Genomic DNA, 72,089 nt, shown 5'->3' with positions numbered 1-72,089 from the left:
GTCTATAGGTTGTGGTGTTTCTTATTGGCTCCTAAATATGTGTCCTTGACAATATCTATGTTCAAGGCTCATAACTTTTATGGATTTAAATGCTTGTCCTTCAGCAAATGAAAAATATTAAGATAAAGAAAGGTGACACAATTTTAGATATACAGAAATACACAAGTTAATAATCAGTACTGAGGTGTCACTAAAACATTATAATAACAAAGTATGCCATTTGCCCTAAGTGCCCACACAAAATCTCTGCATCAGCAATCCATTCAGCCCCATTCATTCCATGACCCCTTTCCCATAACACTGCAGTAATTTTCTCACTACTATTTGTTACATTTCTCTTCATTTTGCATACATATGCAGAGATATAACCTCAAGATTAATTGCTTCGGATTTTTATCCCAAGATAAATAAAACTTACCATCTGGATTTTCTTGAAAATGAATTGAAGAATAACTAAGCAAAAGCTGTGAAAATCTCCCACATCTTATAAATACAATAATGGCACTGGTTATCTAACACTTCAAAGTGAAAACTGCTAAGTGAAAAGCTTTCCCCTTCAATAAGACATTATTATACAATATCTACTGCTCTCAGACAAGCACCTGTAACATGCTCAGTTGATAGGCCAGATGTTTGCTATATATCCATTCAGGTCACATGGTCATTGGGTTTTAAAAAAAGAAAATCTGGCCATTATTGAACCTCTGATGGGAGTTTCACTCAGTCCTGTTAGGCATCAACTTGAAAGCAGCTAGAAAACTGCCACTCTCATATGTCACATTTTATGATTGTTCACTAATATTTCCCTTTTGTATATCTGAATCATTCTATTAATGTTTACCAGAATATGTTAATAGTTGATTCTGAGGAACATTTGGGGCTACAATTGTGAGAAGATCAAAATAGCAATGATCATGCCATTTATGCAGCTACTGTTACAGGGAAATGTTAAGAACTTTGTGCAATACTTTGATGCAAAAGTTAAATCTAAATCTTAAGGTGAACTGTTTTAACACATTTAACATTTTAGTTTTCTCTCAGTTTTTACATTGCCTGGTGGCAGTGAGTTACCCTAAAGTGTGGCTCCAGGGGCAGTTGTTCATTCGTTAAGTATCAACTGCGCTATGCTAACCGACCATTTGATTGTAAAATTGTAACTCAACTAAGCTTAATATTCATGTAAACAACAGGAATTCTGCAGATGCTGGAAATTCAAGCAACATACATCAAAGTTGCTGGTGAACGCAGCAGGCCAAGCAGCATCTATAGGAAGAGGCGCAGTCGACGTTTCAGGCCGAGACCCTTCGTCAGGACTAACTGAAGGAAGAGCGAGTAAGGGATTTGAAGGCTGGAGGGGGAGGGGGAGATGCAAAATGATAGGAGAAGACAGGAGGGGGAGGATAGAGCCGAGAGCTGGACAGGTGATAGGCAAAAGGGGATACGAGAGGATCATGGGACAGGAGGTCCGGGAAGAAAGACAAGGGGGGGGGGTGACCCAGAGGATGGGCAAGAGGTATATTCAGAGGGACAGAGGGAGAAAAAGGAGAGTGAGAGAAAGAATGTGTGCATAAAAATGAGTAACAGATGGGGTACGAGGGAGAGGTGGGGCATTAGCGGAAGTTAGAGAAGTCAGTGTTCATGCCATCAGGTTGGAGGCTACCCAGACGGAATATAAGGTGTTGTTCCTCCAACCTGAGTGTGGCTTCATCTTTACAGTAGAGGAGGCCGTGGATAGACATGTCAGAATGGGAATGGGATGTGGAATTAAAATGTGTGGCCACTGGGAGATCCTGCTTTCTCTGGCGGACAGAGCACATTCTTTCTCTCACTCTCCTTTTTCTCCCTCTGTCCCTCTGAATATACCTCTTGCCCATCCTCTGGGTCACCCCCCCCCCTTGTCTTTCTTCCCGGACCTCCAATCCCATGATCCTCTCGTATCCCCTTTTGCCTATCACCTGTCCAGCTCTCGGCTCTATCCCTCCCCCTCCTGTCTTCTCCTATCATTTTGCATCTCCCCCTCCCCCTCCAGCTTTCAAATCCCTTACTCACTCTTCCTTCAGTTAGTTCTGACGAAGGGTCTCGGCCTGAAACGTCGACTGCGCCTCTTCCTATAGATGCTGCTTGGCCTGCTGCGTTCACCAGCAACTTTGATGTATGTTGCTTAATATTCATATACTTGGCATATATAGAAAACAATTAACAGCAAAAAACATGTGGTATTTTGCACCCCTTGTAACTGAGCCATCCCAGAAAAGTGAACAAGAAGGGAAAATATGATGAGAGACACTGAACTAAAGGCATGATTTGAAATCACAGTGTAATGCTGGAGGCAATTACAAACACAAGTTCATTTCCAATAGAACAATTTAACAAATTGCACATAAACTCTCCAGCAACAACTGTAACAATTACTTTGATGCAGCTCAAGTGAGGGTGCATGAGAAATGGAAAGGAACTAAGATGAGAGAGAAGGGAAATATATAAACTGGAATAAAAGTCAGAACCAGAAAAAGGAACAAAAGCAAGAAGGGAAGAGTAAAGGAACAGAAAAAGGGAAAATATAAGTATTCTAGGCTTACTACTGTCAGTCAGTTTTTTTAAAGGTCGGGAAAAAGGCTTTTACAGAATAATTTTTTTTTAAATGTTGAGCTCTATTGAATCATATAGTTGATTTATTGCCAAGGTAGTTGTTGCATGAGTGAGTCATCAGAAACTCTAATAATTAAAAATATAAATGCTAAACATAATTTGATGCAATATGTTGAAAATATTTTTTCTTGCACAACTTGTTGCAAATATTGTTGAACACCTAACACTAGGCCAGCTGTAATCAATCAAAGCAACACTGACCAAAACTTAAACACTTGACCTTGTTTGTTGACATGATTTGAAATCATATAATGTAGCGCTGGAGGCAATCAGAAACACAAGTTCATTTCCAACAGAACAATTTTAGAAATTGTATACAAATTTTCCACCAACAGCAGTAATAAACTGTTACTTCAATGCATCTGAAAAACAACCTTGCTAAGTTTACTAAAGCAACTACAACATAAAGTATATTAAAAGATAGGCAAGGGTTATACACCTATTGATTTGTTTTTTTTATTTTTTGAGGGTGGCACAGTAGTATAGTGGCTTGCACAATGACTTACAGTATCAGTGACCTAGGTTCATTTCCTGCCACTGCCTAAAAGGAGCTTGGACGTTCTCTCCGTGACTGCATTGGTTTCATCCGGGTGCTCCGGTTTCCTCCCACAGGCCAAAGATGTACCAGTTGGTAGGTTAATTGATCATTGTAAATTGTCTGGTGATTAGGATAGGGTTAAGTCAGGGATTGCTGGGCGAAGCGGCTCAAAAGATCGGAAGGGCCTATTCCGCACTGCATCTCAATAATATTTTTAATATATATATAAAATTATCTGTCTACACATTTGTTGGCAAGTTAAAGTTGGTCCTACATTTAGTTGGGCTAACAGATGGATTTTAAATGTTTTTTGAAATGGAACATAAACTAATCTCTCCCTTTACTAAGAAGTACTATGGAGCTCTCCTCTCACTATGAAAGTCCTGAGCTAGTATCATTCATTTCTCACAGAAGGTCTTCTCATACCTGGCTGTACTCCAAAAGCTAAACCTGCCAAATTCACAAAGGCCCAGCTATTAACTGGGCTGGGAGCACAGTCAGTCTCGATGCATTTGGCAGGTTTACCTTCTGTTTGCAGCCAACCATGAGAGAACTGTTTGTCAGGAAGCTGTGGTGTTATCACAGCTCTTGCATATCAAGCTACCTCAGAAATGACATTCTCCTGTAAAATCATGTGAAACTAAACCAAAAGGATTTGTATTTATTTAGCACTTTTTGTGACATCGGGACATCTCAAAGCACTGATGCAGTGTAAGGAAAAATGGCAGCCAAGTTTTACATAACAAATGACAATCAGATAAATCTTCTTTGATATTATGGTAAAGAACCATATCTGGAGAATTGTACAGTATCGGTCTCCATATTTAGGGAAGAAAGTTAACGTGAAGCAGTTCAGAGTACTATTACTAATATCTGGAATGGAATTGAATCTGTGGATTATCTTATGAAAGTTGAACAGTCAGTTTGCATTCACTGGAGCTAAGCAGAGTAGGAAGGAATGTGATTGCCATATATAAGATCCTGAATGGTCTTAAGAGGGTGTGTGTGGGTGTTTGATTTGTATAGTGGAACAATCTGAGACCGGGCATCATCCATTTATTACAGAGATGGATGATATAATTTAAAGTGTCTTTGGAATTCTTTGGAACACTCTTAGTCAAAGAGCACTAGAAGCAAAATCTTTTAAGGCAGATGTAAATAAGTTCTTGACAAGTAAGGTGTGAATGGTTATTGTGAATAGATAGACTGTGGCGGAGATGGAACAGTCAGATCAACCATGAATTTACTAAGTGTCAGAGAAGGCATGAAGGGCCACAGCAATATACTCTTGCTCCTAATTTCTATGTTCATCTATTCACATTAATTCATTTTTAGCTGAAAATGCTGTTAGATCATAAAAGACAGCAAGGGATGAAATTTGTTTCTTTTACTACCTTACTGACACTTCAACAAATCTTTAGTTCTGTTAAGATCAGGAAATATTATAAAATGCAGTTTATATGCAGTAATTGCAGAAGTACTAATGCAGATCTGGCATTATGAATTATAGCAGAGCGGCAGATCCAGACCACGAACCATATAATATTTCAGGGGCACAGGTACTTAAGTAGAAACTGAACCAAAGATAACGCAACATGTGTAATACTTCTGGGGAAAAGACCACGAGAATTTCAATTTTCAATAAACACAATCGCCATGTCTTGTGTTCCAGTCTGGCTTTCTGTGTATATACAATGGGTTCCAGTAAATTGGGACACTTTGAAACCAGTACAATTAAGTGGCTGCCCTAATTAGCCAAAGTTTCATTGAAATAGTTTTTAAAAAGTAAAAAAATTAAAAAAAAATAAAATAGTTAAAAGAAAGACAAAATGAGTAACAAATTATGTATTTAAGTGAAATACAGAGCAAAATAGAACATTACCAACAGTACTCTAGAACTATAAAACTGTGTATTTGTTCCTAATAATTATCGATTGAGGTATTCATCCAATGTACACAGTGAACAAAATCAACGCCTGATGCAGATAATAGATTGCCTTCATACAGTGCTATTGATAAGTCTTTATTATCATTGTAACATTCAAGATAATTGTCGATACCTTCAAATTCTTTGTAGTTCCTAACTTGTTGAAGCAGTGAAATCTTTTCACTCCCAGAATCTGGTATCTTCAAGCCTGAATGCTTAAAATGGCAGTGAGCAAAACAGTTCTGAATTGTCTTACTGCTATTTTAATACCAACCATCGGTGATAAAAATCACTGCTTTTTGGGCACAAATACATGTAACTGACACTATTCAAAAACTGTCTGCTCTAAGCATCTAACAGCCACATAAGTGCGCACAACTGGCAGTAGTTAGAACCTGTTTGGAAAGTCTCCTACCCCAATTAAGCACCATAGTGTCCCAAATAAACAAAGGGAAGCCTGGCGATTTTCTCAATTTGTTTTTGTTCTTTTAAGAGTTGTCCCAAATAAGCAGCTGCCCCAATTAACTGGAATCCACTGTATTTTACTGCGCTTTTTTTGTTTTCCCTACTACATTTTGTTTTATCTACATCTCTTAGAAGAAAATATACAGGTTTACAAAACAAAACATGATTTTGAGGAAATGCCATGTGTCTAATTTTATTCTATTACATTCACAATTGAGAATATTGCATTGTTTTAATGAATTCCTCTTTAACATTCACCCTGTCCTCACTGATCCTTGCAGTAGACCCTCGATTTTAAGTGTCTTTCTTGTTCTCAGACCCCTCCAGAACACTCCAAATCTCCCTCTATAACCTTCTCCACTATTGGCGGATTCACCTTGCCTCTCTACCCAGGAATTCTCTCCTTAAACTTCTCTATGACTGTTTCTCTTTCCTCATCTGAGATACACCTTAAAACTGATCAAGAATTTGGCAGCTATACATATTTCAGCATCGAACGTTGGTTTAAAATATTCCTGTGAAATTCCCTGGAGCACTTCACTACATTGAAGGTTACATTCAAACACAAGTTGTTATTGTTGCCAATGGCTAATTATGAGCTGTCTTAGTAATTTTAACTTAGTGTCAATATTTTCCAAATTCAATCACAAATCCAGGAAAGAATGCTTTGGTCTTGTCAACAGAAAATTAATCATCTTTGAACATAAGAAAACAGAAGGATGAGTCAAACACTCAGTTTCTTGTGCCCTTCCCATCATTCATCATAATTGTGGCTGATTGACCTCAAGCTTCATCACTTCTGAACCAGACCCCCAGAGCCTTCAATTCCCTGATAGTTCAAAAACGCATGGGTATTTCCTCTTTAAATGCCCCAAATTATTTAGCCTCCACAATCCACTATGTAAGAAATTCCGCAGACTCACAATTGTCTATGTGAAGGCACAGAAATATCATCCTCTTTATTAGGAAACAGGAGGAAAAATTGTGGAGCAAAAAAAAATTCTTAACCCTCTCAAAAGGGAAATTTTAATAAATAATATGACAGTGTAATAGAATGATGCATTTTAGCCACCTATTTTTTTTTATCATCTCCGCCATTATTTCTGGATAAAACAATGATCAAGTAAGCCACTTCTAGGGCTAATCTTCAAAATGGAATGGACGGTTTGTTTTTCCCCTTTATTTTGCTGTCCTAATTATGGTCTTTCATGGAAAATTGTGTATAATTTATGTTAATTTATGCTTTCCTTATGGATGCAGCTTATATGATACGTGCTTGTAATAGAACCTCAACTGTGCCTGTAAACAGCTGGTGGCAAATCATGTTTTTTTTCATTCATCTCTTGTGTCCCTCAAGTTACAAAATAAAGTGCCCTGAAAATAATGTGTTCTAGGCAGTATTTTAATATAGAGCTTAGCACATCTGCATTTAACGTCCATCAGCTGTATGCAAAGCAACCAGAGAATGACATCCGTAATTTTAAATGACATTTTAGAATTTCATGTTCCATTTTTCAATTCTGACAATTGAATACAATACTAGCTGGCATGAAAAATAACCCACTATCTCTGTTTAAAGTGATCACCAACTAGTTATGGTATAGCTATTGGTTAATTTCTACTGGACATTCCTTCAATTCCCAATATTTCTGGTTAATTTTACAGCAGACCGTCCAGCTCCTCTGGCAAAATGCCTCATCGCCAAACCTCACCAACAGGCACCAAGACCTCGCCTGGCCGGCGGTGAGAGGGGCCCTCCCAGTCAGAGCCCTCCTGTACGCCCAGAATGTCGTCTCCACACCTCACTGCCCACGGGAGGACTGCAGTGAGGAGGAGTCTGTGACCCACCTCTTTGCACACTGTCAGTTCACAAAGAGGGTGTGGAGGAGGATGGACGGGCTAGTGTCACGTTTCATCCCCAGCAGCTGCGTAACAGAGGACTCTGATCTACGGGCTGTTCCCGGGGACGCACACGGAGACCAACATCCAGTGCTGCTGGCAGATCATCAACTCGGTGAAAGATGCTCTTTGGTCGGCCCGAAACTTGATGATCTACCAGCACATGGAGATGTCCGTGGGAGAACGCTGCCGACTGGCACATTCTTGGCTGCAGGAGTACGCACTGAGGGACGCACTGAAACTCGGTGCAGCCACCACAAGGGCCCAGTGGGGAAGGACCACGGTATAGGTTTCTCCACCCATGGGAGTGGGAGGGGTCAGGTGGTGGGGAGTATACCCCTCAACAATGATGTGGTAAGGTGAACAACTGGAGTGCCACGTGGGTGGCCATAAGTACGGGTGTGTACTGACTATATTGGAAGCGTATGTAAAGGATGGAAAGTTATTGAATGGTTTATTGTATATAATTTTATTTTTGAATAAAGTATATTTGGAAATAAAAAAAAATTTACAGTTGTGCAATTTATAGTCACCTAGGGATGGTGTGGGAGATGCTGACAAACTTCCTGCTGACGGTAAGGCTTTCACAATAACCAACTTCCCCCAAACAGAAGAACATCAATACAACTTTCTCTTGGAGTCAGATACTGGAACTTATGGCCTCTCATGGGGCTAGAGGCCTGTCTATGTGTGTGCTTGGTGGGAGGGTGAGAAATTAGCTTGTTTTGTTCTGTTGTTGCTATTGATCCTTGTGTTCTTCTGCTGAATGTTGTGGGCATGCTACGTCAGCACTGGAATGTGTGGCGACACTCATGGGCTACCCCAGCATACTGAATATCACTGAATTTCACTGTATATTTCAGCATACTTATGATAAATAAATCTAAACAGATTCTGACTAACACTAATTACTTAAAAAATGAGTGATTGCCAGTGGAAGATGTTTTAATTTCTTAACTATAATACAAAAATACTTCACAAAATATATGTTTCAAAACATGAATTAATGCTATGCAGAATCTAAAGTTCAACCTGTCATTCTGGTTCCAACATTTCATTGCACTTTTCCTGCAAACCAACAGCTTACCTGTTTCCCTTATGAGAAAACTGTGAGAAAGGGGGGCATTTCTCCCAACATAAAAGAAACCCTGAAGAACAACTGACAAACTGAATGCAATTGTATTTGATTTGGGGATCTATTTCACAGAGTATATTCTCCTGCATTGCACTGTGACAGAGGAGTGTTTTACAATCACATTATGAACAGTTGGTTGTCCACTTGATAGAGGAGATTTCCACTCATCTGCAGCCTACTTGAAGGTGGCTCCCCCTGCAGGACATTGGTGAGCATGAAAGCAACAATGATGCATTCTGAACAATTAGGTTAGATCATTTACCGGGTCTTGTAAACCAGAAAAAATGAGGGGCGGGGGGGGGGGAGTGAATTTTAAATGGTTTAAAACCATTTACAAGAAATGAGCTAAACATTACATGGCATTAAGGGAAAGATAGATACGAAAATATTTTGATGTTGTTTCTTTCTTAAAATACATTGTAACAGTAAATGTCCTTGGGATTTAAGGACCAAATTTTTTTTTTAATTATTATTCACAACAAAATAATTTACTCAACAGCATTTTTTCCACAATTTTATTAAAAATTCAGTCACTGGTGATTGTATAAAGACCACAGGACTCACACCATTGGGTTCAAGAACAGTTACTACCCCTCAACCGTCAGGTATTTGAACAAAAGAGGATAACTATGCTCATCTATTGAGATGTTCCCGCAACCAATTATCTCACTTTAAGGACTCTTTATCTTGTTATTTCATGCTCTCATTATTTATTGCTGTTTAACTATACTTGCACAGTTTGTTGTCTTCTATGCTGTTGCTCTTTTATTGATCCTGTTTACAGTTACTATTCCCTAGATTTGCTGTGTAGGCCCACAAGAAAAAGAATCTCAGGGTTGTATGTAGTGACATGAATGTACTCTAATAATAAATTTTATTTTGAACTTTCTACCTTTATTTCACTTGTCTTTATGATGGGAATTGAAAGCAATTAGCCCAACGTGACATTGTTTCTGTTATCTCTGTGCTCATCAATGAAAACCATAACAATGCAACCAGTAGCTTCTGGATTTTCAGTTAGTTAAACAGTGGCTCAGTTGATCACACATTTACCTCTGGGTCAGCAGATCAAAGATTCAGGTCCTATCCCAGCACAAAAATCAAAGCTTATACTTCAGTCCCTTAGACTGCTGAAAGATCTTCAGAAGATATATTCATCTATTGATCTTCAGTTCTTTCAATTATATGTAAAAGTTCCACTGAACAAGAATGAAGTTTCCTTTATTGTATTTCTTCCTCGATGAACACTAATATATCAGATTATGTAGTCATTAATACATGTATGCAAGTTGGCTATCATATTTCCTGAATTAGAACAGATACTTCACACCAGTGACTACGAAGTATCTTAGGACTAGAAATGTGTGTTTTTAAATTAGGGTGCCTTTATAGACTAGAAGTATTCATAGATTGAAAAATGTACTCAAACCGTGGTAAGAGAATGTGTGATACCATAAGGCAAATGAGTTTCATTCCTTTCAAATTAATCAAAAAGGAATACTGCTTCATCACAAAATCTAGCAAAAAGCTGTTAAATTTTAATAAACTGCAGTGATACTTTCATGATGGATTAAGCTTTAGAGCTCTAATTATAACTATTTTTCCCTTAAAGTTGCCTTAGATTTTTTATTAAGGGATAAGAGGATGTATAAGGACAAGAATGGAAGACATTTTCCACCTTTACTCTGCAAAATTAAAATGTAATGTTACCAGCGAGAGCCTTGCATGTCACAGATTTCACACCCTCTGTTTCAATCTCAATTTTGGAAATGCATCCTCACTAAAAAAGCATAAACATTGCTGTTTTGACAACCCTCTCTGCATTAGCTCTTTAAGCAAAAGACATTATGTGCTGAAATTCTAGACAGTTTAACATTATGAACTGCAACTTAAAATAGCAGTTATGGTGAATCATTTCAAACTGTTTCTACTTAGCAGAGAGCTTTGTAAACAGATTGGAAAAAAACTTAAGGCCAAATGTTGAAATAGATCTTGTAAAATGTATAGAACTGGGAGGGGAGGGGGGTGCTACTGCACAGGACCGAAAGAAGCTGCAGAAGGTTGCAGATTTAGTCAGCTCCATCTTGAGTACTAGCCTACAAAGTACTCAGGACATCTTCAAGGAGCGGTGTCTCGGAAAGGCAGCGTCCATTATTGAGAACCTCCAGCACCCAGGGCAGCCCTTTTCTCACTGTTACCTTCAGGTAGGAGGTAGAGGCCTGAAGGCACACACTCAGTGATTCAGGAACAGCTTCTTTCCCTCTGCAATTGGATTCCTAAATGGACATTGAACCCTTGAACACTACCTCACTTTTTTAATATATATAGAACATAGAATAGTACAGCACATTACAGGCCCTTCGGCCCACAATGTTGTGCCGACCCTCGAACCCTGCCTCCCATATAACCTCCCACCTTAAATTCCTCCATATACCTGTCTAGTAGTCTCTTAAACTTCACCAGTGTATCTGCCTCCACCACTGACTCAGGTAGTGCGTTCCATGCACCAACCACTCTCTTTTAAAAAACCTTCCTCTAATATCCCCTTTGAACTTCCTACCCCTTACCTTAAAGCCATGTCTTCTTGTGTTGAGCAGTGGCGCCCTGGGGAAGAGGCGCTGGCTACCCACTCTATCTATTCTTCTTAATATCTTGTACGCCTCTATCATGTTTCCTCTCATCCTCCTTCTCTCCAAAGCGTAAAGCCCTAGCTCCCTTAATCTCTGATCATAATCCATACTCTCTAAACCAGGCAGCATCCTGGTAAATCTCCTCTGCACCCTTTCCAATGCTTCCACATCCTTCCTATAGTGAGGCAACCAGAACTGGACACAGTGCTCCAAGTGTGACCTAACCAGAGTTTTTATAGAGCTGCATCATTAAATCGCGACTCTTAAACTCTATCCCTCGACTTATGAAAGGTAACACCCCATAAGCTTTCTTAGCTACCCTATCTACCTGTGAGGCAACTTTCAGGGATTTGTGGACATGTACCCCCAGATCCCTCTGCTCCTCCACACTACCAAGTATCCTGCCATTTACTTTGTACTCTGCCTTGGACTTTGTCCTTCCAAAGTGTATTATTATATAGATATCATTTCTGTTTTTGCACAATATTTAATCTATTCAATATATGTATACTGTTATTGATTTACTCATTTATTTTTTTCTTCTATAGTATGTATTGCATTAAACTGCGGCTGCTAAGTTAACAAATTTCACAACACATGCCGGCGATAACAAACCTGATTCTGATTCTGATTCTGATTCCTCAGGGGTCAGTATTGGGACAGCTACTTCTCACTTTGTTGTTAGTGATTTAGATAATAGAATTGATGGCTTTGAGGTAAAGTTTATGGATGTTATGAAGATAGGTGGAGGGGTAGGTAGTGCTGAGGAAGCATTGCGATTGCAGCAGAACTTAGACAAATTGGAGGAATGGGCAAAAAAAGTGGCAGATCGAATAAATTGTTGGGAAATGCAGGGTGAACAAAGGAGAGGCAGTGGATGTCATTTACTTGGATCTTCAGAAGGCATTTGATAATGTGCCACACATGAGGCTGCTTTACAAGATAAAATCCTGTGGTGTTACAGGAAAGATACTGGCATGAATAGAGGAATGGCTGACAGGCAGGAGGCAGTAAGTGGGAATAAAGGGGGCCTTTTCTGGTTGGCTGCCAGTGACTAGTGGTGTTCCTGATGGTACAACCATTGTTGGTAGAATCTCAGGTGGTGACGAGAGGGCGTACAGGAGCGAGATATGCCAACTAGTGGAGTAGTGTCGCAGCAACAACCTGGCACTCAATGTCAGTAAGACCGAAGAGTTGATTGTGGACTTCAAGAAGGGCAAGACGAAGGAACACATACCAATCCTCATAGCGGGATCAGAACTGGAGAGAGTGAGCAGTTTCAAGTTTCTAGGTGTCAAGATCTCTGAGGACCTAACCTGGTAACAACATATCGATGCAGTTATAAAGAAGGCAAGAGAGCAACATTACTTCATTAGAAGTTTGAAGAGATTTGGCATGTCAACAAATACTCTCAAAAACTTCTATAGATGGACTGTGGAGAGCATTCTGACAGGCTGCATCACTGTTAGGTATGGGGAGGCGTGGTGAGGGTCGGCTACTGCACTGCACAAAGAAGCTGCAGAGCTTTGTAAATTTAGTCAGCTCCATCTTGCATACTAGCCTACAAAGTGCTCAGGACACCTTCAAGGAGCGGTCTCTCAGAAAGGTAGCATCCATTATTAAGGACCTCCAGCACCCAGGGCATGCCCTTTTCTCACTGTAACCATCAGGTAGGAGGTACAGAGGCCTGAAGGCACACACTCAATGATTCAGGAACAGCTTCTTCCCCTCTGCCATCCAATTCCTAAATGGACATTGAACCTTTGAACACTACCTCACTTTTTTAATATATATTATTTGTTTTTTTGCACGATTTTCAATCTATTCAACATACGTATACTGTAATTGATTTATTCATTATTTTTTTTCTTCTTTATTATGTATTGCACTGAACTGCTGCCGGTGATAATAAACCTGATGCTGATTTTGATTCTAAGATAAGAAACCACAGGTAAAGCATAAATTTAGTTTGTACTATATCAAATTCAATTCTGCTGAGAATGACTGAGGAATTTTTAAATGATACTAAGATCAGCCATGTTGTTGTCAGTAAGATCAAAGTTGCACATGTTAGAAATATATTCAGCTGATCAGATGAGGGAAGAAAATGGTAAACGCAGTTCATTCCAGAAAACCAAGATAATGCATTTGGGAGGGACACACAAGGCTTGCACACAAATATATACTGTAACTTCTATCAGCTAAATTCCATGCTTTTGTTTAATATTTGAAATGGAAGTATTATAAATGCGATTAATTATTTTAATCCATTAAAAACCTGGACCTTTATTTACTTCCAGCCATTAGTTGGCAACATGAAAACAACAGGATTATCTCCAAAGTGCTTCTCTCCTTCCAGTTAGTGACACAACACTCCGATCACACTGAAGACATGTAAATGAACTGGGACTGCTGCAGGCTTAATCAAAATTACGGTTAACTAAAATACAAAATGGGGAGATGGAGGAACAAAACCAAAACATTAGAATTTAATTGCGGGTGCAAATTTTCTTAGGTACGAAATATAATAGAAGAGGCATTTGCAAATTTTCATAGATAGGAAAATTCAATAGAAAGATTTTGGAGAGTAGAATATGTGCAATACTTCTAGGTATATATTACCCAGACCTGAATCAGACACCAACCATCAGTAACACCCATCAGCCCTGTCATTTACCTCATCACTGCCACAACTTCTCAGCCCTAACCACAGACCCTGCTTTCTCCCTCAACTTCCACCCCAAATTATCAGTGCCAATCACCTTTACCGCACCACAGCACCACCTGTAAATATGCTCCATTTTCTGTTCCCACCTCTCAATTTCTAAGGGCACTAATCACAACACAGGTCTTGACTGGGCATACGGGTCATGGCCTCTCGCCCCTCCCCAAACCCCTAAACCAAGCCTTGATCTTGTTTCTCAAGCAGTACATTTTAGAATACCCTTGTCTTTGGACACAAATGAAATTTGCAATTACATAAGACATAATGCAACACTCATGTAAAATCTCCAGGCTGATCTCCCTAATGCTAACAAATGGAGAACAATTTTTGAAAGTCAAGCTTAAACATTATCAGATTCAGAGTCATTTACTTATCACATGTACATTGAAATGTGCCATTTGTATTAACAACCAACATAACCTACGATGTGCTGGGGTTAGCCTACAAGTGTCACCAAATATTCCAGAACCATTATAGCGTGCCCACAATGTTCAGCAGAACCACACAAGCAACAACAACCTCAATAGACCACTGTGCCAACCACCCACCCATTCTCACAAACAGGCAGTATCCAGACTCCAACTTCCAGTGCTTAGCCCCAGACTTGCAGACTCATACACATCAGACCTCCAACCTCCAGAGTTGCCAACTCCAGTTTTTGATATTTGGACTTTGACCCCTGTACTCACTGATCCCTGGACTTCAACATCCAGCTTCAACTTCTTTATTTTGCCAACCTCTGGGAAAGATTGAATGTATGTATATACGTACACACAAAGATATAAAAGAGTTGGTGATTGACTTTAGGAAGGAGGGGCAGTGCACACTGTCCTGTTTACATTAAAGGTGCTGAGGTCGAGAGGGCTGAAGGCTTCAAGTTCCTAAAAGAAAACAACACCAATACCCTGTCCTAGTCTAGAAAGTGTTTCCGTGCTTCTACTTCCTCGGGAAGCTAATGAATTTTGACATTTTGTCTTTGACCCTCACTAATTTTTATCAATGCACCGTGGAAAGTATCCTGCCAATCACCTGTCCAGCTCTTGGCTCCATCCCTCCCCCTCCTGCCTTCTCCTCTCATTTTGGATCTCCCCCTCCCCCTCCCACTTTCAAATCTCTTACTAGCTCTTCCTTCAGTTAGTCCTGACAAAGGGTCTTGGCCCGAAACATCGACTGTACCTCTTGCTAGAGATGCTGCCCGGCATGCTGCGTTCACCAGCAACTTTGATGTGTGTTGATGAAAAGTATCCTGTCCAGATGTATCAGGACTTGGTATGACAACACCTCTGACTGAGACCACAAGAAACTGCATAGAGTAGTCAGCACAGCTCATCACATCATGGAACCAGCCCCCTCTCCATGGACTCTGTCTACACTTCTCACTTTCCCAATATAAAGCCAACACAATCAAAGACCCCACCCACACTGAACCACCAGGCTCAAGGGCAGCTTCTGTCCCACTGTTATAAGAATATTGAACAGTCCCCTAGTACAGTAAAATGGACTCTTGACTTTAAAATCTACCTCATTCTAGCCTCACATCTAATTATCTCCATTACACTTTATCTGTAACTATAACAATTTATTCTGCATTCTGTTATTGTTTTTCCTTGTATCACCTCATTGCACTCTTGTAACAAAATGATCTGTCTGGATTGCATACAAAACAAAGTTTTTCCTCATCCAATAGTCAGTGTGTGCCTTGAATAAATTTCAAATTGCATCAATAATAATGAAACAACAACCAAGTTAACTCACTGCCAAAGAACAAAATATGATATAATTTAACTAGTTATAACCATAAATGAACTATATTAATGAGATGTTCTTGGATTTTTTAAGCTTTTTTTAAAGCTCCAACTCTTTGCTTCTGTTTATAAAGTAATGCTGCCATCTACTGACAAATTAGTGAAGAATCACAACATAAGGGGAAGAATGCACATCTACAATATGCTTAATCCCCTGTACATTATCTGAACTCTGAAGCAACCAATAGATCAGATTCGATTGGAAAGTGGAAGTGCTCACCATAGTCACATTGATCTGAAAAGCAAAATGCTGACATAAGTCCTTTAAAAAACTTTGTTGGTTTTGAATCAGATAAATAAAAGCTCTATCTTTGTCAAAGAAGACAATAATGGAAAAAGGTATTGTCATGATAGAATGAGAGAACTGGGTTGTGCATAAGAGTTATGTGCACTTTGTTCACTTGCCTTCTATACTCTTCTTTCCAGATCACTTAGTTATTTGTATAAGGTTATACTAACCAAGTATTACAATTTAATTCATGTAAGGTTTTCCTTCATAGTCATTCTACCTATACAAAACAATAATTGTGATTTCACTCCCATCAATGTTTCACAAATACTGTTCTTTTTAAATACTAAAGATGAATAGGAAGACAGTGAACTTCCTTTGACTTTTAAATTGAATCACTAATATATGCTAACAAGTATAAATTCCAGCAAATAAAGTTTATTCCTTCAGTAATACGGTATTTGTTTTTATTTCCTCTGCAACATAAAGTAGGAAAATGTTGCCCAACCACTTGAGCCTGCTCCACTGTACAATTAAGACTGTGAGTGAACTTTCACCCCAGCACCACTTTCTTCCATGAACCTCCTAATCCATTGATAACTTAATATCAAAACATTAATTAACCTCCATCTTAGATGTACTCAGGTGTTAATCACATTTTCCACCTCCTACAAAACATTGAGATGCAGCCAGTCAGGTCCAGGGGTTTATCAGTTTTCATTCCCTTTAATGTCTCTAATTAGTCTCTCCCCCTCCCCCCAAGATACTTTCTTTTAGCTCCAATTCCTGGTGTTTTCCATTATCTCTAAGAAGGCACCATTTCCACTGCATTAAATTGCACCAGGGATATATGGGGTGTCTAGGGAGGGGTAGCACCTCTGGTGGGGGGCCTGCTGTGCCCTTTTCAGGACAGTTCGTCCACCTTTGGTCCGCACCTGGCACTCAGCTCTCACCTGTGGCTCCAAGTAGCTGTAACACGTGCAGCGGCCACACCCTGGTAAACTGTCTCGGCAGACGGGCCAAACCAGGTGAGGATAGCCGACGACGGGTCTTCGACCCTCGGTGAGGTAGGGGATTGAGCTATCCCAGTGTGTGAAGTCTGGCCATGGCAGATTGAGCAGAAGAGACCAATTAATGGTCCAACGGTCAAGAAGGCAGGCCAGCAGGTGTTGGTGGAGTGCTAAGAGCATGACAAGGCTCTGGTCATCCACTGCAAGAGGTGGTGTCCTCTTTAAACTCACCCAGCAGAAGGCAAAGGCAAACCGCTGCTGTAATCTGCCATGTACATGATTTCCCAATATGTCAGAGCGGCGTGGAGGGAAATCATCCGCCAACTAGAAATTCCAGATACGACCTATGACGACGACGAAATTGCACTAAGTAAAAAAAAAGTGCATTACCTACTAATGATAATCAATTTGTTCCTTAAAACAAGAGATAGAAAAGTCTCTTTTCCATCTGCTGTGTCTTGTTTGCTGCAAAATCTCCTCCAACTGGCTGAGTTTTCTGTATTCATTTCTCTCCCAGTTTAAATATCTGCAGCTGTAACTGTTCTTCATCATCCTGGTTTTATCTCTCAGACTGTGTCACTCTTGTGTGGGACCCTAATGCTAATTGTCTTGGACTCTGTTGCAAGCACACACTGCTTTATTGACATGGCCCTTTGAATGTTTCAACCCCACCTTTATTCTAATTCTCTTTTAATCAGTGTTCTGCCACCAATTTATTGTTTAAAGAATATTATTAAGATTTAATGTACTTGTTCTATGCCTGATAATCTGTCTGCTACAAACACAATCCCAATAGACTCAATTATTGTTCTGACCTTAACAGTCTGCAAAATTTTTTTAACACAGTTCTACTTAACCACATTTCTTTTGCAGAAAGCATGCAATTAACTTAACTGACCATCATACTTTGCTTCTCAACCTTGCACCATGTTAAAATACTTGTACTTGCTTTAATAGTCTTTATAACACTGTTCTATTACAACAACGATATTAAAACACTAAATTAGTCTTCTACATTTAAAATATTTCATTATGCATTTGAGCTACTTCTTACAAATCACTAATTTGAGAGCAAGCCATTTTTAGGTCAGTCCCTTAGACTATATTCCCATATACTTCCAATTACCATAATTTTTCCTCTCTCAGTCATTTTGTGTTCTAATTATATATAATTGTTTTCTGGTCTAAGGTCTCAAAAGCAAGTGTAATAACTCATAAGCACCATTAGCTGGATTTTAACCAATAAGTGTAATGGTCTAATCCAGGGCAGAAGTTTTATGTTCAGCCCAGTACTTAGTCTCCCATTGTTATAACTGCATTAGTATCAGTATTAATGCTCTAACATATGGAAACGTTGTTAGGAGACATTCAACACCTTAATGTTGTAAGGGTAATCAGTGGTTATTCCTTAAGGTTGTCATAGCTGTTGGGGGAAGGGTGGTGGAAATAGTGGGGAATAAGCTCTCACTGCCTCTTAAATGCTCCCAATGGCATGCGTCTCAAGTAGCTCTGATAATCAAGTCGAGTTCCTGGCCTTCACATGTGGCTTAGCTACTAAGCATGACAGAACCATTTCTACAAACAGAAGAAGGGGTAAAGGCAGGTTACTGGCACCTTAACATCAGTCATTTCAAGCAGATGGGGTTTGTCAGCTGTGGTTGGCAGCTCATTTAGAAGAAAAAGTCTGATCTCAAACCTCTGCTGCCTTGTGACTATACCAACTCATGGGTGAAGGCTTCAGGAGTAAACCCAAGGAAAAGAAAATCAGTTATGGCATCCCTAAGGGAGTCCTACATATGAATTCAACACTGACTAGTAACTCCTGCAACGCCACTGGTGCTAAACTGTATCGGTCTCTACTGTTCTTTTGGGTTATCAGCTGCATCGAGAGTGGGAGTATGCTAAATGGGCAACAGCTTGCTCTCCATATTGTACTACCCTGATTAATGTACTGGCTGGCACATCACATAGACATTAGGACACAACATCCATGGTTGAACTCTGTTAGAGTGAGTTTTTTTTGGAGTAGATGGTTTGTTTACACTTAAATGACTTTGGCCACCCGACTTCTATTTGACTATTTGACAAAGTACCGTGGATTGAGTCCACAACAATGCGCTTCCTAAAAAGGTGTGAATACCAGATGCTTCTGGCGCCATAGTTTGACTTGATGCCGTAGTTTCGAAGACAGTATTATCTATACATTATAAATATTAATTGTCTTCTATGTTAGCATGTAAAATGCCAAATAAATGTATTGTGGATTTAATTGCGTTCCTAAAGGCTGTAGATACCAACCCAGACATGTTGGCGTCGGAAGGAAAGGATGAAGTTAGGAGGTGTGATATTTTGTATGTAGCTTCAATAGGAAGCATTGTCTATAACTTTTTAAGTAGCGATTGCCTTTGTGTATAGCATATAAATATCGAGCCCTCATTGGGCTAGCAGACCTTTCTACCGAAAGCATCTCCGTCCATATGATGCCTGCTGTACCTTGTTGCGTCGAATAAAGAAGCTGCTTTGAATCTACCAATGACTCTGTCTGTCTGGTGATTTCATCCACACTACAACTCTACCAACAGAGGGCCTCCTATTAAATTCCTAACTTCAAAAGGACATCTTTTACCTTCATCACATAAAGGCACATACTTCAAAGAAAAATAAGCTAATTATAACTGGCAAACTTTAGTGTGTTGTGTACTGGATAAAAAGTAAGCAGATCCTTCAAGAACTATGAGAATTGCTGCTAGGCTTGGATTTCACGGAGACACAAAGAGTTGTACAAGAGTCACACACTCCACCTTAAAGGACAAAAAAAGGAGAATCAAGATTTCTTTATAAGGGAATACAGTACCTGCTACAAATCAAAATTTAATCAATGCAATCCCCCCCTTCAGGGTGGTCTTCCAAATAAGTAACCTTGAACATACAACAGTACAGCACAGGAACAGATCGTTTGGCCTACAATGTTATGCCGAACTAACAAAATTGATAATCAAATACCCAACTAAACTAATGCTTTCTGCCTACATACCGTCTATATTTTTCAATTTCCTGCATATCATATGTTTATCTAGGAGTCTCCTGAATGCCTCGATCAATTTGCCTCCACAACCTCCCTGGAAGTGCATTCCAAGCAATCACTACACTGGGTAAAAACAAACTTGTGTAACCTATTAACTTTGAACATATCACCTCTCATTTTAAATGCAAGCCCTCTGGTAGTAGACATTTCAATACTGACAAAAATAATACTAGAAGTCTTCTATATCTATGTCTCTCATAAACCTCTATCAAATTTCCCCTCGGATGCTCCACTCCAGAGAAAACAACCCAAGTTAACCTCATTTATATAAAGCATGCCTTCTAATTGAGGCAGCATCATGATGAATCTCTTCAGCCCCTACTCCAAAGCCTCGACATCTTTTCAATAACATGGCAACCAAAAATGAATGCAATACTCCAGATACGGAATAACTTGAGTTTTACAAAGCTGCAACCTAATTTCCTGACTTTAAAACTCAATTCCTTGATTAATAAAGGCAAACATGTCATATGAATTCTTTAGGAAGAGGTGCAGTCGACGTTTCAGGCCGAGACCCTTCGTCAGGACTAACTGAAGGAAGAGTGAGTAAGGGACTTGAAAGTTGGAGGGGGAGGGGGAGATCCAAAATGATAGGAGAAGACAGGAGGGGGAGGGATGGAGCCAAGAGCTGGACAGGTGATAGGCAAAAGGGATACGAGAGGATCATGGGACAGGAGGTCCGGGAAGAAAGACGGGGGGGGGGGGACCCAGAGGATGGGCAAGGGGTATATTCAGAGGGACAGAGGGAGAAAAAGGAGAGTGAAAGAATGTGTGTATATTGTTACGTACCCCGTAACTGGGTTGCCAAACCAGCAGAAATGGATCACTCAGTTGGAGTCTGGATTACTAGAACTAAGAAAGTTTTATTAAAGAAACAAGCAACACAGTAATCGAAAGGATAATAAATGCAACAGTTCAGCGATGATAAACACACATGTGCACAGAATTAAGATAACAGCATCAATCAAGCTCTATCGTTGTCTAGGGGTAAATGACCAAATTTCAAAGTGACTCAAAGTTCAGTCCAGTTTAGTAGTTCAGTTCGCAGTAATCATTGCCATGGCGATGGACAACGTGGGGGGAGAGAGAGAGAGAACAGGAACAACTGATCATTCAGACACCACTTCCACTCACAGACCGGCGATATGGCTCACAAGCAGCTTTTGGGCAGGTCCTTGGTGATGTCACCTGAGGTCACCGACTGTGACCCCTCCTCCAGATGTGGTCGATCCTCTGCAGTGAACCCGGCACCCAGGCAAGGGCGGACACACACCGGGTTCCCGCTGATCGTACCTTTCCACTCTGGCCGTTGTCTGGTACTTCCCACCGACTCGTGAGAGGCGTACCGCTTCAAGGGTCTTGTTACCTCGGGTGGCGTGTGTGTCCCTGCTGGGGTATCGCCTGTCCATCACTTCAAACAGTTCAAGGTTCAAAGCGGGGAGCCGCTCCAGACAGCTCTCTCTCCCCCGTCCCTTCATTACACATCTCCAGACGCTGCTCCATTGTTCCTTATCTCTCCTTCCCCTGGGGACAGGTGGCAGACCACTTGCTGATGTCACTGATGCTAACCCAGGCCAGCAAACATCTTAATTTTATGTGTATTCTCGTCACTGTGTATAAAAATAAGTAACAGATGGGGTACGAGGGGGAGGTGGGGCATTAGCGGAAGTTAGAGAAGTCGATGTTCATGCCATCAGGTTGGAGGCTACCCAGACGGAATATAAGGTGTTGTTCCTCCAACCTGAGTGTGGCTTCATCTTTACAGTAGAGGAGGCCGTGGATAGACATGTCAGAATGGGAATGGGATGTGGAATTGAAATGTGCGGCCACTGGGAGATCCTGCTTTCTCTGGCGGACAGAGCGTAGGTGTTCAGCAAAGCGGTCTCCCAGTCTGCGTCGGGTCTCGCCAATATATAAAAGGCCACATCAGGAGCACCGGACGCAGTATATCACCCCAGCCGACTCACAGGTGAAGTGTTGCCTCACCTGGAGGGACTGTTTGGGACCCTGAATGGTGGTAAGGGAGGAAGTGTAAGGGCATGTGTAGCACTTGTTCCGCTTACACGGATAAGAGCCAGGAGGGAGATCAGTGGGGAGGGATGGGGGGGACGAATGGACAAGGGAGTTGCGTAGGGAGCAATCCCTGCCGAATGCAGAGAGAGGGGGGGAGGGAAAGATGTGCTTAGTGGTGGGATCCCGTTGGAGGTGGCGGAAGTTATGGAGAATAATATGTTGGACCCAGAGGCTGGTGGGGTGGTAGGGTGGTAGGTGAGGACCAGGGGAACCCTATTCCTAGTGGGGTGGCGGGAGGATGGAGTGAGAGCAGATGTACATGAAATGGGGGAGATGCGTTTAAGAGCAGAGTTGATAGTGGAGGAAAGGAAGCCCCTTTCTTTAAAAAAGGAAGACATCTCCCTCGTCCTAGAATGAAAAGCCTCATCCTGAGAACAGATGCGGCGGAGACGGAGGAATTGCGAGAAGGGGATGGCGTTTTTGCAAGAGACAGGGTGAGAAGAGGAATAGTCCAGATAGCTGTGAGAGTCCGTAGGCTTATAGTAGACATCAGTGGATAAGCTGTCTCCAGAGACAGAGACAGAAAGATCTAGAAAGGGGAGGGAGGTGTCGGAAATGGACCAGGTAAACTTGAGGGCAGGGTGAAAGTTGGAGGCAAAGTTAATAAAGTCGACGAGCTCTGCATGCGTGCAGGAAGCAGCGCCAATGCAGTCGTCAATGTAGCGAAGGAAAAGTGGAGGACAGATACCAGAATAGGCACGGAACATAGATTGTTCCACAAAGCCAACAAAAAGGCAGGCATAGCTAGGACCCATATGGGTGCCCAGAGCTACACCTTTAGTTTGGAGGAAGTGGGAGGAGCCAAAGGAGAAATTATTAAGAGTAAGGACTAATTCCGCTAGAATGAACATCGACTTCTCTAACTTCCGCTAATGCCCCACCTCCCCCTCGTACCCCATCTGTTACTTATTTTTATACACACATTCTTTCTCTCACTCTCCTTTTTCTCCCTCTGTCCCTCTGAATATACCCCTTGCCCATCCTCTGGGTACCTCCCGCCTTGTCTTTCTTCCCGGACCTCCTGTCCCATGATCCTCTCGTATCCCTTTTGCCTATCACCTGTCCAGCTCTTGGCTCCATCCCTCCCCCTCCTGTCTTCTCCTATCATTTTGGATCTCCCCCTCCCCCTCCAACTTTCAAATCCCTTACTCACTCTTCCTTCAGTTAGTCCTGACGAAGGGTCTCGGCCTGAAACGTCGACTGCGCCTCTTCCTATAGATGCTGCCTGGCCTGCCGCGTTCACCAGCAACTTTTATGTGTGTTGCTTGAATTTCCAGCATCTGCAGAATTCCTGTTGTTTGCGTATATGAATTCTTTACCACCCTATGTAGCCACCTTCAGAGAGCTATGAGTTTTGACCCCATAATCTCTCTGCACATTAACACTATTAGATGTCTTGCTATGAATTATTATTTATTTGATTAATTATTATTAATGTTTGATCTCCCAGGCTAAACACCATCTGCCATTTCTCCACCCATATCTGCAACTGATCTATATCCCATTGTGTCCTATGGCAGTCTTCCACACAGTCTATAGCACGGTCAATCTTCATATCATCTGCAAACTTACCAACCCACCCATCTACATTTTCATCCAGATCATTTGTATATATCGTAGATGTCCCAATACAGATTCCAGCAGAATACCACCATTCACAGATCTCTAACCAGAATAAATCTCATCGACCACTACCCTCTTTCTTCTGTGGGTAAGTCAATTCTGAATGCAAACAGACAACTCACATGGATCCCATGCATTTTAATCTTCTGACTGAGCCTTGCAAGAGAGACCTTGTCAAACATCTTACCAAAATGCATATAGACATAATCCACATCTACCTTCCTCACCTCAAAAAACTCAAACATATTAATAAGATGTGACTTGCCCCACAGAAAGCCATGCTTACTGCCCCCAATTAGCCATAGTTTTCCAAATGCCCATAAACTCTGTCTCAAATTCTTCTCTAGCAACTTCCCTACCACTTGATAGTTTCTAGGTTTATCCCTATTTCTTTTCTTGAATATTGGAGCAACATTAGCTACTCACCAGTCCTCCAGGACCTTGCCTGTGACTAGAGAGGACATAAAGATATTGGTCGAATCACCAGCAATCTCACCACTTACTACCCTCAAGAATGTGAATAAATCCCATCAGGCCCTTATCATCTTAAAGTTCTTTAAGAGGCCTGACACTACTCTCAAAATGGACTGTCACGTTAGCATTCTCCACACTGATCTCCCTATCCTTCACACCCCTCTCCTTGGTAAATATTAATGCAAGCTTCTCAACTTAGAAACTCACCCACATACTCGTCCTCCTCTTACGTTCTCCTCTATCAGTGGTTGAACCTTTCAATTTAATTATGTGTGCCACTGAAAGGTTTTTGAACATCTAACTTGTATATTCTAATTGCAACACAGAATACAAAAAAAATAGACAAGTACCATCACTATAGTGTTACAACAGAGCTGCAGCAGTACCATTTGGGAGTGACACGAGAAGCAATAGGTTAGTATTCACTACAGGATCTAAGACTTGTATCTTTCAACATACAATTAAAGTCCTTTTTGAGCAAGCTATTTAAGATATTATAAGGTGACCAAAACCTGATTCTCACTGAGGTCATTACCAAGAACAAAATTGGTACAATATTACAGAAACAGTCAAAGTGCCAACTTCTCTAAAAAGAAAGACTGACACAATATAAAGAGCAAAATTCTTATGCAACAGTGATCAGTCATCTGCAGATTGGGATGAATAAAAAGCAAATGGAAGCAAAAGGTCTCCTTACCCTGTGTCCAAATTTATTACACCCAATTTAGAAAAATGCAATGCTGATATTGGGTGGCATCATTTAATTTTGACTTCTACAAAACAAACAAAAGATTTTCAGTCTAAAAGATTGATTCTTTCTCTCCCCCACCCCCCACAGAAGTTGCAATTTCTGCTGGGTTTTCATCATCTTATCATTTTCTGTTTTAATTTCACATTTTCAGCAACTGCAGCTTTTCCCCAATTTTCTATAAAACTCTGTAAAGCATCATCATAATCTATTTAATTTTAAATAAAATACTTTAGATACATTGTAGGTAAAATCCTTATTTGTTCTACACTTGCCAACTTCAGTTCACTATTTTATTATCCTGTCTCTGGCCTCTGCAATTACTCCCAACAATGCTTCAAGGAGCAGTCCCAGAACAATTTCAAATCATTTCTGTATCACTTTGTTTCAATGGCGGATATTTGAAGTGGTTATTACCTTAATAAATTTGGTCCACATCTTATTAAAGACAATTCCCCTGTGCTCTCCACCTTCTCTTCAGTTCAAAGTTTCATTGATCTTTTTTCAGTTCTGATTACAAATATGGTGCATTCCAGTTAATTGGGCCATCGGTTAATCGGGGCAACCACTTATTTAGTTCAACCTTTAAATAACAAACATCAAGAAAATTGCCGGGATTCCCTCTATTTATTTGGGACACTATGCCACTTAATTGGGGCAGGACACTGGTGCCGAACAGGTTCTAACTGGCATCATTCACAAGCAATTGTGTGGCCGCACTACACCATACTTAGAGTGAAGAGTTTTTAAATAGCGTCAGTTGTGTGTTTTTGCATTCAAAGAGCAGTGATTTTTGTCACTGATAGTTGGCAAGTAAACAGCAGTAAGACAATTCTGAAAAGTTTTGCTCACTGCAGTTTCAAGCATTCAGGCTTGGAAATACCAGAAATGGCTAGGAGTGAAAATGAAACGATTTCACTACTTCAACAAGAACTACAAATAATTCGAAGGTATCAAAAATCATCTTGAATATTACAATGAAAGTGAAGATTTGGAAGATGCAATCATTGAAATCAGTCCATTATCTGCACTAGTTGTCTGTGCCAATTTTATTCTGCATACACTGGATAAACTCCTCTGTCAATAACTATTATAGTACTGTAGTACTATTGGCAGTATTCTAAGTTGTTCTGTATTTCATTTAAATAGATCATTTGTAACATAGATTGTCTTTTTTTTTAATATATCTTTTTAACTATTTCTTATCCGTGTAAGGGCAAATCAGAAGCCACGGCTTACTGCAGAGTAAGGGTTCATTATGCTGCCTTTAGATCGGGGACATGACAACTTTCAGGGAAGCAAGAACCGTGCTTTCCTGCTTCATCAGGAAGACAAAATGGGCGTATTTTCAGAGCATATACAACCACTTCTGTGATATGAGAGACATGAGGCACATGTGGCAGGAAATTAGGATTACAGATTACAATTCTACTCTGAACATCAGCAACCAAGATATCTCACTCCCTGACAGGCTGAATGTCTTTAATACCCATTTGATGCACAGAACAAAGTGCTGGCGAGGAAGAAACCTCTCCCATCCACCCCCCCTCCCCAAGAGGAGCAGACATTCCATCTGGCTGAAGCTGAGGTGAGGAAGACCCTGGCTAGAATCAACCCATGGGGCCCCATATCATACCAGGCCGGGTTCTGAAAGACCGTGCAGCCCAGCAAAATGAGATGCCAACAGACAAATTCAACATCTCTCTGGAACAGTCTATTGTTCCCTCAAGGCACCAACCATCCAGTGCCACAGAAAGCAGAAGTAACCTACCTAAATGACTATCATCCTGTGGTATTAACATCAACCATTATGAAATGCTTTAAGCGGTTGCTCGCAGAGTACATTAAAGCCTTTAACACAATTACATTCGATCCTGTCCAGTTCGCTTACTGCTCCAAATGATCCACTGACAATGCCATAGCTTCTGGCATCCACTCCATCCTGTCCCACCTGGAAAATGGGGCCTCATGCCAGGTTGCTTTTTATAGACTTCATTTCAGCATTTAACACCTCAGACCCCAGAATCTGGTGGGGAAACTGTCCTTGCTGTGTCTCAACGCCTCCCTCTGTTACTGGATCCTGGACTTTTCAAAAACAGAAATGCCACAGTCAGTCAGTGGGGGCAGCAACTTCTCTAGTCCCATTACACTGAGTACTGCCACTCCCCAGGACTGTGTGCTCAGCCCATTGCTGTTCACACTACCATTGCATGACTGTCACAGAATTCAGCTGAAACTGTAACAAGTTTGCAGATAACACATCAGTGGTTGACCTCATTAACAATGAGTCAAGAGTAAAGAGAGGAAATGGAACAGCTGGTGGACTGGTGTGATGAGAGTACAATCAAAGTCTGAATGTGAAGACGACCAAGGAAATGATTGTGAACTTTAGGAAGCTGCAGATGAACCACACCCTCTCCCTTATAGATCCTCCGTAGAAGGAGGTAAGTGCACCAAGTTCACATCAGGAACAACCTCACCTGGTCCCTCAATATCTTCTCCCAAATAAAAAGGCAGAGCAGCACCTACACTTCCAGAAGAGGTTGGGGCAAGTGAGGCTCTCCCCTCCCCCAACCATTTTAAATTAATTTTACAGTAGCACCATTGACAGCATCCTGACAAGGTGCATCTCCGTCTGGTATGGGAGCATCGGTCTGGATGTTCCTACAAAGGATTGTGAGAACAGCCAAAAGGATCGTAGGGGTTTCCCTACCATCCATCGGGGACATTTTATCAGGAGCGCTGTGTACACAGGGACCTTATTATCATCAAGGATCCCACCCATCCATCCAACATCCTCTTAGACATTCTACCATCAGAAAAGAGAGTCCAATGCTTAAAAACAAGAATGGTCAGGATGGGAAGCAGCTTCTTCCCTCAGGCCATTTTACTTCTGAACTCCCTGTCGCATCTAAGTGACATCAAATAATTTGTACTGTACCCTACAATATTTAATTTACGCAATTTACTTTGTTTATCTATGCACAATTCATTTGTAGATTTACTTTCCTAAGTTACTGTGTGCTCTGTGTACTACTGTATTTTACACCCAGGTCCAGAGAAATGTTGTCTCGCATATACATGCATATAGTTAAGTGATAATAAACTGGACCGACTTGAAACTTTGGCTAACTGGGCCAAAAATTAATTGGGCCAAAATGTACTGGTCCTGATGCATCCTAATTAACCAGAACCCACTGTAATTGATCTGAAATGTCAATTCATACCACTAGTGTGCACTTGTTTTGTGCTGCAAGTTATAACTTGTCTTAAGCCTCATAACTGTCAGCCAATTCAAATTGAACGTGCACACTTCAGAATGCTACAATGTACATAGTTATGATTCAGCTTCACTGTGGTCAAACATCCAAAGTCCACCAAAGAACGAAAGACAAAAACCTGATATTTCTATTTGCAATCAAATTATCTGGGTATGGATTCATTTTCAGAATCAGCCTCAAATTAAATTGTTTTCTGTAACGATAACATTCAAAATACCATAACAAGTATTAAGTAGTAGAAATGAATTTGCTGAAAATGTGGAATTATCCATTCTGCTTTCCCTCCCCTTACATTTTTCATTGTGGAGCTAAATCCTATTAATTGTTATATTAAAAAGACATTTATAAATTTAAGCACACACAGAACATAAATGGAAATTATTATCCAAAACAATTAAATCCAAAGTTTATTCTTAATATAGACCATAAAAACTCAGATTATTGCCACATGTTTTTGAGTTGACATATTACCTTAAAAAAATACATCAAACAAGTAACTTTCAGGCCAACATAAAAGAGAATCCTTAAACCTTTACTTATAATACACTGGTCTGGACAAAATGCCAAAAACTCTTTTGCATTGCTTTGAAAACTCTGGATCCCCTTTGATTTGGTAACTGGTGCCAAATCTACACTCATCCAATTGCTCTAAATATTTATTTCCTTTTAACTATAATGTTGTGGCACTACATCTAACAAGTAAACCTTCCCTAAAAAAGTTAAAAACTGCACCTATGATATCAAACTGATATCTAATAAACAAGGTAGCTATAAAACAATCAAATTTAAACTAATGTGAATTTGGGACAAGAGAATCATTAACATCATGTTTTCTGGAACACTGTCATCTAATACAACTACGTCAAGTTAAACCATTGCAACAAGATTTTCCTGAATGGAATAGTAAAAGTGAAAACTTGTCATTCATAAAAAAATGTTCAATAATGTACTGAGTTGCAATTTTAAAATTTAGTAGTTCTGTTGCCAAACTACCACTCTCTTCTGCACTTAACACCCTTGTGAAATTACCTTTTACAGCTTTAAAAGATAGGAAATTGAATGTACAAAGGGGGGAAAAAAAGATCAACTGTGTGTTAGACATCTTGTATGTGGCACTTCATGTGTAAACAATATTCAACTAACAGTTAATTTCTACTTTTTTGTCAAATACTGTCATCTGCATATTTTAACACATTTGCACATTAATTACAAAAGCTTTATTTATATCAAATTTATCCAGGAATATTCATGAACATATATTTCCATATTAGGTGGAAAACTATAGTATGAGCATACAAATTCAATAAGCACTCACATTATAGTTTTAAAAAAATAAAAGCTCTTTTTCTACAATGTTCATCCAATAGACTGGAATCCAAAGTAGCTTTTGCATGTTTCACTCGACATATTGCTGAGCAAATGCACTGAAGTCCAGGAGTATCGTTTCATGAATCATTAGGGAGTCCAAAGAGTTTAACAGTTCCAGCTTCCCGACTGTTATCATACTTGCCATCCTTGTCATCACAAGCAAAAGCCAAGAGTGGTCGTTTCGGATGCCATGCTACAGTAAAAGTAGGTGAGTCACATTGCACTTCCCATAGCTTTTCACCTATTGGAAGAAATTTCTTTTTAAAATATACATCATATAAAAGATACTTAAGACAATTACTATTGCACTTTTCATAATATTGTCACACTCACAGAACCAGTCAGAATAATTATTCCACAGATATATATTTAGCTATGGATGCAGGTGTTTTCACTGTTCTTATATTTTTAATTGTATGCAGCTTTACTCTTAGTTATATTTTTCTTCTACTAGTAATATTACAAACTATTATAGTTCTATCCTTTTAAAAAGATACTCAGGTCCAGTGCATTAGTCATGACCTTTCACCTTTGGGATAAACGTTCAAACTGACAACAAGATCTCTTCTGCTGGCTGAGGATTCAAATAAAGTGTGTGTGGGAGCCACAATCAAAACTTTAGTCAAAGGTTAACAGTTCAACAAATAAACCTTCAGACAGCCATTAGAAACTTAGAAAGTTCCACTTAAATGATATACACTACAGGCATATAATTAGTTTTCTAAAAAGGCAGCCAGGCAAGAGAAATTTAACTTCTAGAACGATGCCAATGGTTACCAATCACCACCATGTTGATTTAGAAATTCATACCAGTTTCCACTTCTGCAATGTCTATGAAGTGATCTTCAGAAGCTGAAGCTAGCATTTTTCCATCATGGCTGAAGCTTAATGTTCTTACAGGCCAGTCAAGTCTGAAAGAAACAAACAAAGCTGTGCAAAACTCCTTAATAAAATTTTAATGCCTGGCTAAAGCAAAAATTGTCAATAAATTGGTGATGCAGCACATTGATACAGCAGGTAAAGTTGTTGGCTGATGCCTCCAATCCTGCCTATGTGGATCTTGCATATTCTGCTTCGTGCTCCACCTGGTTTCACCAGATGCTCTAGTTTCCTCCCACCTCCCAGAGGTACTAGTTTAATTCATTACTGTAATCGATAGAACACTACAGCACAGTACAGCCCCTTCAGTCCACGATGTTGTACCAACCTTTTAATCCTAAAATCATTCTAACCCTTCCCTCCTATTTTTCTCACAGGTCTAACTAAGAGTTTTTTTTACATGCCCCCACTTCCACCACCACCCCCAGCATGGCATTCCACATGCTCACGACTCTGGAAAAAAAAATACCTCTGGCATCCCACCTATACTTCCTCCATTCACTTTAAAATTATGCCCACTGGTGTTAGCCATTTCCACCCTGGGAAAAAGTCTCTGGCTATCCACTTGATTTACGCCTCTTATCATCTATACATTTCTATCAAGACACCTCTCGTCCTCCTTCATCTGCTCAACCTATCTTCATCCAATCTAGAGCTAGAATAGACCTGATGCCCCCCCCCCCGTATCTATGTTGTGAGAAATATGAGAAACAAAGAAAGTGGCAATATAAACCAACAAGTAAAAAGGCTTCAGAGAAGTATGAACATTTTGGCATCCTGGTGCATGAAGCTAAAATGCATGTATAACAATCTATAGGAAGAAAATTGATACGTTAGCCTTTATAGCAAGCGTATTTGAGGCAGGAGTCTGCAGAAATGGAAACTGGGTGCAAGTCTGTAAATCAACATATTAATTGATGACCATTGCCGTTAATTCAGAAGTGTTTGAGATCAGAAAGGGGAATGGCAGAGCAAACTGTATTGGAGAAATCACGAGCTAACTGAACAGAGCAAAGCAGCTTTGAATCAGGAACGTGCAATAAAGGGCCTCAGGATGAAGCAGGGAGAGGAGAAGCTTGAGTATGGATTGCACAAAGGTGCAGGGTGATGAGTTAGCACATCGCTTATGATGAAGCTGGCAGAACAGAGCAGTAGAGTATTGAAGTAGAGGGTAACACAGAAGTGACAGGATAACCCAGAGTAGATCTGTTAAAATGGGTGCAGACCTGGGAGGGTGAAGATCAAGCAGACCTTAAAGGAGACAGAAGTTTGGAGCTCAAGCAATCTTGAAAGGATTGCCTAGCGGACCATGTACAGTGAAGTATGTGCAGGGAGGGACAGAGTGAAGAGTCAACCGACCAAGCAACAGTAATTGGCCGCAGAGTGAAACAGGGAGAGCAGGGTGATTTGATGTAGACCGAGGTGCAGAGTGACAAGCTAGAGCAGAAGGTAGGGAGAAGCATGAGCAGGCTGATATAGAGAGCTGAGTGAACTGCAGAGGCAACAGGATGACCCGGATGATTCTACAGCCTACAGAATCACTTTCAAGGACTCTTTACAACTCACATTTTCAGTCCTGACGAAGGGTCTCGGCCTGAAACGTCGACTGCGCCTCTTCCTGTAGATGCTGCCTGGCCTGCTGCGTTCACCAGCAACTTTGATGTGTGTTGCTCACATTTTCAGTGATTTTTTACATTTACACAGTTTGTCTTCTTTAGCACATCAGTTGTTTATCAGTCTATGTATAGCTCTTCATAAATTATACTACTTTCTTGTAATATTTACAAGAAAATGAATCTCAAGGTAGTATATGGTAAAATACAAGTAATTCAAAATTAAATTTACTTTGAACTTTGAGTGTATCTAGCAAATTGGATGCAGACCTGACTAGGATGAAGCTCAACCAGAGCTGAAGGGGGGAGGATCTAGTGGAGCATTTGCTAGTGAGGGGTGGGGGGGGTGGAATCCAGGGTGTTTGGAAGTGGACGAAGTGGAGGGTGATGAGCCAGCATACCAGGTCGAGTGAAGCATAAGAAGAGCAAACAGCACAGAGGCAGAGAGCAGCAGCAGGGAATGTCAAGGCAACAGGATAACCTGGGTGCAGACCAGGCAAAGTGGTCAAGTGGACCTGAAGGAAGACTACAGTGTGGAGCTCAAACAGACCTGAAGGAGCATGAGCAGGCTGAGAATATAAAGCAAAAGGGAACCAATTAATTAGCAAGCACAGAGATAGCTGAATAACCCAGAGTGTATCTGGAGGTGTTTGTCAGATTAGATGCAAGATTGATATTTATTTGGCTGGGATGTCTCAACCAGAAATCAGTCTTAACATGAGGAGTTGACAGTTCAAGTCAGACAAGAAGACATGGCTTTCCCCAAAGGATATTGGATCTTTGGAGTTTTTTTAGCCAAGAGAACAATGAATGCTTTGCCACAAGGTATACTCAAGAAAATACGATGGATTAAAATATTAGGAGTAACACAAAAGGATGTCACTGAAGGAAATGTTTGTAGAAATAAAAGATCAGCTATAATTTTATTGATTGACAGACTGCAACAAAAAACACCCAAATGGCCCATTTCTGGCTCAATTTTTTTTTTTTTTAAATGTTATTTCTGAAACCTTGTCTGTTAGTTAAGTGATTCACCGCGCAGGAACAAAAATGAGAAAATGCATTTCTACCATTTTCACATTACTCTCATTCTTTTCACAGTCCTCATCCTGCACCAAATTATCATCTAACTGCAGAATCAAACAAGTGTAATTCTATTGTGAGTTTTATGATATATCTTTGTGAACAGAATCTAAGTTCTATTGACTCCACCTTAACTAATAGATGAATATTCAGCTGGCTTTCCAATCTTTAAAGAAAACTTAAGGCCATAACTTATAGCTAATGTGGTAATCTCCATGGCCCAGCATCATGCCATGCAGATAGATAACATGTCTTTAGATAACTTTGCATTAGCTATTACAAATTGCAACTCATTTTCTTTGGCACCTCATATAAACAGACAAGCAAAGAATATATGGTGTGAAGGAATTAAGTGTTATACAATTGTATCAGCATTCTCAAATATGCACAATGGCAGGATAATGCACAAGCAAACTAAGATAAATAAGATAGAATACATTAGTGTTTTATTGTACTCCACACCTTTAACTAATTTTTAAGAAAATGGCAATAATATCTCAAGAATCTGCATAAATGTATCAAAGAAATGCAAACTGCGGTTTTAAAAAAAAGCATTTAAACTCATGTGCTTTGAATCTCAGGCATATTTAGAAAGAACTAAATAAATGATTGACCCCAACATACAGTCAAACTTCCTTAGGAAAGACCTTTTTCATACAGAACATAGAATAACTTATCTTTAACTGTCTGCACAAACAATTCTCCTCGTAAAGTACAAATTCAAATGAATATATTTTGATGTAGAATTAATAACATGAAAAACTTGCATCACAGCTATGATTTGAAAAATAGTCAATGTAACAAGATCAGATGCAATATCTTGTTTATTATCCATTCTCAGTCCAAATTTAACAGTTAATATTTTGAGCACATTCCAAAGCCAACTAACCTGGAGAAGCATCTTACACAGACAAGTTCATCCACACTCCAAAGGCTAACCAGTGCGTCAGCACTCCCTGTAGCAAAATATTTGCCTGTTGGATCAAATTTAATGCAAATGCAGTTCGAAGGATGTGCATTGATTGACTGAATAGGTTTCAATTCTGGATAACTGAAACACAATTAAGTAAAAAAAACCTTAAAAACTGCAATATCAGATTACTTCACTAAGTTATTTTGAACAGCCTCAATTTATTACAGGCAAATGTAAGATCAGACGTGAATAATAATAAATAATGCAGTTTTGTTCAAAAAAAACACATATTAATCTCATAAGTCTAAGGTAAATTTAAACAGGTAGAAGTGTTAGGATAATATGCATTTTTTTTTCTTGACCACCCATTCCCTCCCACCCCAAAATCTGCAGAATTTAAATTTCAAATGATCATACTGTCCACAGGAGCCGATTCCATATATACCCCGTTCCCAAATATTGTCTAAACAATTGATCAGATGTTAATATTCATCACATTGCTACTCTTTGCAAAAAAAATTAAAACTATTGGTGCAGTTCTGCCACAGTCCTAAGTTTACAAATTAACAACTTTTAATTTGTTCAAGAACAAATTCAAAACTAGTAATTTTATATAAAGTCTGAAAGTGAATTATTCATACATACGAAGATAGATTGATCACCAACTCAGGATACAACATCTTGAGTCTAATATATTGTACAGTTCAATTACACACATCTTTGTCAGCCCATTTAGTAAATTTCAAAAATTTATGCTACCTGAGTAAGTTGATGCAGCCATTGCCATTGGTTAGGAAAAACATATCATTATCATTATTCCAAGATATCTCATTTACTTCAAATTTAAACTGTTCTTCAGCTCTTGATCGGTGTGATTTAGCATCAATGAAGGTTACCACATCGTCTTTGTTTCCTACAGCAATTGTTTGGCCATCAGGACTCCAACAGATGTTAATATTCTCACCTAACAAAAAAATATGTTCAGTCTCTAGACAGAATACAATGCACCCATTCCCTTTATTATAACAAAAAGTCAAGCTAACACAGGTAATACAATCCAAATTCTGTATTTGCCAGTCATCATTGAGGAATCAGTGGTGGAAACAGTGGACAGCTTCTGAGTGTAAACATCTCAGAGGATCGCAGGCCCAACACACTGATGCAATCACGAAGGCATGCCAGTGGCTCTACTTTGTTAAGAGTTTGGGGAGATTTTGTATGTCAAAGAGATCTGCAAATTTCTGCAACATGGACAGTATTCTGGTTGGTTGCATCACAGCCTGGTATGGAGGTTCCGATGCACAGGATCACAAAAGCCTGCCAAGAGTTGTAGACTCTTGCCAGCATAGTGCTCCCCACCATCAACGACATATTCAAGAGGCAGTGCTTCAAACAGCGGCGTCCATCAACTTAGGACCCTCACCATTCAACAAACGCTCTCAATTCATTACTAACATCAGGAAAGTGGTACAAGAATTTGAACATCTTAAGATCAGCTTCTAACCCTCCACCAACAGATTTCTGAAAGATCCATTGAACTTATGAACACCACTTCATTATTCCTTTGTTTTTGCACTATATATTTTATAATTTAGACTAATTTTTGATTTGCATTCCACTGCTACCACAAAACAACAAATGTCATGAGTCTGTGATAATAAACCTGCTTCTAATACAAACAGGGAATAAGGGAATAATACCCTACAATTAAATATAACAAAATATAACCGGCATTTCATAGAAATATAACACAAGCTGATACACTCACCCAACCAATATGTTTGACTAAAGAGGTCAAAGCAGCACTTTAAAGCAGCAGGAAACATAAAAAGTGAGGGGGTAATGCAAGGCCTGCGTACCATACCCACAACTGTCGAAACAGCAGACAATGGGAATGTAAGGTTAATAAAATATATTAGGGTAGAATTTGTGTGAATACAGTGTTTGATGGTAGGCACAGACTCTGCAGGATGAAGGTCACATTTCTCTCAATGACATTAAACATTGGTTATGGTTTCCAAAAGCACATTAAGCTTTCCAAAGTCCAGTGACAACAACTCAGCACATTGAGAAGATCAATTATTTATACTGGTGCTAAGTGATCTTAATGTAATAATCTAATTATTCCAATTTTGGCATACAATAACCACATAGATTTAAATGTAGTGCAGTGTTGACTAACTCTTGTAAATTACCTTTTGTGTTGACAGTAGCAACACATTTTGTAGTTCGGACATCCCAGATTCGAACAGTTTTATCACCAGAAGCAGTCACAAAAAGGTCTGCATTGCTAGGATGCCAACAGAGCTGGTCTACACTATCACCATGACCACGATAGTTATTCTCTTTAACCTGAAAAATATAAATAGAATTCACAAGAATAAAACTTTTAGATCATCTGTGTAATTAGATATTATTTAGAGTAAAATTTCAATAATCTACAACCCAACTATTTGGAAATCACCTTGGCTCAGAATCTGACTTGACGGATGTTATTTGCAGTGTCCCCTTCTACCTACCAGGGCCCCAGTTCCTGTACTCCCTTGTATCTTACCTGTTTTATGGAAAAATTATTATAACACTGTGAAATACCTAATAAAATAAAATTATATACCATCCAATCAGTTTTACTGTAGATAATTTTACTGAGTTATTTCTGTCTTGTACACATTTCTCAGAAGTGTGCCGTCTTTCTCAGGTAGCTGGGCCAGCAATGAGGCAAATGTAGAAGAAATGGAAATTCAGACAACAAGGAGGCCAAGAGGGGAAGGGAGGGGGAGATGAGGGGAGGGGGTTAAGGAAAGGAGAAGGGGTAGGGAGGCGGGGGAGACGAGGGGAGGGGGTAGGGAGGCAGGGGGAGATGAGGGGAGGGGAGATGAGGAGAGGGGGTTAAGGAAAGGAGAAGGGGTAGGGAGGCGGGGGATTGGAGAAGGAGAAGGGGTAGGGAGGCGGGGGGAGGGAGAGGAGAAGGGGTAGGGAGGCGAGAAGGGGTAGGGAGGCGAGAAGGGGGAGGGAGGCGAGAAGGGGGAGGGAGGCGAGAAGGGGAGGGAGGCGAGAAGGGGGAGGGAGGCGAGAAGGGGAGGGAGGCGAGAAGGGGGGCGGAGGGAGAAGAGGGGAGGGAGGCGAGAAGGGGGAGGGAGGCGAGAAGGGGGAGGGAGGCGAGAAGGGGGAGGGAGGCGAGAAGGGGGAGGGAGGCGAGAAGGGGGAGGGAGGCGAGAAGGGGGAGGGAGGCGAGAAGGGGGAGGGAGGCGAGAAGGGGGAGGGAGGCGAGAAGGGGGAGGGAGGCGAGAAGGGGGAGGGAGGCGAGAAGGGGGAGGGAGAGGAGAAGGGGGAGGGAGAGGAGAAGGGGGAGGGAGAGGAGAAGGGGAGGGAGAGGAGAAGGGGGTAGGGAGGCGGGGGAGGGAGAGGGGAAGGGGTAGGGAGGCTGGGGGAGGGAGGAAGAGGGGAAGGGGTAGGGAGGCGGGGGGAGGGAGGAAGAGGGGAAGGGGTAGGGAGGCGAGGGGAGGGAGAGGAGAAGGGGTAGGGAGGGGGAGGGAGAGGGGGAGGGGGAGGGAGAGGGGAAGGGGGAGGGAGGGGGAGGGAGAGGGGAAGGGGTAGGGAGGGGGAGGGAGAGGGGAAGGGGTAGGGAGGGGAAGGGGTAGGGGAGGGGGAGGGAGAGGGGAAGGGGTAGGGAGGGGGAGGGAGAGGGGAAGGGGTAGGGAGGGGGAGGGAGAGGGGAAGGGGTAGGGAGGGGGAGGGAGAGGGGAAGGGGTAGGGAGGGGGAGGGAGAGGGGAAGGGGTAGGGAGGGGGAGGGAGAGGGGAAGGGGTAGGGAGGGGGAGGGAGAGGGGAAGGGGTAGGGAGGGGGAGGGAGAGGGGAAGGGGTAGGGAGGGGTAGGGAGGGGGAGGGAGAGGGGAAGGGGTAGGGAGGCAGGGGGAGGGAGAGGGGAAGAGGAGGGGGAGAGGGGAAGAGGAGGGGGAGAGGGGAAGAGGAGGGGGAGAGGGGAAGAGGAGGGGGAGAGGGGAAGAGGAGGGGGAGAGGGGAAGAGGAGGGGGAGAGGGGAAGAGGAGGGGGAGAGGGGAAGAGGAGGGGGAGAGGGGAAGAGGAGGGGGGAGAGGGGAAGAGGAGGGGGGAGAGGGGAAGAGGAGGGGGGAGAGGGGAAGAGGAGGGGGGAGAGGAGAAGAGGAGGGGGGAGAGGAGAAGAGGAGGGGGGAGAGGAGAAGAGGAGGGGTCCGGCCGGGGGTGGGCTGCAGGGTCGAGGACAAGTGAGGAAGGTCTTCGGCGGGTCGCGGGGGAGGGGGGAGCCCGGCTCTCACTTCTCTCACCAGTCTGTCTTTCTCCAACACGAAGACGCTGGCCGTCTTGTCGAAGGAGCCGGAGGCGAGCCTGCGGCCATCACAGCTCCAGGCCACCGAGTGCACCTTGGCAGCGTGCGCCGAGAACTCCTTGGTGCGGCCGTTGGTTTTGAAGTGCTCCTGAGTCTCGAGCAGGTAAGTGGCCGCCATGGTCGCGCGGCCCGGGCCACGGCACCTACTGCCGGTGGCGGGGGGAACGCACAACATAACTGCGGACACTTCTCCGCTTCAGCTACAAAGGGAAATACCGTACGGTACGAGATATACAAATAATACACAAAAAATAGAGTTGCTATTTTCTGAATTTTTAAAAAAATACTTTTCTTTTACTATTTTAAAGCCTGCTGTTTACTAAACCCCTATTAGTGAAATGGTACAACCATACATTGCGATTCAAACTTTATTTATAAACCAAACTTTATTTACAATGCGGAGGGACGAGCAGTCGGCGGGAGATTGACGGTCCGTTTGTCGCCGAAGAGATTAATGCAGTCTGCTCCGCTCTAATTACAACATTTTCTGTGTTTATTTCGTACTGCCAGCATCTGTGGCAAATGGTGTAGAATACAGAATAGTTTAAATTGTCCATTTCGGCAGGAAAAATGTATATTTAAATAGTATGGGGTTTCAGGATTGATATTTGTACAGGGACTGCACATAATTAAGGAAGCTAATTATATTACTGTTTGTTGCTGGTGGAATTGAATGTGAAAGCAAGAACGCATCATGCAACAGGAGTCCTAAATTTTTTGAGACGCAATTTTCATCATTGTTCAGCTTCAGTTACATAGAAATTGTACCTCACCATTGTTAGGTCACATTTGGAATATGCAGTTGCTGCATGGGACCCATACACAAACAAAAACACTACTTCCATCGAGTGAGTCCAAAGACAGGCAGCCCGATTTGTCACAAATACCTATGAGAGAGTATTGGAAAATGTAAATGCACGCATTGTATTTTCTACAGTATTACTGTATTTACTCAAATGCACACATTGTATTTTCTACAGTATTACATTATTTACTATGTAACCACTGTTAGCTCATTAGAAGGTATTTACTATGTAGCTATGACTTTTGACCTGTTCACTTTTAATTCATGAGAGAACTGGAATGAAACCAAGTAGAAATATAACGGTGGCGGGTAAGGTGATGAAATATGTGGCAGTATGTCGATGCAAGACTAATTAAGAAATAACTGTGGTTAGGGATGAGAAGACATATGGTCTAAAAACGTAAACTAGGACATAATTAAGTTGACGAGTAAAACAATAGTGGAAAGTCAAGAGCGGATATATTGATGATATGTAATCACAGGCCGATTGGATATGATAATATAGCTAAGATAGGAGAATTGCTATAAAAATGCGATGTACAAGGATCGATGGACAATCAGCGACTAGCTCACTGGCTGTCTCAGCTTTGATTTGCAAATTAAAGTTTAAAACTTCTTGAAGGATTTTCTGCGTCTCCTTGTCGTTGGTGAGAAACGAGAAACCACGACAAAATTGGCGTCACGGACAGAATCGGAAAGAGACCCGCGAGGAAGAGAACGGCAGATTGGGACGCTTCTCGGTCCCTTGGGGACCCTCACGGGGCTAACAGAATTAAGGGTGCACCCAGAAAAAGGTGAGCGCTTTTTTTGATAATTCGAACTAATAATTCTGTTGGTTCTGGGGGGTCTCGGGGACTCAGAAGTGTGAAGCAACTGCCGAAGGGTCTCTCCGATCCAAAGAATCTGGCAGAATTGGGGATAAAAGGAGGCTCAGAGGATTGATCAAGAGCACGGCCGTGGGGGTAAGTACGAATAAAGTAATACGAAGTTAAGGAAGGAAAAATTCCACGTGGTACTGGTAAGTCCCTGTGGATACCGCGTCGCATTAAACTAAGGTCTGAACGGGCAGGGAAAGAAAGAAAGGAAGAGAAAATCCTCGTGAATATCGCCTTAAGAAGTGTAAGGGTCTGAATAGGCGAGGTGCAAAAGGAAAAGTTCTGTGGATACCGCCTTAAGTAGGGGTCTGCACGGGCAGAACGTAATAGGAGATAAAGATAGTTTAATAGATAAAGCAGACGCTGGTAAGATAAACCATAAGGCTAGGCATGGAAATAGAATTAGAGAAATAGTATAGGTAAGTCGTCAGATTCTAAGAATACCATAATAGAAAAAGGAAAAAAAGAACAACATGACGGAGAAAGGAACAGAACATTCCCAGTAAGTCAGGATGAGATCATAGAAACGTCAGAGAAATGGGAAAAAACCAAAAATCTGGTCACGAAATGGCCAAGAGAAGGAACGTGTGATGTAAGCTTATGTGAGAAAATGGAAGCGCTAATTAAAAATCACAAACCCAAAGATAAATCGAAGAAAAGAGAGAAAAAAAGAAAACGATAAATGGAAGTGGATGGAGGAAGAAAGGTTCAGAAAGACGGGAAGTATATTAATAGTAAGTGAAAAAGACACTGAGATACGAAAGGAGCAGTCTAGTAACGAAAAGGAAAAGCATAACAGGGAGCCGGCTTCAGCTCTAAACCCAGACCTGAAAGACGTAGAAAAACCTCCTCCCCATTACGAGAAAGGAACCCTTAAGCAGTGTCCGATGATAACAGGAAAAGTGGATCTAAATGGAGAAATTAAAGTTTGGGATACCGAGGAGGAAAGAAGGAAGCACGAAAAGGAGAAGGGGGAACTATGGAAGGTAACAGAAGAAGACAGGGCAAAGATAGAACAGGAAAAAAGGAAACTAGAAGAGGTCAAAAGGTTACAGGAATTAAGAGCGAAAAGGGATGGAGAGAAATCTCTGTTATATGAGCACGGAACTGAACAGGCCAGAGGAGAAGCCATAATAATTGGGAGACAAGGGGCAGCCCTGCAAGTCAGGTGGAATACCTTCTTGGAAAAATGGTACAGGATACCGGAAGCTGAGCCCCACATAACGCTGCTGGTAAATGAGGGACATCAGTCTAAAGACCTAGGACCCTTAGTAAAGCACGCTGGAACGTAGCGATGTGGAGGAAAACTATGCCAAAGGTGTGGGTATCGGGAGACAACGACTACTTTAAAATAGAGATAGATATAGATATGATAGGAACAACAAAGGAGGTCGAAGTAACTCCCCAACCACACACGGGAAGTCCAGCAGAAAGGTAACAGGTTAGAAGGGCTACCATCTATTCTGTGGTCACAACATGACACGGATGTAGGGAGAATAAGAACAGCCAGTCCGGTGGAAATAAAGCTGAAAAAGGGAGCAGTTCCACCCAGGAGACCACAATATCCCTTGAAACCAGAGGCAGAAGAGGGAATAGCGCCAACAATACAGGGGCTACTGGAGGCAGGAGTACTCAAAAGGACAGACAGCCCATGTAATACCCCGCTGTTACCCGTCCTAAAAGCGGATAAATCTAAATGGAGACTGGTGTATGACTTGCAAGCGGTGAATGAGGTAGTGGAGGACTGGCCAGCGGTAGTTCCCAACCCGGACACGCTTTTGACCAACGTTCCGCCGGAAGCAGGCTATTTTTCAGTGATTGATTTGTACTCGGCTTTTTTCAGCGTTCCCCTGGCAGATCAGTGTCAGTACCTATTTGCGTTTACAAACAGAGGCAACCAGTATACCTCCACTAGAATGCCGCAAGGATTTAAACATTCACCACACATTTTTAATCAAGTGTTAAAGGCGGACCTAGAGGGCATCCCGTTGGAAAATATATTGATACAGTATGGGGATGATTTGTTGATTTGCTCCGAAAGTGAGGGACAGTGTGAACAGGATACCATAACCCTTTAAGAAAGAATGGCGCATGGAGGGCATAAGGTATCTAGAAAGAAGCTGCAATTTTGCAAGCAACAGGTAGAATACCTAGGCAGAGTGATATCCAAGGGAGCGAAGGCGACGGCGCCGGATCTAATTGAGGCTCCTAAACCCCAGACAGTGGGGCAGATCATGACGTTTCTGGGACTAACAGGATATAGTTCAGATTGGATTGGGGAATGTGCTGAAATTGTAACGCCACTAAGGAAAATAATGAAGGAAGCGGGACATACAAGCTTGAGGAATAGTCTACAGTGGAATGAGGAGGCGGAAGTGGCTTTCAATACTATTAAACAGGAATTGCTGTCAGCCCCAGCATTAGCTTTGCCTGACTACGAGAAGGTCTTTCGTCTGAACGTATCCAACCGACAGGAAGGTTATGCCGCAGCAGTTCTAACGCAGGAGACTGGCACAGGTAAAGCAAAACAATCGATAGCGTACTACAGTGCGAGACTGGCTCAGGGGTACCCACCTTGTTATCAGGGATTGGCAGCGCTGTACTATGCATATGAAAAGGCATCATCCGTAACCATGGGCTATCCTGTGATCCCATACACTTTGAAGGTATGAGACATGAATTAGCTAAAATAGACTGGCAAATGATACTTAAAGGGTTGACGGTGGATATGCAATGCCAAGCATTTAAAGATCGCATGGATGAACTACAACAATTGTTCATTCCAGTTTGGCAAAAGAATAAATCAGGGAAGGCAGTGCACCCGTGGCTGACAAGGGAAATTAGGGATAGTATCAACTCCAAAGAAGAAGCATACAAATTAGCCAGAAAAAACAGCTCACCTGAGGACTGGGAGAAATTCAGAGTCCAGCAGAGGAGGACAAAGGGCTTAATTAGGAAAGGGAAAAAAGATTATGAGAGAAAACTGGCAAGGAACATGAAAACTGACTGTAAAAGCTTTTATAGATATGTGAAAAGAAAAAGATTAGTTAAGACAAATGTAGGTCCCCTACAGACAGAAACAGGTGAATTGATTATGGGGAACAAGGACATGGCAGACCAACTGAATAACTACTTCACTAAGGAGGACATAAATAATCTTCCGGAAATAGTAGGGGACAGAGGGTCTAGTGAGATGGAGGAACTGAGGGAAATACATGTTAGTAGGGAAATGGTGTTAGGTAAATTGAAGGGATTAAAGGCAGATAAATCCCCAGGGCCAGATGGTCTGCATCCCAGAGTGCTTAAGGAAGTTTCCCAAGAAATAGTGGATGCCTTAGTGATAATTTTTCAAAACTCTTTAGATTCTGGACTAGTGCCCAAGGATTGGAGTGTGGCTAATGTAACCCTGCTTTTTAAAAAAGGAGGGAGAGAGAAACCGGGGAATTATAGACCGATTAGCCTAACATCGGTGGTGGGGAAAATGCTAGAGTCAGTTATCAAAGATGTGATAACAGCACATTTGGAAAGCGGTGAAATCATCGGACCAAGTCAGCATGGGTTTGTGAAAGGAAGATCATGTCTGACGAATCTCATAGAATTTTTTGAGGATGTAACTAGTAGAGTGGATAGGGGAGAACCAGTGGATGTGGTATATTTGGATTTTCAAAAGGCTTTTGACAAGGTCCCACACAGGAGATTAGTGTGCACACAGTATTGGGGGTAAGGTATTGATGTGGATAGAGAATTGGTTGGCAGACAGGAAGCAAAGAGTGGGAATAAATGGGACCTTTTCAGAATGGCAGGCAGTGACTAGTGGGGTACCGCAAGGCTCAGTGCTGGGAGCCCAGTTGTTTACAATATATATTAATGACTTAGATGAGGGAATTAAATACAGCACCTCCAAGTTTGCAGATGACATGAAGCTGGGCGGCAGTGTTAGCTGTGAGGAGGATGCTAAGAGGATGCAGGGTCACTTGGATAGGTTAGCTGAGTGGGCAAATTCATGGCAGATGCAATTTAATGTGGATAAATGTGAGGTTATCCACTTTGGTGGCAAGAACAGGAAAACAGATTATTATCTGAATGGTGGCCATTTAGGAAGGGGAGGTGCAACGAGACCTGGGTGTCATTATACATCAGTCATTGAAAGTGGGCATGCAGGTACAGCAGGCAGTGAAAAAGGCGAATGGTATGCTGGCATTCATAGCAAGAGGATTTGAGTACAGTACAGGAGCAGGGAGGTACTACTGCAGTTGTACAAGGCCTTGGTGAGACCACACCTGGAGTATTGTATGCAGTTTTGGTCCCCTAATCTAAGGAAAGACATTCTTGCCATAGAGGGAGTACAAAGAAGGTTCACCAGATTGATTCCTGGGATGACAGGACTTTCATATGAGGAAAGACTGGATCGACTAGGCTTATACTCATTGGAATTTAGAAGATTGAGGGGGGATCTTATTGAAACGTATAAAATCCTAAAGGGATTGGACAGGCTAGATGCAAGAAGATTATTCCCGATGTTGGGGAAGTCCAGAACAAGGGGTCACAGTTTGAGGATAATTGGGAAGCCTTTTAGGACTGAGATTAGGAAAAACTTCTTCACACAGAAAGTGGTGAATCTGTGGAATTCTCTGCCACAGGAAACAGTTGAGGGCAGTTCATTGGCTATATTTAAGAGGGAGTTAGATATGGCCCTTGTGGCTAAAGGAATCAGGGGGTATGAAGGGAAGGCTGGTACAGGGTTCTGAGTTGGATGATCAGCCATGATCATACTGAATGGCGGTGCAGGCTCAAAGGGCCGAATGGCCTACTCCTGCACCTATTTTCTATGTTTCTATGTTTCTGTACATGCACCACAAGGTAGCAGAATTACTGGAAAGAGGGAAATTCGTGTTGACACCAGCCAGGATAGCAGCATATCAGATGCTACTGACATTTCCAGATATAACTATAGAGAGATGCACCACCAGTAACATAGCTGATTATGTCCCTTTAGGGTATGAAGGGGAACCCCATGATTGTGTAGGGAAAACAATGGCATTCGCTAAATTGAGAGCAGATTTACGATCAGAACCATTAGAGGACAAAGATAAAAAGGTCCTGTTCGTAGATGGTTCTTGTTATAGGGATCATGATGGGAATCACACAGGGTTCTCAGTAGTGCAACAGGATCAGGCAGACTTCAAGGTCATCAGAATAGAGGCTTGCCTCCCACCGTGCTCCACCCAGCTAGCGGAAATCAGAGCTTTGACGGCAGCGTGTGAAATGATGGAAGGAGAGAAAGTAGATATCTATACAGATTCAGCATATGCTCATGGGAGTATGTCATTTGTTTAGGGCAGTGTGGATACAGAGAGGTTTTAAAAAGAGCAATGGCAATCCCATACTGCACTGTTAGAAAATGTTATATCTAATAAAAGCACTGATGAAACCTAAAGCACTGGCTATAGTAAAATGCCAGGCACATAAAAAAGGAAACGATGTAGTAACAAAGGGAAATCAAGCTGCAGACGAAGCAGCCAGGAAAGCGTCTGGGTGTACATCCCAGGTAAGCTTGGAGCCGGAACCTATGGTAGAGGACCTAATTGAAATACAAGGAAAGGCAACTTTGGCAGAACAAACACTGTGGAGATGGGGGGCGGGGGGGGGGCGCAAGCAGAACCCAGAAGGCGTATGGACAACGGAAGACCGTCTACTGGTAGCTCCCACCCCTTTACTGACTATCCTGATTTCAGAAGCACATGGGATGGATCATTGTGCAAGGGGGAAGTAATAAGGAAAATAAAAAAGGACGGTTTTGGTCGCCTTATTTACAGGCTTCAGTGGACCATGTGCTGTCGCAGTGCGAGATATGTGCACAGAATAATGTTCGGAAAGGAATTACAACCCCAATAGGTCATATACCCGTACCTGAAGGGCCACTTAAACATCTAGTGATTGACTATGTAGACATGATAAAAACAGTAAGAGGGAAAAGATACATGTTGGTGGTAATCGACAGATTTAGCAGATGGGTAGAGGTGGTACCCTCGAAAGATCAAGGGGCAGGAACAGTGGTAAAGTTCCTGACAAACGAAGTGATCCCAAGATTTGGGCTACCGACAGAAATTAGCTCAGACAATGGTTCAACTTTCATCCAAAAAGTGGTCAAGTTAGTACTGCAAGCACTGAGAATAAAGCAAAGATTTGGATGTGTGTATCATCCTCAGTTGCAGGGTATGGTGGAAAGAATTAACGGGACCTTAAAAACCAAACTAAACAAAATCTGTGCAGATACAAAACTCAACTGGGTTGATGCACTACCGTTAGCGTTAATGAGTTACCGCATGCAGACTAATCAGATGACATGTCTAACACCGCATGAAATGCTAACTGGAAGACCCATGCCGGTACCCCAGTGGAGAGGACCATATAAAGGGCCTGGGAACAATTGGAATTGGAATTAAACAATACATACAGCAACTAACTATGATGCATGTCTATTTATGCACAGGAAAAACAGAAAGAGCCGGAGACCGTTCAAGGAGAAGGACCAATCAAGCCAGACGATCAGGTCTACGTGTGAGCATCTCAAAGAAAGTGGAATGAACCAAGAAGGGAAGGGCCCTTTACAGTAACCAAAGCATCACCCACTGCAGTTCAAGTGGAAGGGCACTCCACCTGGTATCATCTCAATCACTGCACTAGAGCAATCCCGCAGGTACAGTCAGGTGGGCCGCCCGAGGTAAGTGGTGAAGAGGACCAAACAGTAGGGGACAGACACGAGGAACAAGAAGCTGATACTGAACCGCAGGAACTTGACCAAGTAATAAGGGAATTTTTTGGTCCTGAGGACAGGCCCGAAGACCCTAAGGATGGGGTTATGTATGGTAGTACTCTTTCAGATAATGGGGACGACTTGGGGGCGACCAGTCTCGCCCCTCGGGATGATACACTCAGATACTCTTGTGCAGACTTGGAGACCATTAATTTGGCAGATGTGGCATGGGATTGTTAGGATCCCACAAAACCGGAGAGAAAGGAGTAAGAGGAGCACAACAGTTACCTCCGTAACATGGTACCAGAACACGTGGTACCAATGGGCAAACTATACAGCAGGGATGATGAAGAGGCAGAATTATTATCAAACCCTGTGCAGCATGTAGTCCCCACGCCCTACAACTCCTCCACTTGTGTGCAATGGCAAGGGGAGCATAGGGAACGGTGTGAACAGCAGTGTCCGAGTGTGACCAAGGCTTGTTTCATGAGGGTTTGCGTTAGGGTAAACCCCTGTTATCAGACGTGTGTGGCCAACACACCAATGTGCCCTTATTGGTGTATGTTATACCAGGCTTCCTCGCAGTTTGATCAAAACAAGCTTGCCTCTAACTGTAATTACAGCAGACTGTGGGCTATAAATAAAAGAAGCCAGACACCCATAATGGGAAAGCTTAAAATGCAGGAACATTTGAGTTATGAATGCTTCACGCGGACGGGTGATCTCTCAGTTGGGCATTTCAGCGGCAACTGTGTTAAGATTTGGGATGTAACCCCAGGCCGAAGATACAAGACAGGTACCCCTCCGCCCGAGGGTGCACTGGTGCCCAGACCATCCCATTAGCAGATGCCTGGTGGCTGTGTGGACAGGAGGGAGGTCTGAGATCCATGCTTCCCCGTAATTGGGCAGGTACATGTACACAGGTTATGCTGATTCAAGAAGTTGTAGTATCCCCTGAAATACAGTTTGACACCTCGAGGCAACAGACACTAAAACGGAGGAAGAGAAAATATGAGCCTGACCCGACGATTTGGATCGACAGTATAGGACAGCCGAGGGGTATACCCAACGAGTTTAAGGCAAGAAATGAGATTGCTGCGGGCTGGGAAGCACTTACACCCGTGATTGGGGTTGGCAAAAATGTTGAGAGGATAAATTATATATATTATAATCAAAAGAGATTCATTAACTACACTGATGATGCACTGGAGACTTTGGGACAGCAGCCAGATGCAACCAGTAGAGTGGCGTGGCAAAATAGGCAGGTACTAGACTGGCTATTGGCGGAGAAAGGAGGGGTTTGTGTAATGTTTGGGGAACAGTGCTGTACTTTTATACCGAATAACACTAGTCCTGAGGGATCATTTACCAGAGCAATGAATAAACTGAAAAATCTAAGAAAGGAAGTTAAACAAAATGCAGGGTTTGGACACCAGTTCTTTGACTGGTTAAATAGTAAACTAGGAGGATGGGTAGCTTGGCTGACCAAGATTGCAGTAACCATCGGTATTGTATTGCTAAGCTGTGCGGTCATTCTGTGCTGTTTTCTTCCATACCTCAAGTCGCTTGTAGTGCGTGCTGCAATGAAACGGTTTCCGATGCTCCTGGAAATTGTTGGGTCGAGCCCTATGGAGAAAGAAGCACCGATGTTGTATTTGTACAGTCTACGAGACATGCAAGAGGAACAGGAGAGAGATTATCGTGTGGGGAGTAGACTGTGAAGGCTCCTGAGTCCTTTTTCCTGTCTCAGATACGAAGGGACAGGTTTTTGGCTCAGCGGCCTAGGGAGGTGGGGAGAGAACACTTTGAGTCCCAAGTGCAAGGAATTATAGATTAACCCAAATATGGGAGTAAATGCTGGGCTTTATTTGAGCTTTTTGTGCATGGACTCTCAGTCCTCTCTCTCTGTATGAGACCCTGTGGGTCTCAAAGGGCAGATTATATTGGAAAATGTAAATGCACACATTGTATTTTCTACAGTATTACAGTATTTACTATGTAACCACTGTTAGCTCATTAGAAGGTATTTACTATGTAGCCATGACTTTTGACCTGTTCACTATTAATTCATGAGAGAACTAGAATGAAACCAAGTAGAAAGATAACGATGGCGGGTAAGATGATGAAATATGTGGCAGTATGTCAACGCAAGACTAATTAAGAAATAACTGTGGTTATGGATGAGAAGACATATGGTCTAAAAATGTAAACTAGGACATAATTAAGTTGAGGAGTAAAACAATAGTGGAAAGTCAAGAGCGGATATATTGATGATATGTAATCACTGGCCGATTGGATATGATAATGTAGCTAAGATAGGAGAATTGCTATAAAAAGTGCGATGTACAAGGATCGACGGACAATCAGCGACTAGCTCACTGGCTGTCTCAGCTTTGATTTGTAAATTAAAGTTTAAAACTTCTTGAAGGATTTTCTGCGTTTCCTTGTCGTTTGTGAGAAACGAGAAACCACGACAAGAGAAGCGAATGTTACTCAACTTTTAAATTCATTAAAGTGGAACTCTCTCCAAGATAGACGTGAAGCACACCGCCTGACCTGTTTTTACAAAATGTTAAATGGTCAACTCGACATAGACTACCAATCCCACATCAAACCCAAACCTATTTGGAGTAGACGAGGGCACTCAACTTAATTTGAAATACTAACTACCAAGTCAGATGTGAACAGCAATTCATTTTTACCCTGCACAATTAAAGCTTGGAATAATCTTAATCCTAACACAGTCACACAACCAAACCCAATTAAATTTAAGGCAGCTTTTCTTCTTCAAAAACTCCTTCTTAAGCTCACCCTCGGCCACCTCCAGTCTAATTTCCATGTGGAATATTTTGGAGGATCAAGAACCAAGGAGATTATACACAGACACAAGGAAATCTGCAGATGCTAGAATTTCAAGCAACACACATAAAAGTTGCTGGTGAATGCAGCAGGCCAGGCAGCATCAACAGGAAGAGGTACAGTCGACGTTTCGGGCCGAGACTCTTCGTCAGGGCTAACTGAAAGAAGAGCTAGTAAGAGATATGAAAGTGGGAGGGCAGGGGGAGGGGGAGATCCAAAATGATAGGAGAAAACAGGAGGGGGAGGGATGGAGCTAAGAGCTGGACAGTTGATTGGCAAAAGGGATATGAGAGGATCATGGGACGGGAGGCCTAGGGAGAAAGAAAGGGGAGGGGGAAGCCCAGAGGTTGGGCAATAATGGATGGGGTACGAGGGGGAGGTGGGGCATTAACGGAAGTTAGAGAAGTCAATGTTCATGCCATCAGCTCTTACTAGCTCTTCTTTCAGTTAGTCCTGACGAAGGGTCTCGGCCCAAAACGTCGACTGTACCTCTTCCTATTGATGTTGTCTGGCCTGTTGCATTCACCAGCAACTTGTATGTGTGTTGCTAGATTATACACAACATTGATATAGAGTATTCCAAACAGTACCGATACAGTTTTGCCATTTCAGGTAGGTCATATACCTGTGATATCAGCTACATAAAAACAAGAGATACTGCCATTGCTAGAAATCCAAGGTTACACATAAAATGATGGAGAAATTTGGCAGGTCAGGCAACATCTTTGGAAAGGAATAAAGAGCCAAAGTTTGGGGCCGAGATCTTTCATCAGGACTGGAAAGGAAGGGAGAATAGCCAGAATAAGAAGGTGGGAGATTGGAAGGAGTACAAGCGAGTGACTGATGAAACAGGGTGAGCGGGAAGGTAGGTGGATGGGATATTAAATGAGAAGTTGGGGGTGATAGGTAGAAGGGGTGAAGAAGATGGAATCTATATTCCTCTCCATAAACCTGCTGTGTTCCTCCAGCATACTGTGTGTGTAATATCAAGCAACTTTTCCCTGTCCTCCAGCAAATCCTGACCTGGTGACTATTCCCTGCATTTCATTAGTTTTATGCTGTATTTTGTTTATTTTTCTCTTTCTTTCTCTAATTAACCACCTCAACTGGATGATCTCATCTCCAGCTTCTCTCCATGGTACCCTGGCCTCACCATTCCAGAGATGTTCCATTTGCAAATTAATATATTACCCCCCTCTCCCCCCCCAACCCCCCCATTACTTTGAGTATTTCCATTTTTTTCTGTTTTAGTTACTTCGGTGAGGCACCTGTTTGAGCAGAAGCCATCAACTAATTCACTTCTGCTTTAGCTTCACTCACTTTCTCTAACTCAGAAGTGTAACTCGCTTCTCGCTTTGGCAGTCTGAGGTACCCACCTGCTTCAAGCAGGCTTCAGTTATACAGGTGCCTAGGAAGAACATGGTAACTGGCTTCAATGACTGCCACCTGCCACAGTGATGAGAGGTTTGTAATAAAACATCTCCGCCTGAAAAGTGACTTGGATCCGCTCCAATTTCCCTACCAGCACAACAGTTCCACGGCAAATGTCATTTTATTGACTCTTCACTGAAGCCTGGAACAGCAAAGGTTCATGCATTAGAATGCTCGTCATTCAATACTACCATCCCCTCAAAACTAATTTCCAGGCTTTGTAGGTCGGGTGAGTTTTTCCCTTTTTTCTTTTCTTATTTTTTATCCCCATTATGGAATTCCAGAGCGTAAGCAAATTATTATTTTTATTGTTGTTTATCTCCGCCATTCTCAACTAACTTATCCTGACATGCGTCTAACTACTTTCTTTAGATATAAAGTCTCATGATGATATTTAAACAGTTAAATGTTTTAAGCTGGAACGTCCGTGGTTGGAATCATCCTATTAAGCATCAGAAAACATTCAAAACTATTAACCGATTCCAACCTGATATAATTTTTGCACAAGAGCTGCATATGTGATAAGAATTGATTTTTTTTTAATTTTGGAAGGATCTTCAGTTTCATGAAAATTCTCAAAGTAAAATTGGAGGTGTTTCCATTTTTATTGATTCCAATGTTCCTTTTAACCAGGAGGATATTACATCTGATATCAATGGTAGATTTTTGATAGTTAAAGGAACAATTTACAACAGGAAAATGGTTTTGGTTGATATATATGGACCAAATGCTGATGATCCCTTATTCTGTAAAGATGTTTTTGCTCTATTACCTGATCTAAATAATTATATGTTATTAATGGGTGGTGATTTTAATCCTTTAATAGATAAGTCATCATCCAAACATCAACTCCCTAATCACTCTGCATCACTTATTAATTCCTTTTTAATTGATTATGGCTTAATTGAAGTTTGGAGACACCCTAGTGATAGAGAATATTCCTTTTTTTCACGTGTTCATAATAAATATTCGAGAATCGACTATTTTATAGTCGACCCTCGACTTCTAACTAATGTTCAGAAATGTGAATGTGATGCAATTGTCATTTCTGATCACGCTCCCTTAAATCTAATATTTGATTTTAAAGATGTTGCTTGTACAAGAACGCCTTGGCGTTTTCCAGAACATTTGTTACAAATATCAGAATTTGTTGAGCTTATTGAAACTCAGATAAAAGAGTTTTTTCTCATTAATAATACAAGAAACGTCTCAAAGTTGGTAATTTGGGATACATTAAAAGCTTATTTACGTGGTCAGATTATTTCGTATTTAGCTAAACTGAAGAAACAGACAAGAATGGAATTACATAAAATTCCTAAACACACTGAAGATTTAGATAACATCAATGCAACTTCTCCAAATGTTGATTTGTTTAAAAGAAGAGTGGAATTACAATCACAATATAATTTATTATTAATTTATCCTATTGAAGGATATTTGCTTAAATTGAAAAGTCAGTTTTATATTTTTGGGGATAAAAATAATAGGCTCTTAGCTTCCCAATTAAGGGCAGCTAGAGCTAAAAGACAAATTTTAAAGATTCGTAAAGATAATGGAGATATAGTAAGTAATCATGAAGACATTAATAATATTTTTCAGGATTTTTATTCTGATCTTTATAAATCTCAGTTTCCTGCAGATTCCTCCAAAATGAAGGCTTTTTTACATAAGATTAAATTTCCTCAAATTATTGTTGAAGATCAACAGATCCTAGATGCTCCAATTACTGAGCATGAAATTCAGAAAGCTATGTTATCAATGCAATCAGGTGAAGCTCCTGGACTTGATGGTTATTCGGTAGGATTTTACAAAAAATTTGAAAAGTTACTGTCTCCATACCTTTTGGAAATATTTCATGAATCCTTTGAGAAGGGTAATTTACCTCCTTTTCATGAAGCTTCTGTTTCCTTAATCCTTAAGAAATAAAGATTCTACTGAATGTTCATCATATAGACCTATTTTGTTATTAATTGTGCACACGAAAATTTTTTCTAAGATAATGGCTAACGGTTTGGAAAATACTTTAACTAAAATCATCTCTATGGATCAAACAGGCTTTATTAAGGCCGTTACTCTTTTTCCAATGTTCGGAGATTGATGAACATTATATACTCATCACTATCCAAGATATACCCCAATGTGTTATTTCTCTTGACGCAGAAAAGGCATTCGACAGAGTTGAATGGACATATCTGTTTAATGTATTAGAAAAATTTGGCTTTGATAATAATTTTAATGTGGATTCAAATGATCTATAAGAATCCTATTGCTACTGTTATTATTAATAATTTCAGGTCCCCTTTTTTTTCACTCTCACGAGGTACTAGACATTAAGTCCATTAAGTCCTTTATTATTTAATCTTGTACTGGAGCCTTTAGCTATAATACTCCGTGAAGTTAAAAACATTCATGGTATCTCTATAAATGGGACCATACATAAGATTTCTTGTTACGCAGATGATATTTTGGTTTATATTTTGAACCCTGAAGAATCTATTCCTAACCTTTTGGAAATATTAAATGATTTTGGAAAATTTTCAGGATATAAACTTAACTTAAATAAAAGTGAATTGTTCTTATTAAATGCTCCTGTTATTATATATAACGATATTCCATGAAACAATTATTTTCTAGATGGAACCTACATACACTTTCTTTAGTAGGTCGTATTCATGCTGTGAAAATGAATTTACCTAGATTTTTATATATTTTTCAAAATATACCTATCTTTTTAACTAAAAAATTTTTTGATCAAATTGATTCTATTATTTCGTCCTTTATTTGGAATAATAAAAAACCAAGAATTGATAAATATCATTTACAAAAATCTAAAAAAGATGGTGGACTTGCACTACCTAATTTAAGATTGTATTATTGGGCTGTTAATATTCGACAATTATGTTTTTGGCTATATTGGCTCGACAAAAGCCAAAAACCAGCTTGGATTTATTTGGAATTAAAAACTATCAAACAATTTCATTTAACCTCATTATGAGGAGCTCCATTACCTTTACAACTTGCTAAAATTCCACATTTAAATCTCTACCCTGTTATTAAACAGTCCTTATGGATTTGGTTTCAGTTTTGCAACTCTTTTAATTTTAAGAAATTTAAATTGTCTAGCTCTTTATATCGAATTTTTCTATTTAAACCTTCAATAACCAATCCCATTTTTCTCTTATGGAGAAATAAGGGGATCTGTTTTTTTGCAGATTTATTTTGTGATGGTCGATTGATGACTTTTGAAGAGTTAATTAGCAAATATTCTCTCCCTCATACACAGTTCCTGCAATATCTTCAGGTTAGACATTTCTTACAAAAATACTTATCTAAGTTTCCGTATATGCAAGAATCTGATTTGTTGGATACAATTTTGAATATGAATCCTTTAGTGAGAGGTTCCATTGGTAGAATTTATAATTTATTTTTACTACAAAAAGATAACCTCTCACTCTTCTCTCCTATCAGATTCCTCCTTCTGCAGCCCTTTACCTCTTCTATATATCACCCATCAGCTTCTCACCACCGCCCCCCCACTCCCCCCACCCATGCGGACTTCCTCCAGGTGCTCCAGCTTCCTCCCACGTTCCAAAGACGTACAGGTTAGGGTTGGTAAGTTGTGAGCAGGCTCAGAGGGTCATGAGAATGTGGAACAATCTGCCAGCACAAGTGATGCATGCAAGCTCGATTCCAACATTTAATCAAAGTTTGGATAGGTACATGGATGGGAGTGATATGGAGGACTACGGCTCCGACGCAGGTCCATGAGACTAGCCAGTTTAAATGGTTCGGCATGGACTAGATGGGCTGAATGGCCTGTTTCTGCGCTGTAATTTTCTATGACTCTATGATTCCATAAAGATTAAACAAGATTGGGAGAGAGAACTTAATATGACCTTTGTTAATGAAGATTGGTTGCGAGTTCTGAAAATGGTCAATTCTTCTTCGATATGTGCCAATCACTGTTTAATTCAATTTAAAATTGTTTACCGTTATTATTTAACAAAGGAGAGACTATCCAAAATATTTCCTAACATAGATAAGTATTATGATAGGTGTAGCCACTTTGTCACATCTATTCTGGTCATGTTCTTCATTAAAACTTTTTTGGAAATCTTTATTTTCTACAATTTCTAAAGCTCTGAAAATTAATTTACAACCTAATACATTGACTGTTCTATTTGGAATAGTTCCACATCATATTCAGGGTATTTCATTTTCAGACCAACACGTAACTGCATTTGTTACATTGTTGGCAAGAAGGGCTATATTATTGAAATGAAAAGATACCTCTGTCCCTACATTAATTCAATGGTTTTCCCAAGTAATGTTATGTCTTAGTTTGGAAAAAATTAGAAGTAGAACTTTTGATCCTCAATTTGATTTTGAGAGAAAATGGGGCTCTTTTGCCAAATATTATCATTTAATTGGAATTAATTTATATGGTTTCCTTCCAATCTTATTTTATATAAATGTGAATTGGCAGTTGATGATTTTACTTCTTTATATATATAGATGATTGCAAGACATATTGCTCCGGGAGTTGGTTCCTAACGCTTTTTTCCTTTCTTTTTTCCTTTTTTCTTCTTTTTCTTTCTTTTGTAGTTAGTGGTTTTTTTTCTTTTAGTTTGTTTTTTCCTTTTCTTTATAAAATTTTTTTTCATTATCATATATTCTTTTTTCTTCAGCTTTATTAACTATATATATATCAATTTGTTGAAGTCTTGTATCATTTTATAGCTGTAGAAGATTATGCATCAATAAAAAGATTTTTTAAATGAAAATGAAATTCATATATTACCCCTCTCCCCTCCCCCCCCCCCAGTTACTTTTAAGTATTTCCATCTCTTTCTGTTTTAGTTATTTTGGCGAGGCACCTGCTTGGGCAGAAGCCATCAACTAATTAACTTCTGCTTTAGCTTCACTCACTTTCTCTAACTCAAAAGTGTAACTCGCATCTCACTTTGGCAGTCTGAGGTACCCACCTGCTTCAAGCAGGCTTCAGTTATACAGGTGCCTAGGAAGAACATGGTAACCGGCTTCAATGACTGCCACCTGCCACAGTGATGAGGGGTTTGTGATAAAACATCTCCGCCTGAAAAGTGACTTGGATCCGCTCCAATTTCCCTACCAGCACAACAGTTCCACGGCAAATGTCATTTTATTGACTCTTCACTCAACCCTGGAACAGCAAAGATGCATACGTTAGAATGCTCGTTATCAACTACAGCTCGTCATTCAATACTACCATCCCCTCAAAACTAATCAATAAGCTTCAAGATCTTAACCTTAATACCTCCTTGTGCAATTGGACCCTCAATTTCCTCACTTGCAGACCCCAGTCAGTTTGGACTGGCAACAACATCTCTTTCACAAACTCCATCAGCACAGGTGCGTCACAAAGTTGTGTGCTTAGCCATTGCTCCACTCACTTTACAGCTATGACTGCGGCTAAGCATAGCTCCAATTCCACATTTAAGTTTACTGATGTTGCATGCTGAATCACAGGTAGTGGCAAATTAGTACATAGGAGGGATATTGAAAATCTGGCTGAGTGGTGCCACGACAATAACCTCTTACTCAATGTCAGCAAGGAACTGATTATTGACTTCAGGAGGAGGAAACCAGAGGTCCCTGAGCCAGTCCTCATCAGGAATCAGAGCTGGAGAGAGTCAACAATTTTAAATTCCTTGGATGTTTCATTTCAGAGGATCTGTCCTGGGCCCAGCCCCTAACTGCAATTATGAAGAAAGCACAGCAGCACCTCTGCTTACTTAGGAGTTTGCGAAGATTTGGCATGACATCTATTACTCTGACTAACTTCTATAGATGTGTAGTGGAGAGTATATTGAATTTGAATTTATTTAAATCTTACATCCGTCCCACAACATGAAGGTGTAAAAATCTTTTGTGTTATGACTCTGCCGCAATGTACAGATATTTGAATTTATAAGTCTAATGACTTGTGGAAAGAAACTGTCCCATAGCCTGTTGGGACTGGCTTTAGCGCTGCGATCCCATTTGCCAGACGGAAGCAGCTGAAGCAGTTTATGGTTGGGTTGGCTGGTGTCCCCAGTGATCTTCCAGGTCTTCTTTGCATACCTGCTGCTGTAAATAATCTCCTTAATGGAGGGAAGTTCACATCCACAGATGTGCTGTGCTGTCTGTACCACTCTCTATGCCCAGCGAGTTCCCATACCAGGCGGTGATACAGCCAGTCAGGATGCTCTCAGTAGTGGCCCTGCAGAAGGTCTTGATGATTTGGGGGCTCATGCTGAACTTCTTCAGTCGGCTAAGGCAGAAGAGACACTGTTGTGCTTCTTTTGTGCCCCACAGCCGGCGTGTACAGTCCAGGTGAGATCTTCAGTGACATGTATTCCAAGTGACTTGAAACTACTCGCCCACTCAACTGCAGTCCCATTGATGTTGATCGGAGCGAGCCTGTCTCCGTTCCTCCTGTAATCCACAATCAGCTCTTTGACTGGCTGCATCTTGGCCTGATACAGATATAGAAACACCAATGCTCTTCAATGGAAAATCCTGCAAAGTGTAGTGGATACAGCCCAGTTCATCATGGGTGAAGCCCTCCCCTCCATCAAGCATGTCTACAAAGAGCGCTGTCATATGAAAGCAACATCCATCATCCGGGACCCCCACCACCCCGGACATGCTCTCTTCTCGCTGCTGCCATCAGGAAGAAGATACAGGAACCTCAGGACCCACTCCACCAGGTTCGGGAACAGTTACTACCTCTCAACCATCAGTCTCCTGAACCAGAGGGGATAACTTCACCTGCCTCATCACTGAACTGTTCCCACAACCTATCGACTCACTTTCAAGGACTCTTCATCTCATATTCTTGATACTTATTGCTTATTTATGATCATTATTGGTATTATTTCTTTTTTTCTCTTTTTATTTTTACACAGTTTGTTGTCTTCTGCACACTGATGTCTATCCTTTTGGTGCAGTGTTTCATTAATTTTGTAATGGTTATTGGTTTTATTGAGTATGCCCACAAGAAAATGAATCTCAGGGTAGTTATATGTACTTAAATAATAAATTTACGTTGAACTTTGAACTAACAATGGAAACTGACAAGGCTTTCAGTCCTTTTCAAGACCCCTCCTTTAACTCCTTCTCTGTTCTATTGATGATTGTGTTGTTGCTGTCTTCTGAACTCTTTTATGAGGGCTTTGTGCAATCATACAGAATTTTTTTTTGAAAAGTAATTACCTTTGCTACCATTTCCTATTCAGTTCTCAATCTTTGCTTGGTTCACAGCTGACGTTTCCGTGATATCATTATCTTGAACTTAGGAATAGGTTTGCAATATCCTTTATAAGCTATCTTAACTACATCTCATGCCTAGCTCCTTGTAAAGCCTCCAATCCATACTCACAGTTTCTCCATCTCCCTCAGGTCAGCTCTTTTGGTGAGATCTATCACAGTAGTGCCTTTTAGTTATCTTGTCGTTTACCAGACTGGTTTCCCCTGACCGTTGTTGGCAAGCTCTCAACGGTGTCACCTGTTCTTAGCACACTTCCTTTCCTATCAGCCACAATGAGATCCTTCTTGTTCCCACCATCCACCTCATGCTAATGAATTAATCCCTACAGGAAGGGAATACATCATTTTACCAAGAAAATAAGATAATTTTGAGGTTAAAGAAGTACATGACCAGATTGACCAGCACTAAGGTACTGTGGAATTGAGGTAAGATTTCAATGTTCATTGTGTGTATAGCAACAATGAATATAAAAACAGCTGATTCTCCATTATATTTACTGTCGATGCAAGCAGATTGTATGGAATAATACTTTGCATACCTCATGGTCAATTACTTTTAGATCAATAGCTCTTCTGACTTTATTTTCATGATCTGATATCATGTAACACCCAAACACCATGTCCTTATTATAGTTGGTGACTGAAATCTACTTAAATGTGTACATGTTTAACTGTAATGTTCAACGAATACCTAAAATCATTATTTAATTTGTCACGTTCATCCTCTGGTCTTCAAACTTAAGAAAAGTCACTGATCTGAAACATTAACTTTTTATCCACACAGATACCGCCTAGTGATTAATTGTTTTTAGGTTATCTTGCAGACATACTTTAACAGAGTAGAAAAAATCTGTTGTTCTTTGAAAGATAAATTAGTGGTAACTTGGAAAATTCACAAGGGGGAGAGAGGAACATTCAATACGTCTTTCAAGCAGCCATGATGGCCAATCACCTCCTGCGTTTATTCATATTCTTTAGTACATAGCAAAGTAACCAAAATTTGTTTTTCAATTTTAGAAATGGAGAAAGCAGTGGAAAGTGGACTACTACAAGATGGAATAACAAAGTAAGTATGTCAAGGTAGCTGAACATTTCAGTGGGAACTGCATAAGAAAACAGTCTGACTTCTGAGAGTATAGAGTGAGGTGAGGTTATGTTTTTGAAGATAAGGAAAAGGAACAGGGAATTAGCAAGAGTCACTGAGGTCACAGGTAATGGGCAAGTGAAACTTCTCAGAGAATGTGGGGGGAAAACACGTTTTCTATAAATCTAAAATAGTCATAGTCATAGTCATAGTCATACTTTATTAATCCCTGGGGAAATTGGTTTTCATTACAGTTGCTCCATAAATAATAAATGGTAATAGAACCATAAATAGTTAAATAGTAATATGTAAATTATGAAATAAGTCCAGGACCAGCCTATTGGCTCAGGGTGTCTGACCCTCCAAGGGAGGAGTTGTAAAGTTTGATGGCCACAGGCAGGAATGACATCCTATGACGCTCTGTGCTGCATCTCGGTGGAATGAGTCTCTGGCTGAATGTACTCCTGTGCCCACCCAGTACATTATGTAGTGGATGGGAGACATTGACCAAGATGGCATGCAATAAAATAAAATAATGCATAATCTATTTCCCAGCCGTTGTGTAAAACTTCAGCTTGCAAAAATGTGTATGATTAAAAACAGAAAATGCAGGTCAGTCTACATCTATGGAAGAGAAACAAAGTAAATGTTTCAGGTTGAAGTGTCTTCAAAGGAGTTTTTGATTTCCAGCATTTGCATTTTAAAATATATATACAATATTGGTAAGGCTCAGGCCACTGATTATCAGCCATTTAATTTATTTGAATCTCTGATGGACTTTTAACAGGAAATTATTGCCCTTAATTATCTCAGAATAATGCCATTTACAGGGATCTGTAACCTTCCTGAACAAGGCAACAGCTGTTCATCTCATTTATCCTTCAAAGAATAATTTGCGAACAGGAAGTGTCAGTGGGAATAGTGAATTCAGTGTCAAAATTTATTTCAGAGAGCATAATAAGAGACCCGAAAAGACAAACTGAATTAAGTAAGGGATAAAATACAGGGAAAACATAAAAAGCAATCTCATTTTTTAAACTGAAAATTATAATGATCCAAAAGAAATACATTCCACGGTCTAGAAATTAATTAATTTCTTTAAAAAAGTGTGTTAAACCAACATGCTGCTAAGGATTTATACCATTTATTACATTTCCCCATTTTCAAATCCCACCACAAATCTACAGCAGTATTCTTGCCAGGAAATTCATCGGCTGTGTTCTTGCAGTGTCAGATAACCCATCTGATGCACCTGCGTTAAATGGATATCTATGAAAATGATTAGACATGAGATGATTATCTTTGTGTTGCAAATGCATGTGTCTTTTCATTGCCAGAGAAATTTCCGTCTATAAGAAGCAGGAAGTACTTGCTTTTTGAATTTCAGCTGTTGACAATTAGCCTCACAGCAATTACGGCAGAGTTTCAACATTTAAAGTGAAACACTGTGGATGCTCAGTAACACTCAGAAGCCAACCCACCACTTCAAATACCATAAATGTATTCAAATATTAAAAAATGCATTTTAAAAAACTTCTCCTTTCATACTGCTTTTTTTACAGATTATTTTCTATTATATTTCCTTTTAAATCAGCTGGGTTTCAGTGCTCCTGCATCTGAGAGCTTTGAATTAATGTGTTCAAATCCTAAAAAGCAAATTGTAATCATAATCATGAGATTTGGATTGCAGTGAAGAATCTTCCTTGCGTTAATTGCGACCTATTGCTACTGCGGAAGCAAACAAAGCACCTGGACATCCGTACCATCGTGTGTCACAGAGCTTTGCAGGCAAAGATGTCTTTTGTATCTAGAAACATAGAAACATAGAAAATAGGTGCAGGAGTAGGCCATTCAGCCCTTCGAGCCTGCACCGCCATTCAGTACGATCATGGCTGATCATCCAACTCAGAACCCTGTACTTGCTTTCTCTCCATGTCCCCTGATCCCTTTAGCCACAAGGGCCATATCTAACTCCCTCTTAAATATAGCCAATGAACTGACCTCAACTGTTTCCTGTGGCAGAGAATTCCACAGATTCACCACTCTCTGCATGAAGAAATTTTTCCTCATCTTGGTCCTAAAGGGCTTCCCCTTTATCTTCAAACTGTGACCCCACATTCCGGACTTCCCCAACATCGGGAACAATCTTCCTGCATCTAGCCTGTCCAATCCCTTTAGAATTTTATACGTTTCAATCAGATCCCCCCTCAATCTTCTAAATTCCAGAGAGTATAAGCCTAGTCGATCCAGTCTTTCAACATATGAAAGTCCTGCCATCCCAGGAATCAATCTGGTGAATCTTCTTTGTACCCCCTCTATGGCAAGAATGTCTTTCCTCAGATTAGGGGACCAAAACTGCACACAATACTCCAGGTGTGGTCTCACCAAGGCCTTGTACAACTGCAGTAGTACCTCCCTGCTCCTGTACTCAAATCCCCTTGCTATGAATGCCAGCATACCATTCGCCTTTTTCACCGCGTGCTGTACCTGCATGCCCACTTTCAATGACTGGAGTACAATGACACCCAGGTCTCATTGCACCTCCCCTTTTCCTAATCGGCCACCATTCAGATAATAATCTGTTTTCCTGTTTTTGCCACCAAAGTGGATAACCTCACATTTATCCACATTAAGTTGCATCTGCCATGAATTTGCCCACTCACCTAACCTATCCAAGTCACCCTGCATCCTCTTAGCATCCTCCTCACAGCTAACACTGCCGCCCAGCTTCGTGTCATCCGCAAACTTGGAGATGCTGCATTTAATTCCCTCATCTAAGTCATTAATATATATTGTAAACAACTGGGGTCCCAGCACTGAGCCTTGCGGTACCCCACTAGTCACTGCCTGCCATTCTGAAAAGGTCCCGTTTATTCCCACTCTTCTCTTCCTGTCTGTCAACCAATTCTCTATCCACATCAATGCCATACCCCCAATACCATGTGCTTTAAGTTTGCACACTAATCTCCTGTGTGGGACCTTGTCAAAAGCCTTTTGAAAATCCAAATACAGTATACCACATCCGCTGGTTCTCCCCTATCCACTCTACTAGTTACATCCTCAAAAAATTCTATGAGATTCGTCAGACATGATTTTCCTTTCACAAGCCCATGCTGACTTGGTCCGATGATTTCACCGCTTTCCAAATGTGCTGTTATCACATCTTTGATAACTGACTCTAGCATTTTCCCCACCACCAATGTCAGGCTTACCGGTCTATAATTCCCCGGTTTCTCTCTCCCCCTTTTTTAAAAAGCGGGGTTACATTAGCCACCCTCCAATCCTCCAAGAATCTAAAGAGTTTTGAAAAATTATCACTAATGCATCCACTATTTCTTGGGCTACTTCCTTAAGCACGCTGGGATGCAGACCATCTGGCCCTGGGGATTTATCTGCCTTCAATCCCTTCAATTTACCTAACACCTATCTATTTATTCATGTATGCAGGCAAATTTTAATCATGGGCCAGAAGTTGCTGCCAGTTGAGTGTGGACTGAGCAGTTGGCAGTTGTCTGATTTTCAGTTAAGTATCTTCCTAATCCCAAATTTAAAACAAACTAGTTATTTTTAAATGATATTAGTGTTATCAGTTTCAAAAAGCACATAGCTCCTTTTGAGAGCCTTCTGAATTCTATGTTCATCAGTAAGCATTCAAACAGTTCATCATTCTCAATACAAAACTCTCAAAATAGTCAAGAATTAAGAGCGCAAACACGAGGAATTCTGCAGATGCTGGAAATTCAAGCAACACACATCAAAGTTGCTGGTGAACGCAGCAGGCCAGGCAGCCTCTCTAGGAAGAGGTACAGCTGACGTTTCGGGTTGAAGGGTCTCAGCCCGAAACGTTGACTGTACCTCTTCCTAGAGATGCTGCCTGGCCTGCTGCGTTCACCAGCAACTTTGATGTGTGTTGCAAGAATTAAGAGCATGGGATTTTACTTACTGCTGTCACAGCAGTATTCAATGATTTGTACAACTGATCACTTGGTTTTTTTTGCACCAAGATGCCTGAATTACACAGTGAATGGTAAATATTTCTTTTTTCAATAAAGTAATAACCCCACGGTGGCGTCATCTCATTAGAGGTGCCCCATGTGTTGCACAAGCAAGAATGTTGGTGAGCAGAATGTCCTTCTCTTCAAAAAAATGCTCAACAATCTGAAATATTAACTCCCCCTTTGTATCTGTTTCTAGTCCCCTTACAAATAACAACTCCTGACCCATGCTTTTATCTTTTTATGAAGTGAACATAACCAAAAAGCAAAGATTGGACACCAGGCAAAGTTGACTCATTCAACTTCAGAGCAAATTCTGTTGTCCTAATTATGTTACACATTGTGTTTTCCACATTTTCAGACATTTCATCTATTTGTATTTGAACAGAGTTGCTTTAATTATTTGGTTTGGTGACTTATGCAAAACTGTACTCAGAACCTCAGTTCATCTCCAAATATGGACCTTTTCAGATTTAGCAATGAGCAATGAAATGTATGAAGCACACAAACCATCACTGTTTTGTTGTGAAGTGCTGCCAGACATGTTTTTAAATGTTTTCTGTTTCTGAAAGTTTTCAGTGAAGTGACTGAAAATAATCCAAGTTCTTGTTTGCTTTATCATAAAACTTACACACAAAAGCAACAACTAGTTGCTTGCTACCGGAGTAAATCCATATTTCAGATACTCCACATCATACTGTCTACACTTTTTCATTTGATCTGCTTCTGCCACTTTCATTATAGATTAATGGCACAGTCAATCACATAGTTTTAAGTCCAACCTCAAGCGGTGAGATCAAAAATGGGGAAAGTTATGATGTCATCATAGGTCAGGCTAAACCTGACTGCCTGAAGGTGCACTACATAAAGTGAGGCAGTGATATCTTGGTCAGGCTGTGGGTTAGAGAAATGTGGTCAAGACCATTTGAAAGGGTGGATTCTGAACTTTATGCTGTTCAATGGGGTACTCTAATTTACAGGAATTACCTCACTGTGATTAAAATTTGGTAATCGTACCAGCTATCACTGTACTACTGAAGTGAAGGGATTAATGTGTGGGCAGGATCCAGAAATAACTTTCAGTCCAGATTTCTCATGGTATACCAAGTGTCACTTTGTTTTTCAACAACTATCATGCACTTTGAGCAAAGTATAAGAGAACAATGGGTTAGCAAGAGATGAGGTGATTGCATGATCATTGTCATCAGTTATGAGGCACTGAGGATCAAATGCTAATAAGTAATTCATTTCTTAAATTAAGCCTGTAATCCCTCAACTGCCCTCCCTTACTACCCAACACCCACCACAACCTTCATCTTTATTGCCCTCTTAGAAACTCCCACTGTCACTCAAGTGGGATGACATCACCCAAACTGGAAACCACTGCCTACAAGATGAACGCCAGCATTTATTCTAACCCTAAATTTTGACTGTATCTACCCATGAGACAGTCAAGGGCAGCAAACATGGATAGATCCTACCACCTCCAAGTTTCACATTCTAGGATCAGCATCCTAGAATGTCCAGCCAAATGGAACTGTAGATGTAGCTTCATCATAAGGATTAGCAGCTCAGGAATCCAGTTTACACCTTCTCGGGAAGAAATAGGGATAGGCACAAAGTACTGATTTTGGTCTGCACCCCACGGTTGAATGAAAAAATAAAATGCTTGCTAACAGACAAATCAAGAAAATATGAAAACCATAACCAGATGTTCTATGAAGCTACAGTGAAGTTTTTATGCCATTAATTCAACTTCATAATTACTTAAATGAAGTGCATAAATCCATCTGCTATCTCCAATGTTAACTTCCATATCTTATTCACCAAGCTTCAAACAGACTTCAGTGAATTAAAGTAATTTTATTATCAAAGGACATATGTCACCATATTACCACTATGAGATTCATTTTCTTGTGGGTATTCACAGTACCAAGAAACACAACAGTGTCAATGAAAAACTATACAAAGACAACATATTGTGCATATACAAAAAAAGAACAAAATAATAAATAAATAAGTATTGAGAACATGGGTTTTAGAGACCTTGGAAGTCAGTCCATATGTTGTGGAATCAGTTGTCCACTCTAGTTCAGAAGACTGATGGTTGAGGGATAATAGCTGTTACTCAACCTGGTGGTGTAGGACCCAAGGCTCCTGTATCTCCTTCCTGATGACAGAAGCCAGAAGAAAGCATTGCCAGAATGCTGGGGGTCCTTAGTCATGGATCACACATAAAAGTTGCTGGTGAACGCAGCAGGCCAGGCAGCATCTATAGGAAGAGCTACAGTCATGAATGCTGCTTTCCTGTGACTGCGCTCCTAGTAGATATGCTCAACTGTGGAGAGGATATTACTCATTATTGACTGTATCCACTACTCTTTGCGGTCTTTTCTGTCCAAGGACAATGGTACTTCCATACAAGGCCCTGATAGCTTTTCCATTCAAGGACATTGGTATTTCCATACCAGACTGTGACGCAATCAGTATGTATATTCTCCACCATGCATCTTTAGAAGTTTGTCGAAGATTTATATGGCATGCAGAGAGACATCATTGCAGGGCAGGATACAGTTGAAAAGAACAAGTCTCTTCAGGAGTGAGTTTTATTTGAGCCAATAAGAAGATGGGAGGTGTACGCAGAGCAGCCATTGTTGGAGTGAGCCAGTGTTAGAGTGGGAGGCTGCGGCTCAACAGGCTTGACAAACACAGGCAGACATTCTAAGTAAGTTTGCTTTCTCTCTCCTTTGTCTACAGGTACATAACGAGTATGCTGAGAGTGGGTCCAGAGTTAGTGTTATGTTCTTTGTGTGAGCAGTGGGAACTCTGGGAGACTCCAGTCTCCCTGATAACTACATCTGCATGAAGTACATCAAGCTGCAGCTGCTTAGAGACCATGTTAAGGAACAGGAGCTGCACCTCAATTTTTGGCTCATACAGGAGAATGAGAGAGGTGATAGACAGGAGCTATTGGGATACTAATGATTAAGGCACAAATCAGCATGGTTTCTGTAAAGGGAAATCTTACTTGACAAATCTGTTAGAGTTCTTCAACAAAGTAACAAGCAGGGTGGACAAAGGAGAGTCTCAGTGGATGTCATTTACCTGGATTTTCAGAAGGCATTTGATAAGGTGCCACACATGAAGCTGCTTAACAAGATAAAATCCTATGGTGTTACAGGAAAGATACTGGAATGGATGACAGACAAGAGGCAGCAAGTGGGAATAAAGGGGGCCTTTTCTGGTTGGTTCCCAGTGACTAGTGGTGTTCTGAGGGTCAGTACTGGGACTGCTACTTTTCCCATTGTTTGTCAATGATTTAGATACTGGAATTGATGGCTTTATGATAAAGTTTGCAGATGCTACAAAGATGGGTGGAGGGGTAGCTGATGCTAAGGAATCAATGAGATCACAGCAGGACTTAGACAAATTGGAAGAATGGGCAAAAAAGTGGCAGATGGAATAGAGTGTTTGGAAATGCATTTTGGTAAAAGGAACAATAGTGCGCACTATTGTTCCTGATGAGACGGTTCAAATAGAGGCGCAAAGGGACTGGAGTCCTCATGCAAGACTCCCAGAAGGTTAATTTACAGGTCAAGTCTGTGGTAAAGACAAATGCAGTGTCGGCATTTATTTCAAGGGGAATAGAATATAAAGGCAAGGAGATAATGCTGAGGCTTTATAAGACACTAGTCAAGATGCATTTAGAGTATTGTCAGCAGCTTTGAGCCCCATATCTCAGAAAAGATGTGTTGTCATTGGAGAGAGTCTAGAGGAGGTTCACAAGGACAATTCTGGGAATGAGGAGGTTAACATATGAGGAGAGTTTGGCAGCTTTGGGCCTGTACTCACTAAATTTAGGAAAATTTAGGGGTGGAGGGGGGTATCTCATTGAAACCTACTGAATATTGAAAGGACTAGACAAGGTGTATGCGGAGAGGATGCTTCCTATTGTGGGGGTATCCAGAACACAGCCTCAAAATTGAAGGGACAACCTTTAAGAACAGAGGTAAGGAGGAATTCTTTTAGCCAGAGAGTAGTGAATCTGTGGAAAGCTCTGCCACAGACTGCATTGGTGGCCAAGTCCATTGGTGTATTTAAAGTGGAAATTGATAGTTTCCTGATTGGTCAGGACATTAAAGGATGTGGCAAAAAGACGGGTGTATGGGGTTGAGTGGGATCCAGGATCAGACATGATAGAATGGCAAAGCAGACTCAATAGGCTGAATGGCCTAATTCTGCTTCTATGTCTTATGGTCTTACAGGGAGGTAGACACCCCTAATTTACAGGAGGCAACTACTTGGGTGACTATCAGGAGAAGTAAAAGGAATAGGCAGCCAGTGCGGAGTACCCCCATGGTCATTCTCCTTAATAATAAGTATACCGCTTTGGATACCATGGAGGAGGGGGGAACTACCTACTGGGGGAAGCCACAGCAACTGTGTCTCTGGAAAGGGGAAGAAGAAGAGAGCAGTAGTGACAGGGGATTCCATAGTCAGAGGAGCAGACAGGAGATTCTGTGAATGTGAAAGTCACCCAGGTGGTATGTTGACTTCCAGGTGCCAGGATCAAAAATGTCTCAGATTGGGTCCACAGCATTCTAAATGGGGAGGGCAAGCAGCCAGAAGTTGTGCATACTGGTACCAACGACATAGGTAGAAAAAGGGAGGCAGTCCTGAAGAAAGAATATATGGTGTAGGCAGAAAGCTGAAAAGCAGGACCCACAGGGTAGTAATCTCCAGATTGCTGCCTGTTCCATTCACTGGTCAGAGTAAGAATAGGATAATTTGGCAGATAAATGTGTGGCTGAGGAGTTGGAATAGGGACAGGGTTTCTGATTTCTGGATCTTCGGGATCTCTTCTAGGAAAGGTATGACCTGTACAAAAAGGACAGGTTACACCTGATCCCAATGGGTAGCAGTATCCTTGCGGGCAGGTTTGCTAGAGCTGTGGGGAGGAGGGGTGGAATTACTTTGACAGGATGAGGGTGATAGGCCTGAGGAGGAGGCGTTGTGTAGTGAGGCTGAGGAAGGCAGACAGATGAAGGGGCAAAATTGCAGACGAAGGGAAGGGTTGAACTGTAACATGGGGACAAAATCTAAAAGGGTGATGAATACAGGACTGAGGGTATTATATTTGAATGCATACAGTATACAGAATAAGCTAGATGGAAGCATAACTTGGGAACAGATGTTCTCAGGGAAATGTACAGCAGAAATGTGGCAAATGTTCAGGGGATATTTGCGTGGTGTCCTGCATAGGTACGTTCCAATGAGTTAGGGTACAGGAACCGTGGTGTACAAAGGCTGTTGAAAATCTAGTCACGAAGAAATGCTTGCAAAAGGTTCAAAAAAACTTGGTAATGATAGAGATCTAGAAGATTATAAGGCTAGTAGGAAGGAGCTTAAGAATGAAATTAGAGAGCTAGAAGGGGCCATGAAAAGGCCTTGGCAGACAGGATTAAGGAAAACCCCAAGGCGGTCTACAAGTATGTGAAGAGCAAGAGGACAAGTCGTGAGAGAATAGGACCAATCAAGTGTGACAGTGGAAAAGTGTGTATGGAACCAGAGGAGATAGCGGAGGTACTTCACAAATACTTTGCTTCAGTATTCACTGCGGAAAAGGACCTTGGCGATTGTAGGGATGACTTACAGCAGATTGAAAAGCTTGAGTATATAGACATTAAGAAAGAGGATGTGCTGGAGTTATCGGAAAGCATCAAGCTGGGTAAGTCTCTAGGATCGGATGAGATATACCCCAGGCTACTGTGGGAGGTGAGGGAGGAAATTGCTGAGCCTCATCTTTGCATCATCAATGGGGACGGGGGAGATTCCGGAGGATTGGAGGGTTGCAGATGTTGTTCCCTTATTCAAGAAAGGAAGTAGAGATAGCCCAGGAAATTATACACCAGTGAGTTCATAAGTTGATGGAAAAGATCCTGAGAGGCTGGATTTATGAATATTTGGAGAGGTATAAAATGATTAGGAATAGTCCTGACGAAGGATCTCGGCCTGAAACGTCGACTACACCTCTTCCTAGAGATGCTGCCTGGCCTGCTGCGTTCACCAGCAACTTTTATGTGTGTTGCTAGGAATAGTCAGCATGGCTTTGTCAAATGTTGATTGTGCCTTTTGAGCCTGATTGAATTTTTTGAGGATGTGACTAAACACATTGATGAAGGTAGAGCAGTAGATGTAGTGTATATGGATTTTAGCAAGACATTTGATAAGGTACCCCATGCAAGGCTTATTGAGAAAGTAGGGAGGCATGGAATCCAAGGGGACATTGCTTTGTGGATCCAGAATTGGCTTGCCCACAGAAGGCAAAGAGTGGTTGTAGACGGGTCATATTCTGCATGGAGGTTGGTCAACAGCGGTGTGCCTCAGGGATCTGTTCTGGAACCCCTTCTCTTTGTGATTTTTATAAATGACCTGGATGAGGAAGTGGAGGGGTGGGTTAGTAAAATTGCTGATGACAAAGGTTGGGGGTGTCGTGGATAGTGTGAAGGGTTGTCAGAGGTTACTGCAGGACATTGATAGGATGCGAACTGGGCTGAGAAATGGCAGATGGAGTTCAAGCCAGATAAATGTGAGGTGATTCATTTTGGTAGGTCAAATATGATGTCAGAATATAGTATTAATGGTAAGAGTCTTGGCAATGTGGAGGATCAGAGGGATCTTGGGGTTCGAGTCCATAGGACACTCAAAGCTGCTGCACAGGTGACTGTGGTTAAGAAGGCATACGGTGCATTGGCCTTTATCAACCGTGGGATTGAGTTTAAGAGCCGAGAGGTAATGTTACAGTTATATAGGACCCTGGTCAGACCCCACATGGAGTACTGTGCTCAGTTCTGGTCACCTCACTATAGGAAGGATGTGGAAACTATAGAAAGGATGCATAGGAGATTTACAAGGATGTTGCCTGGATTGGGAAGCATGCCTTATGAGAATAGGTTGAGTGAACTTGGCCTTTTCTCCTTGGAGCGATGGAGGATGAGAGGTGTCCTGATAGAGGTGTATAAGATGATGAGAGGCATTGATTGTGTGGATGTTCAGAGGCTTTTTCCCAGGGCTGAAATGGCTATCACAAGAGTGCACACTTTTAAGGTGCTTGGAAGTAGGTACAGGGGAGATGTCAGGGGTAAGTTTTTTTTTAATATCTACACACACACACACACATACTGTATACATATACGCAGAGAGTGGTGAGTGTGTGGAATGAGTTGCCGGCGACTATGGTGGAGGTGGATACGATAGGGTCTTTTAAGAGTCTCTCGAATAGGTATATGGAGCATAGAAAAATAGAGGGCTATGGGTAACCCTAGGTAATTTCTAAAGTACATGTTTGGCACAGCATTGTGGGCCGAAGGGCCTGTATAGTCCTGTAGGCTTTCTATGTTTCTATGATCTTCTAGCACAGTTAGAGATTGGCAAGTACGGCATTGTGGACATCTCTGAGTCATGGCTGAAAGAAGATCATAGTTAGGAGCTTAACATCCAAGGATACACATTGTATTGGAAGGAGAGGCACGTAAGCAAAGGGGGTAGCATGACACTGTTGGTTAAAAAAATGAAATGAAATCCTTAGAAAGGTGACATAGGATCAGGAGATGTTGAATCCTGAGCAGAGTTAAGAAACTGCAAGGATAAAAGAGGCCCTGATAGGAGCTCTATCCAGGCCTACAAACAGTAGCCATGATGTAGATCACAAATTACAATGTGAGATAGTAAGGGCATGTAAAAAAGGCAGTGTTAAGATAGTCACGGGAGATTTCATTATTCAGGTGGGTTGGGAAAAATCAAAGTGGTGCTGGATCCCAAGAGAGGTTTGTAAAAATAATTGGAAGACAGATATCAGTATGTACATATGATCAACTCAGATTCAAAGCTTTTGAGGGTAACTTGTGGGGTTCCACAAGGTTCAGTGCTTGGTCCATTGCTGTTCATTTTGTATATAAACGATATATGTATGGTCTCTCAGACATTAAAATGTATATTATTTGCTGATTATACAACTATATTGTGTAGTGGGGAACATCTGAAACAACTTTTGGATACAGTGGAGAAAGAACTAAAAGTTATAAAATAGTTTGATACTAACAAATTATCACTGAATCTAAGTGAAACTAAATTCATAGTATTTGGAAATCATGCACCACATTCACATGATAAGGTATTTGAAACAAAATTTTTAGGAGTGGTAATAGATAATAAAATAAGTTGGAAACTACATATAAATTACGTCAAAGCAAAAATATCAAAATCTATTGCAATAATGTACAAAGTGCAAGATTTCTTAAATCAGGAATCTTTGTATACATTACACTGTTCACTTATAGTCCCATACATGACTTATTGTGTAGAGGTATGGGGAAACACATACAAAACAAATACAAACTCAATTTTTCTACTCCAAAAGAAAGTCATACAAATTGTAAATAAAACAAGTTATTATGAGCCAACCAATCCACTATA

At 41.0% G+C, this 72,089-nt stretch overlaps 2 protein-coding genes across 2 annotated transcripts; one reads left to right on the top strand and one right to left on the bottom strand.

Annotated features, from left to right (window-relative positions):
* Nucleotides 1-28,667: 28,667 nt before the first annotated feature.
* Nucleotides 28,668-38,676, bottom strand: thoc3 (THO complex 3). Its single transcript, XM_063052724.1, has 6 exons — nucleotides 38,457-38,676; nucleotides 36,348-36,504; nucleotides 34,912-35,116; nucleotides 34,129-34,290; nucleotides 30,475-30,575; nucleotides 28,668-29,905 (listed from the first exon to the last, which is right to left on the bottom strand). Exons 1-6 carry the CDS (start codon nucleotides 38,634-38,636, stop codon nucleotides 29,742-29,744), a joined length of 969 nt encoding a protein of 322 aa, XP_062908794.1. The 5' UTR covers nucleotides 38,637-38,676; the 3' UTR covers nucleotides 28,668-29,741.
* A 3,614-nt stretch (nucleotides 38,677-42,290) lies between these two features.
* LOC134348919 (uncharacterized) lies at nucleotides 42,291-47,238 on the top strand. Its single transcript, XM_063052722.1, has 2 exons — nucleotides 42,291-42,715; nucleotides 46,692-47,238. Exons 1-2 carry the CDS (start codon nucleotides 42,433-42,435, stop codon nucleotides 46,784-46,786), a joined length of 378 nt encoding a protein of 125 aa, XP_062908792.1. The 5' UTR covers nucleotides 42,291-42,432; the 3' UTR covers nucleotides 46,787-47,238.
* The last annotated feature ends 24,851 nt before the right edge of the window (nucleotides 47,239-72,089 follow it).

The sequence above is a fragment of the Mobula hypostoma genome, chromosome 7 (assembly GCF_963921235.1).
Source record: "Mobula hypostoma chromosome 7, sMobHyp1.1, whole genome shotgun sequence".
In the NCBI taxonomy this organism is placed as follows: Eukaryota; Metazoa; Chordata; class Chondrichthyes; order Myliobatiformes; family Myliobatidae; genus Mobula; species Mobula hypostoma.
This window is presented reverse-complemented; position numbering and strand designations above follow the sequence as displayed.

What these genes read in the sequence shown, in the direction of transcription:
- LOC134348919 (XM_063052722.1), top strand. Translation starts at nt 42,433, where the DNA reads ATGACGTTTCTGGGACTAACAGGATATAGTTCAGATTGGATTGGGGAA. An exon ending in AACGCAGGAGACTGGCACAG is followed by an intron (nt 42,716 to 46,691) that starts GTAAAGCAAAAC and finishes ATTTATGCACAG; the next exon opens with GAAAAACAGAAAGAGCCGGA.
- thoc3 (XM_063052724.1), bottom strand. Translation starts at nt 38,636, where the DNA reads ATGGCGGCCACTTACCTGCTCGAGACTCAGGAGCACTTCAAAACCAAC. An exon ending in TGTTGGAGAAAGACAGACTG is followed by an intron (nt 36,505 to 38,456) that starts GTGAGAGAAGTG and finishes TATATTTTTCAG; the next exon opens with GTTAAAGAGAATAACTATCG. An exon ending in TGTGTAAGATGCTTCTCCAG is followed by an intron (nt 30,576 to 34,128) that starts GTTAGTTGGCTT and finishes TGTTTCTTTCAG; the next exon opens with ACTTGACTGGCCTGTAAGAA.